The sequence below is a fragment of the Suncus etruscus genome, chromosome 9, assembly GCF_024139225.1.
Source record: "Suncus etruscus isolate mSunEtr1 chromosome 9, mSunEtr1.pri.cur, whole genome shotgun sequence".
Classification (NCBI taxonomy): domain Eukaryota; kingdom Metazoa; phylum Chordata; class Mammalia; order Eulipotyphla; family Soricidae; genus Suncus; species Suncus etruscus.
Window position 1 is genome coordinate 109,151,225 of NC_064856.1, and position 69,527 is coordinate 109,220,751.

Sequence of the window (69,527 nt, forward strand, 5' to 3'; positions counted from 1 at the left end):
AATTAATCCTGGCAGTCTCATGGGACCATATGGGATGCCGGGGATCGAATCCGCGTCCACGACGTGCGAGGCAAACGCCCTCCCTGCCTATCTGGCCCAGCGGCTCCTCACTTCCGGACCAGCCGGAAAGCGTCGGAGTGCGCAGGCGCCAAGAGCCGCTGGTGCCTATCTCCGCCGCGCCTGCGCAGTGGGGCCTCCGGGAGGTACGCGTGTCCCGTCTTAAAGGATGTACAGCTCGTTCTCGGTCTGCGCCGGCGCAGAGAGACACAGGAGCCCGGCTTCCTAGAGCGGCCTCGGCGCTTGCGCAGAGGGACGAAAAAACCCTCCCGGCGCCTGCGCAGAAGGACGAGAAGGCGGCTTCCCCGGAGCGGTCTCGGCGCCTGCGCAGTGGGAAGAGGAGCCCGGAGTCCGGGAGCGGTTCCTGCGCATGCGCGCTGCGGGCTCCGGGCCTCCCGGCCTAAGGCGGAGGAGCAGGCAAGATGGCGGCCGTGGTGGAAAATGTCGTGAAGCTGTGAGTCCCCCCAATTGCTCCTCTCCGGGGCCGGGGGGTGTGGGGAAGGAGCCCGGGTGCGGGGACTGTGCGGGCCGGGCCCAGGGACGACCCGGAGCGCCGAGGGTGCCCGGGAGGAGACGTGGCGCGTCTTTGCAAACTTGGGGCGCCCCGAGGGGGCCCCCGGGAGCAAAGGAGGCAAAGGACGGGGCGGGCCTGCTCGGACCCTCGGACCCCGGTGCTGGTCGGGAAGTGTCCGGGCAACCTTCTGGGGACCCCCCGGGCTCCCCCGAAGTCAGCACCCCACTAGGCCGGGTCTCCCGGGCTGCAGGGCCTGCCCGGCTTGGAGCCCACCCGCACCCCGAGAATTGGGCTGGGACCCGGGTTGGTGGCGATCGGGAGCGGGGGCGGCTCGGTTTGGGGCCGGGCTCGGGATTCTCGGGGTTCAGGGCCCGACCTGCCTCCTGCCTTTGTGTGGGGTACGCCCCAGTGCCCGTTTGCAGAGTCCAGGCTGCACCCCAAGAGTCCCTCGAGCCTGTCCTCTTGCTTACATGAAGCTCAGAAGATCCTCCTCTTCCTCCTCCTCCTCCTCCTCCTCCTCTGACATTGCCCATCTCACTACCTCTTGATATGTTGCTGCTGCTCCTGCTCCCCTCCTGGGCTTGCTACCCCCCAACCACCCCCCAAAATCACGGCATCTACCTGGGAAATCACAGCATCTACCTGGGGGCTCAATGATCGACCGGCTTAGGTTTGGGGGTGTCAGTTCATGGGACTCTTTCTTTTGGGGGGTCTTGCCACTCACCACCCTCTTTGTACTGTGCCAGGGTTTTTGCTGTGTCCAGTGGAGCAGGACTAGCTAGAGAAATGGGGAGAGATTTGTGCCCCCCCCCCTCCAATACCTAGACCCCTGTCCAGCCCTCTGGTAATGAGAAATCAGCTGCACCTCTTTTCTGGCTGCTGGGGCCGTGATCCTCAGTTGGCATATCCTTGTGGAACTTCCCTTTCAGAGTGGGGGGCCCCCAGTGCTCCCCCTGGGGGGAGATGCTTTTCTGTCTGCTCTTGTGCTTGAAGAGCGAGGGCTGGGCCACTAGGTCATCCCTGCTTGTTGTTTTTGTTGTCTTCTTGGGGGAGAGGATCTGGGATCACTCTGGCTCTGGGGACCTATTGGATCCAGGGGTTTGGACCCCGGTTGGCCCTTCCCCTAATACTGTCACTGGGGCCTTGCTCATCCCTTCTGGCTGTTGTGTGTTCATGTCTCTGAAGCCTCTGTCCTTCCCAAGCGTGTCACTTGGGCTTGAGAGTCTTGCAGGGCTCTTTTTAGGGAAAATTATAGAATACAATAACTTGGACTGCTGGCTGGTTTGGAAACCTTCTGAGTTAGGTAACAAGATTGGGAGCTTGCCTCCTCAAATACTCTTGAGATCCTTTCCCTACAATTGTTTGTTGGATTTGGGGGGGGGGGGTCAGGGAGACATACCATGCTGTACCTAGGGCATCCTTCTAGCTCCACATATAAGAATGATTCCTGGGGCTGGAGAGATATAGCACAACAGTAGAGTGTTTGCCTTGTATGCAGCTGATCCAGGCATCCCATATAGCCCCCAACCCTACCAGGAGCGATTTCTGAGCACAGAGCCAGGAGTAACCCCAAAGCGCTGCCGGGTGTGATTTCCCCCCCCCCCCCCAACAAAAAAGAATCATTTCTGTCTGTGTGGGAGACTGTAGAATGCTAGGGCTTGAACCCATGTCGCCCTACCCATTGTATTCTCTCTCCAGCCCCCAGCAACTGTTTTATTCCTAGTTCTTTGGGGGGGAGGGCATACCCAGCAGTTCTCGGGTTACTTTTGGCTCTGCGCCTGGAATTACTCCTGATGGTGCGTGGGGCACCATGTGGGATGTTGGGAATTGAATCTGGGTTGGCTGCATGCTAGGCAAGCGTCCTACACGCTGTGTTATGTATGGCTCCAGCAAACAGTTCTTACTGTTCGCCTCACCTTCTGAGGCCAACTGCATTTAGTTAAGAGCTTCCAGGGACCATTTCTCTCCATTCTCCCAAGACATTCTGGCCTCCTGGTTGTGACTTTACAGCCTCCGCCTGTCAGGCCCTCCCTCCTTCTCCTTTCCTTCCTATTTCCCAGTGTCACTTTCAATTCCCATCCACAGAGATGAGGGACAAAGGCTCCGCTGTGCTCAGCCTCGTTGATCCAATTCTCCTCTGTGAGGACGTGTCTGCCTCTTAAAGGCAGGCCCAGGGGAGCCTCTTCTCTCTCTTCGCTTCAGCACACTCAGCAACACTGGAAACGGGAGGTCTGAGCTGCAGCCACCCAACTTTGCAATGTGGCCGTCGTGGGGGTGTGTGTGATGAAGTTTGGGTGCATGGGTGATGGGATTAGGGTTGAAATACATACTATCTCCTTAAAGATCACTATCAGTCACTTGTAAACCACATTTCCCAAATGCAAAATTAAAATAGATGCACAAACAAAGGTTGATCAGTCTCTGCAGCTCACAGAGCCAGCGGCCTGCCCTGCCTGTGGTGTCTCACTTCTCTGTGTGATGGATCTTTTTCAGCTGCCGGCAGCTGGGTCACCATGTGGAAGTGACTTACTGTGGTCGCTCCGTGCAAGTGTGCGTCCAGGGCAGGGCTTGTGCTGGGGTAGCGCCCACCAGGCCCTAAGTGACCCCGGTCTCTCCTGCTGCTGGGCCCTCCCTCATGAGGGAAGGGTCAACACGTTTGTAGTCCTGCCTCTCCGACCTTCTGCAGATGAGTCTGGGACCCATGCGGGCCGAGAACGCTTTACATTGGCTCAGTGGTGCAGCTGAATCCGGCAAGTCAAGATGCCCCAGACACAGTGTGTCCTGGGGGCACCAGGGCACAAATCTTTTTTTTTTTTTTTTTTCTCCACCAATTTACCCCATATTCATCCACCCACACCCCCTGCCTGTATTTGACACAGGCATTCTACTTCTCTCAGTCATTAAAATGGTCATGGTAGTTGTTAGTGTTCTAACTACAGTCACCCCTCCTTGAGGTGAGTTTCATATTGTGAGCCTGTCCTTCTGGTCCTCATCTCTGGGCTTTTTTTTTTTTTTCTTCTTTTTACAAATTTCTGTCTTGAGTTTATTATGGTTGGTCAGATAGGGGCCTGGGAAGTAGCCCTAATGACTGGGGTGCATTCTTTGCATGCGAGAGACCCACTTTCAGTTTTTTTGTGTTTTGGGGCCACACCCAGCAGTGCTCAGGGGTTACTCCTAGTTCTGTATTCAGGAATCTCTCTTTGCAGTACTCTGGGGACCATAGGCGATCACAGAGTTTGAATCCAAATCATCTGCATGCAAGGCAAGCATCTGTCCCACTTACGACCTCTTCGGCCCCCAGGTTCAACTCTTCAGCACTGCTCAAGAGCAGCCCCCAAGAGCAAACTTTCAGAACCACCCAGTGTGGCCTGAGAAAGGGGAAGAAAGACTGACCATACACAGAATGTTCCATGGTGTGCTTAGCTTGAGCTCCAGTGCTAGAGTGTTCAGACCTTAAGGAGAAGACTCGTTCTTTAGACTTGCTCCTTAGAACTAGGTCACTCCTGCCCGTCAGGGTCCACCGCCTCAAATAAAGACTCCAAATTCGGGGCCGGAAAGATAGCATGGAGGTAAGGCGTTTACCTTTCATGCGGAAGATCATTTGTTCGAATCCCAGTGTCCCATGTGGTCCCCCGAGCCTGCCAGGACTGATTTCTGAGTGTGGAACCAGGAGTGACCCCTGAGCACTGTCGGGTGTGACCCAAAATACTTCTCTTTTGGGGGGCCACTTGGCAGTGCTCCAGTTACTCCTGGCAGTGCTTTGGGAACAATCTGGGATGCTGGAGATGTAACCCAACTCAGTTGTGTGCAGTGCCCTATCCACTGTGCTATCTCTGTGACCCCTCATTCAAGTACTTTAGTGTGTTTTCCATTGACTAAAATTAGGATAAATTTTATTGGTTGATTACGTGCCCCGTTGAAGATTCAGCGGACTGAAGGGTCAGGGAAAAGGTCAAAGTGTTGGAGTGTGCCATGCTGTGCTTGCCTGCTGCCTGAATTGGCACAGCGTGGTCTCCTGAGACAGCCAGGAGCAACCCTGAGTACTGCCAGATATTATTCCCTAAAAACCAAAAAGAGTAAACTTTAGAACATACAGGGACTGGAGGGAGGGAGAGAGGGAGGGAGGGAGGGAGAGAGAGAGAGAAAGAGAGAGAGAGAGAGAGGAGAGAGAGTGAGAGAGAGAGAGAGAGGGTGGGGGGAGAAGAGAGAGGAGAGAAGAAAGAGAGAGGAGAGAGAAAACAGTGAGTAAAGCTCTTGACTTGCAGGAGTATCCATTTGTGGCCCCAAACAAAAAGAACATAAAATTGTACTTAGGTCAGGGGCTGGAGAGAGAGCACAGCGGTACGGCATTTGCCTTGCATGTAGCTGGACCGTGGTTCAAATCCTGGCATCCCATATGGTCCCCTGAGCCTGCCAGGAGCAATTTCTGAGCACAGAGCCAGGAGTAACCCCTAAGCGCCACTGGGTGTAGCCCAAAAACCAAAAAGAAAGAAAAAAGAAAAGAAAAAATCATACATAGGGAGGCCGGAGGGATAGCATTAGGGAAAGGCATTTGCCTTGTATGCAGAAGGATGGTGGTTCAAATCCCGGTATCCCATATGGTCCCCAAGCCTCCCAGGAGCGATTTCTGAGAGCCAGGAGTAACCCCTGAGCGCTGCTGGGTGTGATCCAAAAACCAATATATATATAGTGCATAGGACAAACTTCTTCAGTAGTCTGATTTTCTTTTCCTCTGAAAACTTGCAGTTTCTTTTCAACTTCCTACCACGTAAGTGCTGCCATCCCCTAACAGTTCTCAACATGGTGCCATGTGTGCTTTTTGTCACAATCTTGTAGCTTATGTAGTATCAGTGTATGGAGCACTTTCTCTCCTTTCTGGGGTGAGTGGGAGTGTGGGACACACCCAGAGCTCTCAGGGATTACTCCTACCAGTGCTTTGGGGATCGACCATATGTAGTTTGGGGGGATTAAGCCAGAGTCAGCTACATGCAAGGCCTTACCCCCAGTACTCTCTCTCCTCTCTGACCCCACTTTTTTTTTTTCTTTAGAGGGATTGGAGTGATAGCCAGTTGGTAGTGCATTTGCCTTGCATATGGCTGACCCGGGACAGTTTCAATCTCTGGCATCCCATATGTCCCCTGAACCTTCTGGGGCAATCTGAGCGCAGAGCCAGGAATAACCCTTGAGTGCCGCCGGATGTGGCCCAAAAGCCAAATAAAATAAAGTGAGAGTATATTTTCTGTTTGGGGTCACATCCATGGTGTTCAGGGCTTACTCCTGGCTCTGTGCTTAGGGATCACTCCTGGCAGGCTCGGAGGACCACATTCGGGGCTGGAGATCAAACCCAGGTTGGTCACATGTAATGCAGACACCTTCCCCTCTGTACTATTGCTCCAGCCCTGATAAATATATTTTCAGACTTGTGGGGCCAAGCTGGTGGTGCTGGGAGGTTGCTTGGTGGACCTCAGCCAGTGTTGAGGGTCAAACTTGGGCTCTTGCATGAATATATATGTGATGATCATGGGTCATTTCTCTGCCCCTGCTGAATATGTTACGCATGTTCCCAGTTTGGATTTTAGTCCAAAGGGATAGGGGCTGTTGTCCTTGGCTTCTCAGAATCAGGAGGGAGAAATAGAGCGTCTAGTATCTTGCCTAGTCCTTTCGCAGGAAGCCCAGATGCAAGAGAGACAGTGTGAACACCAGGCTCTGCCCACTTGTGCTTGAGCACGTCTGAGCAGACACATGATGAAATCGTGTGTTCGTGGCGGTAATTTATCTGTCAAGAGCCTTTCCTCGTAATGGCTTCCTGAAGGGGCTTGGTGTCCCCCGAGGCCCCGTGGAGCAATGACAAAGAAAGAGACACACTGACGGTCCCCGGAGCCTCTTAGGGGAGCAGATGGCAAGAGCGAGGGATAGTCAGTACCCCGTGCTCTGGGTGCCCCAGCCCTGCACTTATAACCCCCCCCCCCCCCCCGTTGTTTCCTGCAGCCTGGGGGAGCAGTACTACAAGGACGCCATGGAGCAGTGCCACAACTACAACGCCCGCCTCTGTGCCGAGCGCAGCGTGCGCCTGCCCTTCCTGGACTCCCAGACGGGGGTGGCTCAGAGCAACTGTTACATCTGGATGGAAAAGCGGCACCGGGGCCCAGGTGAGGCTTCGCTCTGCTCCTCACCTGCTGGGCCCAGCACACGTGTGCCCCCGGCCCTGCAAGTGACTGTTTCCGGGCTCCCAGAGAATTGTCTCGCCAAGTCTCCTAAGCTGAACAACTCTCCTTTATTTAAAAATGTTTACTCATGGGGCTGGAGAGATAGCACAGAGGTAGGGTGCCTGCCTCGCATGCAGCTGACCCAGAATGGACAGTGGTTCGAATCCCAGCATCCTATATGGTCACCCGGGCTTGCCAGGAGTGATTTCTGAGTGCAGAGCCACAAATAATCCCTGAGCGCCACCGGGTATGACCCTAAAACAAAACAAAAGTTTACTCATGAGATTATATATTTTGGGGTCTGTTTTTGTTTTTGGGCCACGGGGTTACTCCTGGTTCTGCACTCAGAATTCACTCCTGGCAGATGTGGGGGACCATATGGATGCTGGAGATCGAACCCTGGTCAGCTGTGTGCAAAGCAAACATCCTCTTCACTGTGCCATTGCTCCAGCCCCCATTGGGATCCTATTTTAATCAGCTTCCCCTCCTCTTCCTCACTCTCCTAATCCTCTCTGCTGTGGAACTCACTTATGGATTGATTTCTCAGAACTAGGGAGATAGCACAGCAGTAGGGTGTTTGCCTTGCACACAGCCAAATCAGGGATGGTGCTTCAAATCCCAGCATCCCATATGGTCCCCCTTGCCTGCCAGGAGCGATTTCTGAGCACAGAGCCAGGAGTAACCCCTGAGCACCCTGGGTATGACTCCCCCCCCCAAAAAAAAAAAAAAAAAAGTCTTCTGAGTAATGAATAAATAAAGCCAGGCAAATCTTTTAAAAACAAAAGTCTTGATTTCTCTCTCTACTGCTCCCTTCCACAGGGTTAGCTTCTGGGCAGCTGTACTCCTACCCTGCCCGGCGATGGCGAAAAAAGCGGCGAGCCCACCCTCCTGAGGACCCCAGGCTTTCCTTCCCATCTATTAAACCAGGTAACGTGTGCACCACTCTGAGCAGGGGCTTGGCCTGTAGCAGGCACCTAACACGTCCCCAGAGATCCTACTGCTACAGGATGCAGTATAGGGGACGGAACAATAGTGCCTTGAACTTGTGGGTTTGATACCCAGCATCACATCTGGTCCCCTGAGTACTGCCAGATGTGCACAAAAAGGGAATAGTGGGGCTGGAGAGTTAGCACAGTAGTAGGACGTTTGCCATGCATGCAGCCGATTAAAAACAAAAAAGGGGGGGGAATAGGGAGACAGGTAAACAGAAATGAGGGTGCTGAATCAGCCTGGCCTCTTGGTCTGGTAGCCGGAGCTTCGAGGCCAGTGGCTGCCTCCGCCTCTGACCTGCTCTCGGCCTGCCTATGCCTGCAGACACGGACCAGACCCTAAAGAAGGAGGGGCTCATCTCTCAGGATGGCAGTAGTTTAGAGGCCCTGCTGCGCACTGACCCCCTGGAGAAACGAGGTGCCCCTGACCCCCGAGTTGACGATGACAGCCTGGGCGAGTTCCCTGTGACCAACAGTCGAGCAAGGAAGGTACGTGGTTGACACCGTGACTAAGAGAGCTTAAATGGAAACGACGCTTCCTCCTCAGAGGTCACCTGGTGAATGGGGATTCAGAAGCGGCCACTCGCCTATATGCAGGAGTGACCTCTGAACATCCCTGGGTGTGGGGGAGGGAGAGAGAGAAAGGAAGGAAGGAAGAATGGAGAGAGTGAAGGAGGAAAGGGAAAGAAAAGGGAAAAAGGGCCGGAGAGATAGCATGGAGGTAAGGCATTTGCCTTTCATGCAGGAGGTCTTTGGTTCAAATCCCGGAGTCCCATATGGTCCCCCGTGTCTGCCAGGAGCAATTTCTGAGCCTGGAGCCAGGAATAACCCCTGAGCACTGCCAGGTGTGACCCAAAAAAAAACCACAAAAAAAAAAAAAAGAAAAGGGAAAAAAAGCTGGGGGCCAGGAATAGCCCCTGCACTGTTTCTGCATCCTTCTCTAACTAGTGTGAGTTATTGGCCGGCCTCGCTGTTGCAGTCCCAGTCTTTCTGCCCCTCCCAGACCTCCTCGCCTTTCTCACAAAAGTCTTTTGGGACCTTGGCTCACAGGGGAAGCTGACCTGACCCCTCAACCAGGAAAGAGGAAATGGTGGGCCACGGGCTAGGGCGATGGCTCAGCTGACTGCAGTGTGTGTTCTGCGTGGAGGAGTCTCGGAGTGGACCCCAGGCACCTCATGCTCCCCTGAGCACCACTTGGAGCGACTTCAGGGTCCTGAGCCAGGAGTGACCTCTGAGAACTACTGGGTGTGACCCCAAGACCAAAAGACAGAAAAGAGCTATGGGCCAGGTTAATGGGGCTGAAGCACTTGCTTTTTTAAGGATGTCTTTGGGACCACACCTCACGGTGGTGCTCAGGGGTTACAAGGCTCTGCACTTGAGAATTACTCCTGCCTGTGCTTAGGGGACCGTTGGATGCCAGGGATTGAACCCGGGTTTTCTGCATACAAAGCTGATGCCCTTTCCACCAGACTGTCACTCTGGCCCTGAAGCACATGCCTGGGACAGATCCCCAGCATTGCCCAGAGCAACACCTAAGCTCTCTGAGCACTCCAGGAGGGCCAAAAGGTAGCAAGACATTTGGGCATTGGGCCAAATGCTCTTTGACCCCTATTTCACACCTAAGCAGAGCGGTTTTAAAATCCTTCCCAGCTGCCGGAGAGATGGTAGAGTGGGCAAGCCCCTGGCTGGGCATGCAACCAACCGGTTCAATCCCCTGCATCATAGAGGGTTCCCCAAGCCATGCCAGGAGTGCTCCCTCATGACAGAGTCACGAGGAAGGCCTGAGCCTCATGGGGTGTGGCCCAAACCCCTGACCTCTAAATAAAAAAGTGTTACCATGAGCTCTTGTTTGTGTTATGTTTGGGGGCCGCACCCGGTGGTATTGGAGATGGCACCTGGGCCTCCCCAGGCACAGCCCGCAAGCAGTCCTTTGAGCCATCTCCGTGGCCCTGGAGGTCCGACTTAGACCTTGGAAGTGAGGCTGTGGGGAAAACGCCAATAACGTGCTCTGCGGTGCCAATCTGGAGCCCTTGGTTACTTTTGGGTATTAAGGAAAGCTTTTGGAAAGCCTGGCGCTTGATTTGGCCGCTTGGAGTTGGCAGGCAGGCCTTTTCAGTGAGGAACAAGAGAGGCATGGTAGGAAGACGCAGGTTGGGAGCACTGAGGGCAGGGGACGGAGCGAACACTTCGGCACAGTGTGGAGTGAGGTCGGGGTCATGGGCTCAGAGTAGTTGCTCTTCCCTGTCCTGCTCAGCGCATCCTGGAGCCCGACGACTTCCTCGACGACCTTGATGATGAGGACTACGAAGAAGACACTCCTAAGCGCCGGGGCAAAGGGAAGTCCAAGGTGAGGGGCCGGGTGCCGCCTCCCTCCGGGCCAGGGTGCCCTTTGCCGTGGCCTCTGTCTTGGGAGGTTTGCAGCTTCCTCCAGCAGGGTGGAGGTCCTCGGGCCTGACAGTGGGCATCAGGGCATCCCGTTGCTCTTGGCAGGGTAAAGGTGTGGGCAGTGCCCGCAAGAAGCTGGATGCTGCCATCCTGGAGGACCGCGACAAGCCCTATGCCTGTGACAGTGAGTGCCGCGCCGCGGCGGGCGTGCTGCCTGGACCGGCTCCCGCTCAGGGTGTGAGAGGAGGGAGGCTTGTTCTCGCTGAGGGGAGAGAGCCTGGGCTCCCGTCCTGCCTGGCAGCTTGTCCCCCTGAGACCCCGCAAGGCTCTGGCCCTGCTGCTGGACGGGTGGGGCCTGCATGCTCCGGGCAAAGTATCTGCTGGCCGGGGGTTGGGGGGCTTCGGAGGGGGCACACACAGCGGACAGGTTGGCTTCCAGGGCCACCGGTCCGACCCCAGCCACGGCCCCAGGAGTCCGCCACCGAGAGTCTCCGTGTCTGTTCTCGCTCTCCCTTTCTCTGACTCCACTTCTGTCCCTCCGCTCTGGGAGCACCGTCGACGCTGGGTTGGTTTCTCTCTGGTTGGCTCCGCTTTCCTGCTGCCGCCGCTCCTGTCTCGAGTGTCCAGGCCTTCTCCTCATGACTTTTCTTTCTGTCTTTCAGATAGTTTCAAACAAAAGCATACCTCGAAAGCGCCCCAGAGAGGTAGCTCTCTCCACGTTCCACACTATTGGGTCTCCTGTCCCCTTTTCCTCCTGTGTCGGCCTCATTCCTGTGATGCTAGTGGGTGGGTGGGGGGAGCAGGGGTGTCTGTCGGACTCTCTTCCACACCGTTTGTCTTCCAAACCCCTTTCCCTACCACTTGTCTCCCAGACTCGGTCCGGGGCTGCGGGGGCCCACTGCATGGGGTGGCCTCAGAAATGGTATGAGGAATCCACCACAGACAGGTCCCCCTGCTCGCCCTTCCCCAGACAGATACTTGATGGCCGGCCAGTGTTCCTGCCGCCTCCTCCCCTGTTCTGGTGCCCCTTGCCCCTTACACACTGGCCCCCTTGCTCTTGGTGTCACTCAGGATCTCAAGATGCCTCTTGGGAATCTGCTCTTCTTGCTGGTCGGTGGGGGCTAGGCAGGCATCGATTGATGTGGGAGTCTTTAGGTTTCTGGGGCGGCATGCTGATTCATCAAACTCAGTTGTGGGTTTATCCCCAGCCTTTATCCACATCAGCAGATGTGGGTTCTGGGGTGGATTAGGGGTACCGTGAGCTGTCCACATTGACTAAGATAGAAAAGTGACTTTTCCCCATTCCTGCAAGACCACAGTGAAGTCTCTTTCTTTCTGAGCTCCCACCTATTCTGGGAGCAGGTGGAATGGGTCCGGGCTCTACCCCTAGACAGCCAGTATGCAAGGAGAGAGGCAGGGTGGGGGTGTCCCTGTGAGAGGCCCCATCTGGACAGGCCACGGAGGGGTGGGAGCGGCACCTTGGATCCTGACACTTTTCCTGTGTCTTCTCCCCACCCAGTTTGCGGAAAGCGTTACAAGAACCGGCCGGGTCTCAGCTACCACTACGCCCACTCGCACTTGGCCGAGGAGGAGGGCGAGGACAAGGAAGACTCGCAGCCGCCCACCCCTGTCTCCCAGCGCTCTGAAGAGCAGAAATGTAAGCGGGCCGCTGTGCAGGGTAGGGCTGCTGGGTGGCCCTGCTGCCTCGGGGGTCTTCAGAGTTCTCTCTCTCGCTCTCTCTCTCTCTCGCTCTCTCTCTCGCTCTCTCTCTCGCTCTCGCTCTCTCTCACTCTCTCTTACTCTCACTCTTTCCCCTTCTCTCCCTCTCTTCCCTCTAGCTAAGAAGGGCCCTGACGGACTGGCCCTGCCCAACAACTACTGCGACTTCTGCCTGGGGGACTCCAAGATCAACAAGAAAACCGGGCAGCCCGAGGAGCTGGTGTCCTGCTCCGACTGTGGCCGCTCAGGTACTTCCACACCACAGCCAGCACTCCTCCCCCAGGCTGCCGTGGTGCCCCCTCGTGCCTGTTTGACTCACTGATCCCCCACAGGGCACCCGTCCTGCCTCCAGTTCACCCCGGTGATGATGGCAGCAGTGAAGACCTACCGCTGGCAGTGCATCGAGTGCAAGTGCTGCAACATCTGCGGCACCTCTGAGAACGACGTGCGTACCCCCCCATACGCACGCACCTCCTGCACCCCTCCCCAGTGTCCCCGCGGATCCCAAGGTGGTTCGGCAGGAGTTAAGAGCGTGCATTTGCTTTGGTGCCACCTAAGCTAGAGGGGAGAGGTCCAGGGAGTCCCGGCCCTCTCAACATTCCCAGTCAGAAATAGTGAGCACAGAGCTCAGTGATATTTCCCTGAAGTGCCATGAGAAAGAGGCGGCGGCAGGGGGCCAGTCACGGGATCCAATGGCCAAGTTAGGTGGTCAGCGCCTTCTTAGAGGTGCTCCAAAGGGCCCTCCCTCTAAGCAGCATGAGCAGCGGTCTGCGGCCCACAGTGGGGCCTGCTGTGTTCCCAGAAGCTGCCTGCTTGGATCAAGGGGCTGCTCTGTGCAAAGAGGAGGCCCTGGTCAGCGGGGGTGGTGGTGCTGGTGTGGTGTCATGTGCCTGCCTGCTACCCTGCCCTGCCCCTCCCAGAAGCAGCCACAACCTCCCTGTGAAGAGCCACTTCTTTCCTCCTCTCTCCAGGACCAGCTGCTCTTCTGTGATGACTGCGACCGCGGCTACCATATGTACTGCCTCACTCCGTCCATGTCGGAGCCCCCTGAAGGTAAGCACTGACTCCCCGGGGGGCCTGGAGCACACATCAAGTCAGTTTTCCTAGTGGATCTGGATTCCAGACTCAGGACTCCCAGGGTCAGAGAGAGTGTGTTTGCCCTGCCTTCCTCTGCTCAGTAACTACATACGATCACCTGCACACTGTGGGTGTGGTCTAACAGTCCTCCCAAAAATAAAACAAGAAAACAAAAGTGTTGGGGCCGGAGAGATAGCACAGTGCTAGTGCATTTGCCTTGCATGCAGCTGACCTAGGTCGGACCATGGTTTGATCCCCTGGCATCCCATATGGTCCCCCATGCCTGCCAGCAGCAATTTCTGAGCGCTGCCGAGTGTGACCCAAAAGCCAAAAAAAGAAAAGAGAAAACAAAAGTGGATGAGTTGGGGAGTTGGCACCTGGTAGTCCCTTGGTTCAGAGGCTTTTATTGCCTTTTAGCTCACGGATGTCACACATACACATTATCACCAGGCACTGGACAGGTCTTGTGTCGACTTGCTGGGAGAGTGGCTGGTTTCGCTCCGTCCCGTGCAGTAATTCAGTCATCACTCATCTGGCAGAACACTCTGGCTCCAGCCCCCAACTGACAGACACTGTGCCTGGGGTTCTTCTCCCTTTCCTTTCAGGGAGGACCCCGAACCATAGCGTGCACCCCACTCCACTCGCTACAGCATGTGTGATGGTGTGTGTGCTTAGGCTAACTTCACTGACACTAGGAGAGTCACAGACAATTGGTTGACTGGGCTCGAGCGATAGCACAGAGGCAAGGCGTTTGCCTTGCATGCAACCAACCCAGGATGGACCAAGGTTTGATCCCTAGCATCCCATAGGGTTCCCAAGCCTTCCAGGAGTGATTTCTGAGCGCAGAGCCAGCAGTAACCCTTGATCGCCATCAGGTGTGGCCCAAAAAAAAAACAAAACAAAAAAGAAAAGAAAAGTTGGTTCACTTGGCCACAAAACTTGTAGCCATAATGCTCTGTCAAAGCCCCTCTATAAAAATTTAGGGTCAGTGTATGATACCAGAGTTAATGCAGTTTAAAATTACCATAGGGGCCGGAAAGATAGCATGGAGATAGGGTGCTTGCCTTGCATGCAGAAGGACGATGGTTCGAATCCTGGCATCCCATATGGTCCCCCGAGCCTGTCAGGAGCGATTTCTGAGCGTAGAGCCAAGAGTAACCCCTGAGTACTGCCAGGTGTAACCCCCCAAAACAAAAATAACCCTGCGTCACTTCCAGGGGTCACACCTAAGCACAGAATCCCTGAGCACTGCTGGGTGTGGACCCCTTACCCTCTCTGCTAAGAGAAAAGTATTTTGGGGGCCGGGCGGTGGCGCTAAAGGTAAGGTGCCTGCCTTGCCTGCGCTAACCTTGGACGGACCGCGGTTCGATCCCCCGGTGTCCCATATGGTCCCCCAAGCCAGGAGCAACTTCTGAGCACATAGCCAGGAGTAACCCCTGAGCGTTACTGGGTGTGGCCCAAAAAACCAAAAAAAAAAAAAAAAAAAAAAAAAAAAAAAAAAAAAGAGAAAAGTATTTTGGAAGTCGAGCCAAAGAGAGTCTTAGAGGTTTAGAGCCCATACGAAGCATAGGGGGAAGCATTGGGTTCTTCTCCAGCATTGCATGAAGTGCAGGTCAAGAGCCCCCATCCCACAAAAAATGAGTGTAGGGTGGAGCAAAAGCAATGGCACAGTGGGGAAGACGTTTGCCTTACACACGGCTAATGCAAGTTTGATTCCCAGTATCCCATATGGTCCCCCAAGCCTGCCAGGAGTGCAAAGCCAAGAGTAAACCCTGAATACTTTTGGGTATGGTCCCAAAAATGTTGGGGTACTACCAGGGAAGAACTTGCATAACCATAGCTGTTGTCACCAAGGAATTGGCGGCACAGGGTGGAGGTTCAGTAGTGAACCCCAATACAGAGGAGTAGAGCGACTAGGGTGTGTCTTGCACACGGCTGCCCTAGGTACAACCCCGGTACCTCGTTTGGTCCCTGAGCCTACCAGGAGTCAGCTCTGAGCACAGCAGGTGTAGCCCAAATTCAAGTAAAGCAAAAACAAAAAATCCCCATCCAAACGCCTAGACAGGGCCCAGGTTGACAGCACAGCAGACGGGGCTCTTGCTTGCCCTGCATGTGGCCAACCAGGTTCGAGCCTCAACATCCTGTATACCCTGAGCCCTGCCAGGAGTAATTCCTGAACACTACCGGGTGTGCCCCCCAAAAAAAACGCCAACAAATTAACAATCAAAAAATTTTCTTTTTTGATTTTACGGGCCACACCCGTTTGGTGCTCAGGGGTTACTCCTGGCTAAGTGCTCAGAAATTGCCCCTGGCTTGGGGGAACTATATGGGACGCTGGGGAATAGAACCGAGGTCCTGATCCTTGGCTAGCGCTTGCAAGGAAGACACCTTACCTCTAGCACCACCTTGCCAGCCCCAACAATCAAAATTTTATATTAACCATAGAAGCCCTTGGTGCTGACTTGAGGGGTGTGTGCAGTGAAGACATTAGAGGGTCCTTGGGAGGGTCAGAGGGTCAGCGCTGCCCCCAGGGCCAACTCCCGCGAGTATATGCCTTTTACTGAGGTTGAGGACGCACCCATTTTCAAGAGAGGGTCTTCCTTTTCCTTTTTGCTTTTGGAGCCATTCCTGGCTGTTTTCAGGGGTCCCTCAGCAGTGCTCAGGGACTGGAGCATAATAAATGCTAATAAGTGTGAGGTGATTTTTCTGGGCTGGGGTTGAGAGTATAGCAGATAAGGTGCTTGCCCTCCACATACCCATCCTGGCTTGGGTCCCTGGCACCCCACAACCCATGTGATTCCCTAAGCACAGCCAAGGTTCCTCTTGTAAGGAGGTGGTTTCCCCTTTTATAACTTTATTTATTAACTGATTGATTAGTTGTTGGGCCACACCCAGCAGTGCTCAGGGGTTGTTACTCCTGGCTCTGCACTCAGAAATCACCCCTGACAGGATGGGGGACCATATGGGTGCCGAGAATCAAACTGGGTCTCTCCCAGATTGGCCGCGTACAAGACAAACGCCCTACGCCCTATTGCTGTGTTCTCTCTTTGGTCCCCAGAAGTTGTTTCCTGACAGCTCCTGGTACTACACTAGTGGGCCTGGTCTGGTTATCGTAGCTTACCCCCCCCCCCCCCCGGCTCATCTCCCTGGGCTCTGCGTGAGCACTTCATGAAGGGTGTAATTCAGCGGGCTTTTCTAGAAAGCTGGCTGTGCCCATAACATGGTTCCCCTTGCCTCGCGATGGCGAACCTGTGGCACTCGAAGGCCTTGCAGCTGGCACTCGGGAAGGTCCTCAATATATGCGGTGTGTGTCACATAGTTTTTAGATATAAAATCTTTAAGGTTTAATTGACGTGCTGGCACTTTTGAGGAAATTCTTTGGTTTTGTGCGGCAGTTTGGGCACTCGGGCTCAAAAAGGTTCGCCATCACTGCCCTAGCCTGAATCACCAGGAGTGGGCGCCACTATTTAAAAAAGTTGGGGCCCGGGGCAAAACCACAACTTGTAGGGAGTTTGCCTTGCATGAGGCCGACCTGGGTTCGATCCTCGGCATTCCATGCGGTCCCCCAAGCACTGCTAGGAGTGACTCCTGAGCACAGAGCCCCAGATAACTTGAGTGCATGTGGTGTGACCTCAAAACTTCTTAGTTTGGTTTTTTTTGGTGGGGTCACACCTGGCAGCACTCAGGGGTTACTCCTGCTCAGAAATCACTCCTGGCAGACTCGGGACCATATGGGATGCTGGGATTCGAACCACCCACCTTCTGCATGCAAGGCAAATGCCTAACCTCATGCTATCTCTCTGCCCCCCCCCCCCTTTTTTTTTCCCTAAAACTTGAAAAGAAAGTTGGGCTGGAGAGAGACTCCAAGACAGCTGCCCTCTCTGTGGCTGGTGCCAGTATGGGATGTGCTTGTGGGGCTGTGGGACCAGGTCTGGGTTGGGGAGCCGCCCTGACCCCGTCCTTGTCTCTGTCTCCGTAGGAAGCTGGAGCTGCCACTTGTGTCTGGACCTGTTGAAGGAGAAAGCGTCCATCTACCAGAACCAGCACTCCTGATGGGTGCCCCGCTCCCCACACCTAGGCTCCCCTCTTCCTCTCTCATCTTTCATCCCCACCTTGCCCTTCTTCCTCCTCTTTCATCAGTCCAGAGAACCTTGGGGTGGTCGTGCCAACCTGCCTTTGGCAGCGGCAAACTGAGGTGGCAGCTGTAAGTGCCCAAGGGGAGAACACACTGGGCACTGCCCCAAGTTATCTGGGCATTGCTTCTGGGCTCCCCAGAAGGGCATTCACTCTGCCTGCCTCAGGCCCGGCCCCCGAGAAAGGGTGGGAGAGCAGCGCACCTCCCTTTCCTCTGCCTCCATCCCGTCGACCTGGGCTGTCAATCCAGGCAGGGCAAGCAGGCCCAGGCCGTGCCCGCAGGTGCCCCTCGCCCACTGTGCTGCTTACTCAGCCTCGGCTCTGCCGCCTCCCCAGCTCACTGCAGCCCTGCGGTCTGCTCCCTAGGATCCTTGGCTGGGCCGGGATGCTCTGGGTCACCCCTGGCTCTGCACCTCCACCCCCGCAGGGAGCAGTAGCTTCATCAGACTCCTCCTGCTCACCTGGGTCGCGCTCACAGGCGACCGCAGCATTTGCCACCTTGGAACTTGCTATCTTCTGCCCTTCTCCTTATTCCTTGGGCTTTGTGGGGATGGGGGAACGTCGGGGCCAGGGCAGCGACTAGGGGGGCCACAGGGAGATGTTGGATAATGTGCCTGTTTTTTAACTCGATGAAAAAGCCTACCTCCGAAATCCCCTTTTCGTTCTTCCTGGACCCGGGCGTTCAGCTCCTGCCCGTAACCCAGTGGGAAGTTCCGCTGGCTCCTGGCTCCCAGAAGCGCCTGGACGGCGCCTTCTTCCCTTGCACACTCGAGCAGCTGGTAAGGCCTCGCACCCCGGTTCCATGTTCCGCCTGGTAACACTGACAAAGTCGTAGGGGTCAGTCCTCCCAGCGCCCCCTGGAGCGGCGTGCCCTCAGCGATGGCCAGGCCCTCATTCACTCGTTGCTTTGGAGTTGAAGTGTCTTTTTCTTTCTTTCTTTCTTTCTTTGGTCCCTGTACTCTACATTAGTACAAATAAACGTTTTTACACAGAGCCCCGCTGGGTGCTTTCACGCCGGCTGGGTCAGCTGCCTCTGCTGGGGACACTGACCTGTTCGCTGTGAATTGGCTTAGTGGAGGGGTCAGTGGTTGTTTTGTTCTTTTTTTAGTGTTTTGAAGTACTGTTTCTCCCCCCTAAATTTTTCCCTGAAGTCCAGTATGTATAGCAGATATAAACTCGGATATTTTGGTTAATTTCTTGCACAAATTGAAGATAATATCAGCATCTTGTGGGAACCTAGTAGGCAGGAGAGACAACAGTACAGAAGAAAATTGCTAACCTTGTGGGGCCAGAGTGATAGCACAATGGGTAGGGTATTTGTCTTGCATGCCACCTGGGTTTGCTCACCAGCGCCCCATGGCTGCTAGGAGTGATCCTGAGCAGAGCCAGGAGTAACCTCTGAGCATTGCAAAACCCAAAACTAAATAAATAACTGCTAACCTCGCATGTAAATGAACCAGCTTCAAATCCCACAGCACCACCAGGGATCATTCTTGAACACCCTTGATGTGGGACCTGGCCCCCAACAAAACCAAAAACTGAAGTATTTAGACTGCTATGAAACCTGGTTAAAACCACCGCTCATCCCAGTATGGCTTGATTTGGAGAAAACTCAGCTGCATTTGGTAACATGTATGGCACTTGACCGCCCTGCAACTTGACATCCTTGAAATGTGCCTGGCTTGATTATCTAAAGGTAGAAGGGAAAGAACACCCTGCTGAATGGGAAGGGGGCCTGAGGGGCAGGGCTGGGTTGCCGGTCTGCCTGCCTGGCACACCTGGGCACTGGTGCTGAGTGAGCTCTGCCCTCGGACTCGGCTTCCCCTCCCCAGGTGTGCTTCAGGAAACGTTTCTCAAAGTGTTTAAAAGCGGACATTAATTGGACGGAGCTCCTTAAGTACCCTTAGCGATTTGGAGCTGTCCGGGTCTCAGTGTTAGCTGGTGAGTGTTGGGAGCCTGATTTGGGCTACTTAAAGTAGGGATGTGGCGGGGGGAGGGGGTCCTTGCATGAGCATCAGACCATTTGGGTGACTGCCACCTCAGGGTCCCCTGAGCACCACTGAGTGTGGCCCAAAGATGGATCAAAAAGTAGACCATTTTGAGTGGAATTAAGACCCAGTCTTGAGGCCGGAGAGAGCATGAAGGTAGGGCGTTTGCCTTGCAAGCAGCCAATCGTGGACCAAAGGTGGTTGGTTCGAATCCCGGTGTCCCATATGGTCCCCCGTGCCTGCCAGGGGCTATTTCTGAGCAGACAGCCAGGAGGAACCCCTGAGCGCTGCCGGGTGTGACCCAAAAAAAAAAAAAACAAAGACCCAGTCGAGGCCGGAGAGAGCATGAAGGTTGGGCGTTTGCCTTGCATGCGGAAGGACGGTGGTTTGAATCCTGGCATCCCATATGGTCCCCCGAGCCTGCCAGGAGCGATTTCTGAGCATAGAATCAGGAGTAACCCCAGAGTGCTGTTGGGTGTGACCCCAAAACCAAAAGACACCAAAACCCAATCTTGGGGAGGCTGGAGAGAGAGCACAGGGCGTTTGCCTTGCACGTGGCCTACCTGGGTTCTATCCCCGGCATTCCTTATGGTCCAGAGCCTGCCAGGAGTAATCCGAGCGCCCCCGGGTGTGGCTGAAAGGACAAACCCAGTTTGATGATTAGAATAAGGAAAGCAATGAGAGGTGGTTTGGAAAAGTGAACGGAAGCCTGGAAAAAGTTTGCAAGAGCGGGGTGAAAGGTTGCTAGAGGTGGGGTTGCTCTGCGTCCCCAGCCTTCCTGCCCTTAGTTGGGGCCAGAGGGGGGCTGGAGCGGTCAACGCTGGAACCCTGGCCTACAGAGGAGAGCCTGCAGGGGCAAACCGGGTGCCTAAGGAAAGGCAAGGCCTGGGCGTGGGATTCTTGGCTCTTTTCTCCGGATACCAGGACAGGGAGAGCCCAGGCGGAGCCCATCAGCCGAAGCCCCGGGACGCTCGAGTCCTGCTGGAGCCTGTGCCCGTGCCCGGCGCTGGCCATGGCCGTGGCTTTTGCTAGTAAAGCGCAAGTCCCCTTTTATTTTGTTTTTGGCCACACCCGGTGACGCTCAGGGGCTACTCCCGGCATGCACTCAGAAATCGGCCTTGGCTTGGGGGACCAGATGGGACGCCAGGGATCGAACCTCGGGCCGTCCTAGGCGAGCGCGTGCAAGGCAGGCGCCTACCGCTTGCACCACCGCTCCGGCCCCGCCGAGTCAGCCTAGGTGGCCGGTCGGGCGAGCCCTGCCGCCCTGGCCCCGCCCCTCGCACTAGCACAAGACCACGCCCCCTCCGAAAGCGACCAATGCGGCTCGGGCGGGGCGGGACGAGGCGCCTGAACAGCCAATCGCGCCGGGCTGGGGCGGGGCCTCGGCGGTGGGAGCCAAGCAGAGCAGCCGCCCAGCTGCTGGTCCAACCAGTCGGCCCAGCGGCCGCGCCCGGAGTCGAGGGTCCTGTCGCCCCTAGGCCCGCTCCCTCCGCTCCGCCCTCGGGCCGTGGCCACGCCCGTCTAGCCCCTGATCTGTCTCGGCCCGGACCGGGGCTCGGGAGCCGGGCCGGGGCCGGGGCCGGGGTGGGAGCTGCGGGACGAGCGCCGGAGGTGGGTGCGCACTTGAGCGGGAGGCCGGGAGTCACCCCGCCGACGGGCCCCTTGTGCCGGGGCGGAGACAGAGGGACCCGCCAGGTTTCCGAGCCCAGCACCCGGCCCTTGAGCCCTTGGGCCAGGCCTTGCTTGGCTCGTCCTCCCGCTTGGGTCCCCCAGCCCGGACCACCTCCTTGCCGCCCTCCCGGGACACCCCGTCTCTGTGTCTGCAGACGCCTCCGCCCCCTTGACTTCTGTGCACCTGCCCTGGGCTCTGCGCAGACTCCACCCCCCCAAAAAAATAAAAGGGACCCTTAGGGGGGCCTGCAAGACCCAGGCCCAGCTCTGGGCCCCCTACCCCCTTTGGTGGGCCTTGCACCCAGGACCCCAACTCGAGATCCTCTTCCCCACCAGGCCTCGCCTCCCTTGGTGCGTCCCTTCCCAGGGTTGCCCCCCCCCCCCTTGCCGTCCTTTGTTGTCCCTGCAGCTGGCCGCTCTGTGCCGCTCCTCCTTCCCTTCCCCACCCCAGGAGGCCTCCCCACTCGGCCCCGTGCGCTGGACCTTCCCACCCTGTGCCCCTTCCAAGGGCCCCACCCCTCGGGCAGCCCCGCCTCGCCCCGCTGCCCACCGCACCCCGCCACCCCCGTCCCCAGGCGCAGCATGGAGCTGAGCCCCAGGAAGAAGCTGCACGCGCTGTCGCTGGCCGAGAAGATCCAGGTGCTGCAGCTGCTGGACCAGTCGAAGCTGTCGCAGTCGGAGGTGGCGCGGCGCTTCCAGGTGTCGCAGCCGCAGATCTCGCGCATCTGCAAGAACAAGGCCAAGCTGCTGGCCGACTGGAGCAGCGGCACCGCCAACCGGCAGCGCAAGCGCAAGCGCGAGTCCAAGTACAGCGGCGTGGACGAGGCCCTGCTCTGCTGGTACCGCCTGGCGCGCGCCCGGGCCTGGGACGTGACGGGCCCGGCGCTCATGCACAAGGCCAAGGAGCTGGCCGACCTCCTGGGCCAGGACTTCGCGCCCAGCGTCGGCTGGCTGGTCCGCTGGAAGCGCCGCAACAACGTGGGCCTCTTCGGGGCGCGCCCAGGGCTGGGGCCCCGCTGCCCTCCTGGGCCGCCGCCTCCGAGCCGCCGGGCCCAGGCCCCTCCACCTCCGTCCCTCGCAGACTTCTCCCCGGAGGATGTGTTCGGCTGCGCCCAGGTGCCCCTGCTCTACCGGGCAGTGCCCGGAGGCAGAGCGGCCACCCGTGACCAGGTGCTGGTGTTGCTGTGTGCCAACACCCGGGGCACGGAGAGGAGGCGGGTGGTGGTCAGCAGGCTCCCGGGGGCTCCCCGAGGCTTCCTCGGGGCCAGCAGCGAGGCACTGCCCGCCTCCTACCCCCAGGAGCTGGGCCTCCCCTGGTCCAAGTGGCTGGCACAGTTTGATCGGGACATGGGGCGGCAGGGCCGGCAGGTGGCCTTGCTGCTGGCAGCCTCTGCCCAGGACAAATTGGCTGTGCAGGGGACCCGGCTCTGCCATGTGCGGATCTTGCCCCTGGCAGCCACCGGCGCCCCGTCCCTGCCCGGCGCCGTGGTGCGAGCCTTCAAGGCCCATTACCGGCTGCGGCTCTTGGGCAAACTGACCGCTTTGCAGAGCCAGAACCCGGGCATGTCCCTGGCCCAGGCTGGGGCCCGCCTCACCATCCTGGATGCCCTGCACATGGCAGCGGCGGCCTGGGCCAAGGTGACTCCCCAGCTCATCGTTGGCAGCTTCATTGAGGAGGGGCTGGTTCCGGGCAAGATGCCCCTGTACCTGGCACGCGCCTCTCCCATGCCCCCTGCTCCTGGAGGGCTAAGCACCGAGGAGTTCGCCCGTTTTGTGGACCTGGAAGAGGAGCAGCCCCCTTCCTGGGTGGGCAAAGAGGAGTCAGGGGCAGAAAGCGAGGAGGGAGACTTGGCAGAGGCGTCGCCCACCCCCGCTGATGCTCTCCGCGCCCTGGGCACGCTGAGGAGGTGGTTTGAATGCAAAGGCGCCTCTCCCGAGCTGTTTGAGAAGTTCTACGCGTGTGAGGAGGAAGTGGAGCGGCTCTGCTGCTTGTGAAGGCTTTGGGGTGGTCCCCCAGAGCCCCTTCTCTTGTGTTTCCCATGGAAACGCCCCTTCCCCAAAAGCAGCTTGGGGGCTGGTCTCTTTCCCATGGAAATGGAGCTTTGGTGCAGGGTGCAAGAAGGGAGACTGGAGAGATGGAGATGGGACCTCTGAGCAGAAGCTTGTCCAGGCTCCTCCCCACCCAGAGGGCCTGAAGATGGGGTTCTGGGGAGCAAGGCCGTGACCTTCAAGGACAGAACCAGAGTCTTGTGGACAAGGCCGAGCCTCAATCTGAGTTAGATACACCTCTGCTTCTGGAAATAAAGGTCTAGCTCGCTTGATTTGGGGGCCACACCAGGCTGTTCTCAGGGCTGACTCCTGGCTCCATACTCAGGAGTCACTCCTGCAGTACTTGGAGAACCATATGGGGTGTCGGGGATAGAACCCATTTGGGCCACATGCAAGTCAAGCACCCTCTGTGCTGTACCATCTCTCTGGCCCCCGACAATAAAAGTTTTTAATTAAACAACGTAAAAGAAGTCCAAAGTGGTTGTTTTTTTGTTTTTTTTTGTTTTGTTTTGTTTTGGTGAAGGGAAGTGGAGACAGTTTCCAGCAGATTCTTTCTTTTCTTTTTTTGTTTTTTTGGGCCATACCCAGTGGTGCTCAGGTTACTCCTGACTCTTTGCTTAGAAATCATGCCTGGCAGACTTCAGGGACCATATGGGATGCTGGGAGTCAAACCCAGGTCGGCTGTCTTATCGCTCCAGCCCCAGCAAATTCTTTCTTATCCAAGATCCAATCTGCAGCTGTTGTCATGTGAAGGGGCAGAATAAATGACAGAAAGTGATTTCACTCATCTGAAAGCCCCAACACACCTTCTATGTCTTTAGGCTTAAGAATCTCAGGCAGAGGTGCCAGAGCAATAATACAGTGGAAGTTATTTGCTTTGCACGCGGCTGACCTGGGTTCGATTGCAGCATCCCATATTGTCCTCTGAACCTGCCAGGAGTGATTTCTTTTTCTTTTCTTTTCTTTTCTTTTTTTTTTTTTTTTTTTGGCTTTAGGGTCACACTCAGCAGTGCTCCGGGGTTACTCCTGGCTGCACATTCAGAAATCACTCCTGGCAGGCACGGGGGACCATATGGGTTGCCGGGATTTGAACCAATGACCTTCTGCATGAAAGGCAAATGCCTTACCTCCATGCTATCTCTCAGGCCCCCCAGGAATGATTTCTGAGCAGAGTCAGGAATAACCCCTGAGTGAAGCCAGGTGTGACCCCCCAAAAAAAAGCAAGCAGAAGATGAGGTGTTATTCTTGACATGGCAGACAAACAAGAGTGTGGTGGAAGCAGGGTCTAGGCCCAAGGGGGTTCCTACTAGCACCCGTACCCCACATTACACAAAACATCAGTCTGTGGCAGAAGATGGAACTGGGTTCTCTTGATATCACGACCCCAAGTAACTCCCCTTTTTTGGTCTTCTCTTCAATCGGAAGGATCAGCTCAGGGAGTCTTTTCTCTTTTCAAACACACATGACCACTTCCCCCTTCCCCTAGTCAAGGTGAATCGAAGAGCCAGCACTGGAGATGCCAAGTGTCCCACAAGGTCTGGGCGCACCTAGACATGGGGGTCACTGCTGGGCATCCAACTTGTAGTCCCATGCTTGCAAACTAATGGCTGCCACAGTGAGCCTCCTACCTCCATATTCTTTTTTGTTTGTTTTTGGTTTCTGTGTCACACCCAATGGTGCTCAGGGGTTCCTCCTGGTTCTGCACTCAGAAATTGCCTGTGGCAGGCTTAGGGATCATATGGGATGCCAGGAGTCAAACCGAGTCCCTCCCAGGTTGGCCACATACAAGGCAAATGCCCTACCACTGTGCTATCTTTCCAGCCCCTGTTATTTTTAATGCTCACTCAGCAGCGCTCGTGGACTGCTCCTGGCACTTTCTGTTGCTTGGACATTGCACCTAGCAGTGCTCGGGGAACACACAGTTCTGGGGATTGAACTCCGGGCTCTCAAAAGCAGCAAAAAAATCTTTACCACTGAACTATATTCCCAGCCCCCCACATAATAGTATTTTTTGGGGGACACATCCAGTGGATCCCAGGGCTTATTCTTTTTGTTGTTGTTGTTGTTGTTTTTGTTTTTTGGGCCACACCCAGCGGTGCTCAGGGGTTACTCCTGGCTGTCTGCTCAGAAATAGCTCCTGGCAGGCACGGGGGACCGATTCGAACCAACCACCTTTGGTCCTGGATCGGCTGCTTGCAAGGCAAACACCGCTGTGCTATCTCTTCGGGCCCAGGGCTTATTCTTGGTTCTGTACTCAGGGATCACTCCTGGCAGGCTTGGGGTACCTGATGGGGTGCTGGGGATTGAACCTGAACTAGATGCATGCAAGGCAAGTGCCCCTATCTGCTGTACTATTGCTGGGGCCCCAACACAATCATTTATATGTTTTTGTTTCTTCTCTTTTATTTATGCATTTTTGGTTTGGGGGCCACACTCAGCGGTGCTCAGGGGTTACTCCTGGCTCTGCCCTCAGAAATTGCTCCTGGAAGGCTTGGGGACCTTGGATCCCTGGAATGCCAGGGATCGAATCCGGGTCAGCCGGTCACCCTCCCTGCAGTGCTACCGCTTCCGCTATTCTCTTTTATACTCAAGTGTTTAATTAAGTGTTTAATGTTTTCTGTTTCCTGCCAGATAAATCAGATAAATCTGGTCTCTGAAACCCTTTGCTTTTGCCTCTCCTCATGATGGCCTTTCCCCTAAGGTCTGATCATTTGGTTGTGGGAATGTCTTGGCTGCCAAACCTGAAGCTCTGATTCACAGCATCGCTTAGAAAAGCCTGTCGCTGCTCCTGCCGGACACGAGGGGGCGCTGTGCCATGATAAATTCATTTCCCACAGGTAGGTGGCCAGGCCTGAGGCACTGGGGGGCTGCAGAGGGACTGGGCCAGGAGCAAGCCGGGGTGGCCCTAGGTTCACAAGGGAGACAGATATTAATAGTTATGTTTGAGGCGCTATGCGGCGGTGCTCAGGGTTTACTCTGGTTCTGTGCTCAGGGATCATTCCCGGCTGGCTTGGCCTGGGGCCATATGGGATACTGGGGATTGAACTCGGAGTATCAAGGCAAGTGCTTAACTGCTGTATTATGGCTCCTTCCACCTATCCCCCATTTTCTCAGCTGGGGGCAGCCTGAAGCCTGGATCTTACACATGTACATGGGGACGGTCCTGGTCAGACTGGGGTACAGGGACTCCACAGTGGGGTGCTGAGGTGACCTGATCAGGGAGTGGCGCAGAGATGAGAACCCGAGAAAGGGGCCAGCTCAAAATGGAGGACACATCTTGCCTGCATGAGGCCCTGAGTTTGATCACTGGACCCGAGCACTTAATTCCTAGGCCCTCATAGCCGGAGGGAACCCCAGCTCTTACAAGCCTCCAAAAGAATCACAAGGCCATATTTAAAGGAAGCCCCCAGGGATTTGGGGGACTCTGGCTGATCTAGAGCAGAGGAGGACACCAAGGGGGAGAGCTTAGTTTTATTGCCAAGTGCTCACTGAGCAGGTGAGCACAGGCGGGCAGCCCCCCCCCCCAGAAACCCACTCCACAGAGACAACCCCCAAAAAGCCCCAGTGGAGAACATCAGTGTAGGGGTGCTGGAGAAAGCAGGAGCAGTTGGGGTACAGAGAGACATGGGTGGAGTGAGCTGTTGGTGGGTGCAGGAACCCGACTTCTGACCCCTAACCCCTGACCTCAATGGCAAGAAGCCCACAGTCTCACTGGGAGCAAATCCGCATGGAAATAAAGCACAGGCCAGCAGCAGGGAGGAGCTGGGGGACTCTGTCACCCCAAAGTCAGGCTTCACAGAGTGGGCATGAGGGGAGCTGAAGAAGGAGCCAGTGCTCAACTAAGAGGTGCTGAGGGTCACAAAGAAGAACGCCGGTGGGTTGGGGGCCCTAGCTTGGCCCCAAGGGACAGGGCAGTGGTTCAGTTTCTGGGGGACAGAAGGAAGGGGAGATCCATGAAGCCTCATGGCTGGAATCTGGGGGGACTGGGGGTAAAGTCACATTTTGAGGGTCCAGAGAGGCTGTCACGGGTGTCCCTGCCGGAATTCAACCTGACCTTGGCTGAACTGGGTTTGTTCTGGTCATGTGGGGGCTGGAGGCCCCGAGCCACCGGCTCAGCCCAAGGCGTGCAGGAGGTACTCATAGCTGAGGAAGGTGACAGCGTTGACCGGGAAGGCACGAGCACTGTTGATGATGAGTCCCCGGAAGAAGACGCTGGGCCCCTCCTGCCGGACACTGCTCAGGGCGCAGTCCAGCACCCCACGGTAGGCCCGCTGCTCCAGCCCTGCCATCTGCATCCGAGACTTGATCACGTCCAGGGGTGTGGCCGTCACCCACGAGGTGATGCCCGCCAGGCCACCGGCCACCAGCACAGTGGCCGAACCTGGGGGATGAGGATATGGGGGTCAGGATGACATCCAGGGCCCCCACACTGGACCCCACCCCCGCCCCAGGCTGCTTCACTTACTGGGATTCTGGCCATCACGCGTGTACTGGCGACAGAACCATTCGTATGTGACAAAGTAGATGCCCAGCGTGGGGGTGTCTCTCAGCGTCAGGGCCCAGGCACCCCGGAACAGCCCCAGGGGCCCCTCCTCTCTGAAGATGGAGGTGGCGCAGTGCATGGGCCCCCGGTACCGGGGCAGGGGGCCCCCTCGCTGCACCCTGGGCTCTGTCTGGTTTTGCAGCCGAACCTTGATGAGGTCAAAGGGGGCCAGGAAGTAGGCCTGTAGGGGAAATTGAGGCCACAGGGGCATCAGCCAAGACATCCGCCAGAGGAAGGAGATGGCAGACAGGGCGCCGCTGCCAGTTATGGAGGTTCCAGTCCTGGGGGTCTTCACAGGCCACCTGGTCTCCTACTGCAGCTGCCCCCAAGTCCAGGACAAGCTGGGAGCACCTGCAGGGATGGAGCTGAGGAAAAGCCTGAGGGAACCCCATCAGATATGGAGCATCCCAGGCTGGAACATAGGCTCTGCACGCAACAGCACCCTGTTTTCCAAGCACTGCCAGGAATGACCCCCAAACTGGAAGCAGCCCCTGAGCCCAACCAAATGTGGCCTCAAAACCAGGAGAAAAGGAGCCAGAGTGAATAGCACAGTGGGGAGGGCGTTTGCCTTGCAAGAGGCCAACCCAGGTTTGATCCCCAGCATCCCACATGGTCCCCAAGTCTGCCAGGAGTAATTTCTAAGCACAGAGCTAGGAGGGATTCCCAAGTGCCACTGGGTGTGGACCAAAAAACAAAAACAAAAAAAAAAAAATAAGATAAAATAGGGGCCCATGATAGCACAGCAGTAGGGTGTTTGCCTTGCACGCGGCTGACCCAGGAGGGACCGTGGTTCAATCCCTGGCATCTTATATGGTCCCCCGAGCCCACCAGGAAAGATTTCTTAGCACAGGGCCAAAGAGATAGCACAGCGGTAGCAAGGGCGTGTCTTGCATGCAGAAGGACAGTGGTTCAAATCCTGGCATCCCATATGTTCCCCTGAGCCTGCCGGGGGTGATTTCTGAGTGTAGAGCCAGGAGTAGTCCCTGAACAATGCCGGGTGTGACCCAAAAACCAAAAAAAAAATAAGAAAAGATTTCTTAGCGCAGAGCCAGGAGGAACCCTGAGTAGTGCCACTGGGTGTGGTCCAAAACCAAAAAAATAATAAAGTAAGAACACCTCAATTCATTGCTCCCCCTTCTTCACCCTTACCTGGTGGCAACAGGGGTTGCTCAGGAGAGTGAATAGAGGGGTCAGCCCCTCCAGCCTTTGGCAAAGGTCCACAGGAAGTCTTGGGGTGTGGGGCAGAGAAAGGGGGTCGGTGATGGGTCAGGGCAGCTCTGGAGCCGGCAGGAAGGGAGGATGCCTGGGACTCCGTGAGTTTGTTTCTTTTGCAGATATGCGGCTCTGTGCCTGGGGTCCAGGTTCTGGAGGGAGCTGGCAGGAGAGTAGGCTGGGCCAGGTTACTTGGGGGACAGTGTTTGGCCAAGCTCTTTTCCTGCAGGAACAGAAGGGCGGGGACCCTTCCTGGGACATGGGGGCTGAGTCCCCTCCAGAACCTGTAGGGAGCAGAGCTGTGGCATTCTCCAGGGGTGCCCTGCTGAGCTCCGTGGCCATGTCAGAGAAAGCCCCCGGCAGGATGCTCTCTGGGGGAGTCTGGGCTGAGTGAGAGTCTCTGGAGTGTGCCAGAGGCCTGTGACCCCCAGTGCACCACCGTTCCTGTCCAGCACCCAGAAGCACCTTTTCTCCAAACCTATGAACTCGAAGGCTCCACTGGACAGAGCATCCAGGCTCTAGGGGGATCCCTGTGCCCCTTCCTCATCATGACTCTCCCAGTCCTGCCATTGGTTCTGCACCCCAAAGAGCTGGAGTGACAGGAGGGGGGGGGGTGCTGCCCAGACATCTGAATTGGATTTTGCTTAGTCTAAGTTTTTTATTTTGTTTTGTTTTGGGGAAATACCTGGCAGTGCTCAGGGGTTACTCCTGGCTCTGTGCTCAGAAATAGCTCCTGGAGATGATCAGGGACCCATAAGGGATGCCAGGGATCGAACCTGGATTAGCTGCGTGCATGGCCAATGCCCTCCCCATTTTGCTATTGCTCCAGTCCCAGGTCACAGTTTTTGAGTGGTGCCGGGTCTCAGGGTTTGGGAAATATGCAGGCGTGGACTCCAGAGGCAGAAGCAAAGCTGGGATCTTTGGGGTGTCCTGACCTGTGATGTTCCATGAGGGCCTCTAGTCCTTACAGTATCTAGGAGCATCATTTACACTGACGTCAAATCAATGCAGATAGACAGGAAGGGGTGTATCCAGGCCCTGGCCAGACCCTGTTCCCGGGGGGGCCGAGTCCCCTCTTCCCTATATCCACCCCACCCCACCTCCATCACTTAAGTTCTGAGAACAGAGATCAAACCCAGCGACCCTGGTTATTTAATGACTAATGCCAGCTCAGCAGAGCTGTGCCCTGTGGCCCAGGGAAGGGGGGAGAGAGACTCAGTTTTTATGTTTTTGTTGTTGTTGTTGTTTTTAGGCCAACACCCGGCAGTGCTCTGGGGTTATTCCTGGCTCTGTGCTCATAAATTGCTCCTGGCAGGCCCGGAGACCATATGGGATACTGGGAATCAAACCCGGGTCTGTCCCAGGTTGGCAGCATGCAAGACAAACACCCTTCCACTGTGCTATAACTGTGGCCCCTGGGGAAAGACAGGGGGTCCTTCAAACAGCCTGATAAGCACCTGCTGCTCCTTCCCCCTTTAGTCAGAGCTTGTTCCTTGGATCTCCAGAACCCTCCCTTCAAGCCTGAGGCCCACAGATCAGGGTGATCCAACAGCTACTGATTGGCCGGGAAAGGCCTGAGATGTGTGTGTGTGTGTGTGTATGAGAGAGAGAGAGAGAGAGAGAGAGAGAGAGAGAGAGAGAGAGAGAGAGAGAGAGAGAGAGAGAGAGAGAGAGAGAGAGAGAGAGAGAGAGAGAGAGAGAAGGAGGAAAGAGGAAAGAGGGAAGGAGGGAGAGGGAGAGACAGATAGACAGACAGACAGAGATAGAGAAAGAGTGTGGTGCATACACGGCCCATTGTCACCCCTACCTGCACGAAGCCTGCCGTGCAGCCAGCTATGAAGACATGGGTGTAGCTGGGGGGCTGTGCTCGCCGCTCGTGATGGGAGGTGGCCGTGAACAGGAGCAGCGTGTTGCTGTAGACCCCGAAGAGCACCGAGTTGACCACGGCAATGCTGGCGATGGGGAAACTCATGCCTTTGAAGAAGCCCAGGACCTGCATGGAGACCTTCAGTGTGTGGGGTGGACGTGGACACCCCTGCAGTGCCCCTGCTCCCACCCCCAGGGAGGTGAAAGAAGACAGTCTGGTCTCAGCTCTGTCTTGCACACTCAGGCACCACTCCGAGGGTTCCGACTTGGGGTGTCTTTCTTCTTGTGAGGCAGGTGCTGAATGGGGGGGGGGAGCCAAGTTGGGCCCAGGCCACCCACCCATTCACCCACCCACCCACCGACTCATGGCGGTATGTCTTGATGATGCAGTCCACGATGCCACGGTAGGCTGTCTGGGTCTGCAGCCGCACCTGCGGGCACAGGGCACAGGGCTGAGCTCAGCGCAGACGGGGGTGGAGAGCACCCCGACATGGGGCTCGGCTACATCTTTCTTTCCAGGGGCGCCTTCCCAGGACTCACCTTCACAGTGTCAAATGGGTGTCCCAGGACCAAGCCCAAAGCCCCTGTATGACAATATGACAAGAAGGTGCCATGAGTGAGGCCCTTGAACTAGGCCACGCTGTGTGAAGAAAGAGGGGTTCGGGCGGGAGGGGAGAGCACGGGCTTCTCAGATCCCCAAGGCCTGTGGGAGTGGGAGCAGGCACAAGGGGTGCCCCGTCCAGCCGGAGGATGCTTGGGAAGAAGCAGGGTGCAGACCGGGGCGTCCTGGCCCAGCACTCCGGCTCTTATCTAACCTTGGGACTCTGGAACAGTCTCAAAGCTGCTGCCGCCCTGGCCTCACTCACAGCCCCGGGGAGTGGGGGCCAGGTCTGGGCAGGTCCTGCCGGGGCTTGTGGGGCTGGGGCCAGGCCGTGCGGGCTCTGGGGTGGTCTGTGGGCACGGGCAAAAAGAGTTAGGCCCAGGCACGTCCCCACTTCCTGGCCTGGTCCTGCAGCTTTGGGTAAAAGTACATTTTTACTGGCAGTTTTCAGGAGTCCCCCTCTTTCTCTTAAGGGAGACGTCACCCTGAGTTGGGTGGTGCCCCAGCACAGCCACATCCGGGCCAGGCCTGCAGCCTAAAGCCAAGCGGGCAGAGTCCCAAACAGGCTAACAGGGTGCAGGTGAGGTCAAAGGCCAGCTTCCTCGCTGGGCCCGGAAAGGGGTGCAGGTGACTTGGGGATACACACCAGCTCCCCACTGTGCCCGGCTCCACAGCTGTGGGTGGGGGTCTGTGCCATCTCCCAGCAGCACAACCACTTTCTTTCCTTCACCCACAGGAGTGGATGGGTGCCAGCTTCCAGCCCAGTAGGACCAGAGCTCCGGCCTCTGGTGTCCCCTTCCCCCAGGGGGTCCCCCAGCCCAAGGGCGAGGTAGAGGCTCACCGGAGATCCAGCCGGCCACGAACTCCTCAGCGGGCATCTTCAGGGGCACCGGAGCCTGGAGCCCCAGAAGCAGATGCGGCTGCAGCCAGGCCGTGAGTTTCCCTCCTCCACCCCCGCACCCTACTGATAACCTCCCACTAATGTTTAACCCTGGGTGCTGGGTGCAGGGGAGTCGTGGCCCGGTGCCCGGACAGCGTCTCAGGCCAGGGGAGCGAGCCAACTCCGGAGGCCCTGAAGACTGGAGGCGGCCTGCACAGGATGAACCAACCCCTGGGGGGCCGGGGCCAGGCACCGCCCCTGCTACCGGTGAAACCTTACATCTCGAGCAGTCGTGCAGGCAGGAGGGAGCAGGTTGGGGTGGGGGATTCGATCCAACGGTCCCTCATTCTGATGACACCACACTTTAGGGAATTGGGGCTGCAGCATTGAGACATGGTTGACAGGGGGCTTGGGGATCTGGGAGCAGCCAGGAAAAGCCCCGCCCATAACAAACCACGCCCCTTGGACAGACCACGCCCACTCTCAAACCACGCCCTCTGTGCAAGGCACCTTATCAGGTCAAGTCGGCCTGTAAATAAACCACGCCCCCAAGAAGCCACGCCCTCCCAGCTAAGCACTTCCTTTGAATAAACCCCGCCCAGAAATAAGCCACACCCTCTGGACGAGCCACGCCCTATTATAAGTCACGCCCTCTGATCAAGCCACACCCTCTGAATAAATCCAGCCCAACACAAACCCCAGACCCACAGTCATTCATCCCCAGCATTTTGAGCAATTTTTTCAGTTTTGTTTTGGGCCCACACTCAGGGTTACTCCTGATTCTGTGCTCAGAAATTACTCCTGGCAGACTCTGGGGACCATATGGGATGTCAGGAATTGAACCCATCTTGGCTGCATGCAAGGCAAACACACTAACTGCTGTGCTATCGCTCTGGCCCAAGTGAGCAAGTTTTGACTGTTAAGGCCCACCAGGACCTGGAGCTCTGATTCCAGACTTTTAATCACCCAGACCTACCGACCTGCCACTGCCCTGCACTCAGAAACAGCTACTTGGCTCTGTTTCCGGGAGAGAAGAAGGGATTTAAAACAAATAAAGGGGTGCTTGGGGCCACCTAAGCACAACTGCCTATTTCCCACTGAGAAACCTGACTCCCTCACCCTGGAGGGGTCCTGGGTGAGACACATAGGAAGAGGGAGGTCTCAGAGTCAAGTGTTTAGCATCTTAGAATTCTGGGGACACCCTGAGCCTGTCAGGAGCAACTTCTGGACACAGAGCAAGGAGTAACCCCTGAGCTCTGCCCAGTGTGACTCAAAAAAAAAAAAAAGAAAGAAAAGAATTCTGGAGACTTGGATGGCACAACCCTGTCAAAGGCAGGCCTGAATTCTTTTTTTTTTTTTTTTTTTTGGATTTGGGTCACACCTGGCAGTGCTCAGGGGTCACTCCTGGCTCCATGCTCAGAAATCGCTCCTGGCAGGCTCAGGGGACCCTACGGGATGCTGGGATTCAAACCACCATGCTTCTGCATGAAAGGCAAACGCCTTACCTCCAAGCTATCTCTCAGGCCCCAGGCCTGAATTCTTTACTGGGTCTCACTTCCCACTAAACCCTGAGAAAACCCTGCTCAGGATCCTTCCAAGTCCTCCAGTGCCCCATTGCTTCTCCCCACTCCCAAAGCATCACCTCCGCCAGGATCTGGCCTTCATGGGTCTCCCTGCCTCCACCTGTCCCCCATTCACTTGAATCCTGCCTCAGATTGTGTTTGTCCTCAGTTTTGCACCTTCCACAGCCCACTGCTCTGGAGTCCAACCTGGAGTCTTTCTGGCTACCGGGTGCCCTCTGACGTCTGCCCCTCAGGCTGCCCTGCCTCCTCCGCTGCTCCTCAGGCCTCTTTCCGGTGGCTCTACACTTCAGTTGGCTCCTTACTGTCCATCTGGGTTCTCTAAGTTCTAGAGCAGGGGTGGCGAACAAGTTCAACACAAAGAGCCAAAATTTTAAACTGTGAGAGTCAGAGAGCCACACCACGAAGTGACCTGCCAAAACAAACACTCACACAAAAGCATATAATTTTAACAATAATCTATTAAACACATATTGCATTTTGTCATTTTGAGTGAGGGTAAAAACCCTGCAGTGATGGTGAGGGTGTGCTGCATCCTCCACAATAAGAACTAACGGCCAGATGTGACCCAACATGTGACACATGGGTCCCTCGCTCGCTGGCTTGTGCAGTTGTTTCCGAGGGATGGGAGATGAGACTACACGCTTGGAGATCTCTCCTCAGAGGTCCCTCCTCAGAAGCAGCATAGCAAAATCCAAACTTGGCAAAGAGTCACAGTATACAAAATTATGATAAGAGGGCCCGGAGAGATAGCACAGCGGTGTTTTCCTTGCAAGCAGCTGATGCAGGACCTAAGGTGGTTAGTTCGAATCCCGGTGTCCCATATGGTCCCCCGTGCCTGCCAGGAGCTATTTCTGAGCAGACAGCCAGGAGTAACCCCTGAGCAACGCCAGGTGAGGCCCAAAAAAACAAAAAAAAAGAAAAAGAACAAAATTATGATAAGCTCAAGGCACACAGCCTCCCTGCTGTGCTATCACTCAGACCTCCAAGGCTTAGTGAAGCCTCATCCCTCCTTTCTTCCTAGGTAACTTGACCTTACCTGCAAGACCCCGCCCATTCCTGGGAGGGGTCTTGGAAAAGGTAGATAAGGCCTTTGACCCAGGGGATTAGGCCCTTTTGGCTCTTTTGGTCTTTGACCAGCATGAAGGTCAAAGGGAAGATGGCTGACAGGAGTTAAGATGCAGGGCTAGCTAAGAATGACTGAATCCTTAAAAGGTTATGATATAGGCCACACCTGTGGTGGACAGGGCATGAATAAAGTTGATGCTTCCTCATGCCTGTCTCTGGATGAGTCTGATTCCACTGTTCACCTAAACCTGGGACCCGCCAACTGAATGGGGATTGCGGAGCCACATGGCCTGGGATGGCAGAGAAAAAATCCTCCATCCATCCTTCACTATCCAGCACCATCGTTAATTATTTAATGCAACGTCTGGCGCCATGATTGTGTTGGCTCAGCCACCATGGCAGGACCAGAAAGTACCTGCCTTGCAGACAGGAGGTCATGAGCTCCAATCCCTGGTGTCTCAAATATGCCCAGCATGATCCTAGCAGCTCTGCCATCCCCAGCACTGTTAGCAATGTCAGCCCTGCACAAAGGGGCGAGCACTGCCACTAAAGAAGTGTCATCACTGTGATATGTGCATACCCCTCCCGGCAAGCACCAACCAATTTATCCTCCAGGGGTGGAATCTTTTTTTTGTTTTGTTTTTGTTTTTTGGGCCACACCCAGCGGTGCTCAGGAGTTACTCCTGGCTGTCTGCTCAGAAATAGCTCCTGGCAGGCACAGGGGACCATGTGGGACACCGGGATTCGAACCAACCACCTTTGGTCCTGGATCGGCTGCTTGCAAGGCAAACACGCTGTGCTATCTCTCCGGGCCCCAGGGGTGGAATCTTATTTCTGGATGTCACTACCCTGAGGGTGGAGTCTGCAAGGCAGGTGCTGTCCAGGTCTCATCCCTAAATACAACCCCCATGGGGTCTACCCTCTTGCCCCCTCCACAAGGTTTTCCTGGAGCTTTTACCCAACAGGTTTGTGTCTGGTTGGCTGAGTTGGTCCAGCATGTGGGGATGCCCAGTGGTCCCTGGGGAGCCCGTTCCTTCCATGCCATGCCCAGACATCTGTGAAGCCCTAGTTGGATGCGATCTCCCCAATCCGAGCTCTGCGGAGCCCAGCACAGCCCTAGACACCAGATGTACTTGTTGACAGTCAGCCCAAGTCTTCACCTGTTTTCTGCCCAGCCCTGCCCGCGCCCTGGAAACGCCATAGTGACAACACACCTTTTTCCACAGGAAGATGAGAGTTTACAAGTCCTGATGGGCCCCAGAAGAGAAAGGCTTTGCCTCTCCTGGAGGACCAGGTGACCACAGTTGTGGTGCTGACCGGGACTGCGGTGCACTACATCCTGATTGTCATCGAGAGCACCTCCGTGCAGGGGAACCCTTGCTGCTGGAGGGGCAGATCTGACCTTCCCACCCCAGACTGTGGAGGGGCCCCTGCAGGCTGGCAGAGGAGTTGGGGATCAGTGTGTGAGTTCCAGACCACCCTGTCTGTAATCTATATAGCAGGCATTTTTCTTTTTGATGCACCTACGCAAATTATTGTTATTCATTTAGTTTAATTTTTCCCTTGTCTTTTGGGGGCCTGTTTCTTATTTGCTATTTTGTTTCCATTTTTAGAGAATTAAAAAAGGGGGAAATATGAAGGAAATTGAAGCCTTTGAAATAATCCTCCCCCCCTTTTTTTTTCAAATATTTCTCATTTGTATTTTAATTATTTTCTGTTGGTCTGGTTTTCCCATTGCCTTTCATCTGCTTTTCCCCTCCCCTTGGGGAGGGGCTTGGATTGGATTTCAATAAAGGGAAGGCAGGAGAGCTTAGCTGGGAGCTGTCCTCCAGGCTTGTGGTTCCATGGAGCAACTGGCTTAAGGGTGAAGACTGCAGTGTGAGTTGCCTTGCCTGCTATATTCTCCATATCTGTATGGATTATTTATTGCAGAGAATTGTTAACGAACTGGCTTCCCCTGTCCTCCGATCTAGGATATCCCTCTCCCTTCTGGGACTATGGGATAACCAAACCTCAACTCAAGACTCAAAGAACGTTTTATTTCACCCTGTAAACTGTAAACATCTGTAAACTCTGAGCTTAGGGCAGGGGCTGGTCACGGGGAAATTGTGACCTCGGGAACCCAGACTGCCGCCCTGCTCAGTGCACCTCCCCTGCGGAATAAAGAAAATTTAGTGCGGATTTAGTTCTGGGTCAACACCCTGGACCGAGGAAGGCCGGGCAAATGTGGGGAATGTCCCTGCAGTGGGCAGGCCGAAGGCTGGTGCACTAGCTCCCTCCCTCTGGCTCTCTAGTCTCCGCCCTCCTCACCTGGGGAGGCTTCCAGGAGGAGGAGAAAAGAGGAGGGAGGACAAGAAAGGGTTCTGGGCAGCGGGAACTGGTAGGGCCCCGGCCCTGGGCGTTCAGCTGGACGCTGGGGGGCAGGACAGTGGTGTCACCGCTGGGCACCTGGCCCAGGTGAGCCACCCGACCTGCTTGGGGTCCCGGCTACAGGTGAGCAGCCGTCCCACGGAACCGGGAAGAATATGGCCATCTAGACTGCAGAAGGGCCTGGCCTGGCTTGGCCTGTCGGTGGTCCCGCAGGAAGGAGGCCTGTGGCACTGGAAGCCGGGCTGGGCTGAACTGGACCTCACTCTGCGGCACCTCTGGGTAGCTGGTCCTGGTCCCTGCATTGCAGACTCACCGACCAACCGACAGAGGCGTCTTCAGGCCACCGGCAAAGACTTGTCAGAGGCTTGGGTTTCTCGTCTGCAGTCATCTGCAAGTGCTGCCTGAGTCCACAGGGGACCTGGATGGGCTAGTGGGTGGCCGGGCGCAGGGGTCTCGGCCAGAACCATATCCTAGTACCGTGATGCCCTCTCAGGGTGCCCAAGCCAGCCACCTGGGGCCACGTTGACCTCTCTGCGCCCCAATCCACCCATCCTGGGGCAGTGCGCCCAGATGTCCTCAACATGCCCCTCAACCACTCACCTGGGGCAGAGTGCCCTGATGCACTTTTTGTGGCCCACCCATCTCCAACACCCCCTGTCTGGCCAGCTGCCCCAACACTGCACCACACCCTGGGCTCCTGGCCGAGGCTCCTGAGACCCACAGTAGGACAAAGCCCCAGTCTAAAGCCCTGGCCGCTCTGGAGACCCACTTGGCCCTGCTCTGTGGCGCCACAAGGACCTGGTTTTCTCCAGGGCAGAGCCCCCAGGGACCTCTCGGGTTGAGTCATGAGGATTGAAAACTCAAAACGAGACACTGACTGAAGTATTAATTAAATTCATAACAGTCCTGGGGGCCGGGAGATAGCACAGAGGTAGGGCATTTGCCTTGCAAGTGACTGATCCAGGACTGACTTAGTTAGAATCCCGGCATCCCATATGGTCTCCCGTGCCTGCCTGGAGAGATTTCTGAGCGCAGTGCCAGGACTAACCCCTGAGTGCTGCCGGGTGTGACCCAAAAACAAACAAACAAACAAAAATAATAATAATAACAGTCCTGGATGGCGGTGGGTGATGGATGGTGAGGCCTTTCTCGGCCAGGCCAGGTGCTTACATCTCCTTCCAGCTGGCAAATCTGAGGGTTTAGGGTAGTGGCAAGGAAATGATCCACAAGCAGTCACATTTCAGGAGACATGAAGTTTTATTAAAGCCTTCGCCACCATGTGTGGCCTCTAAATAAACCTTTTAAGCAGCCTCTCTGCAGCTGCCCTGCATCTAAACCTGTCTCTCATCCCTCCATGCTGCTTCCTCCTGAGGCTTCTTGCTGTATCTCCCGCTGAGTCCCTCTCTTACCCCTTCAATAACCCCTTTATTACCTTCCAGACCCCTTCCAGATGTGGGCTGGTCTGACCATCCCTAAGATAGCCAGGAAGTTGGGGGGAGGGGTAGCAACTGACCTTCCATCCCCTTCTGCCATCACTGCCCGGTGTCCCCAAGCCCCACTCAACTCAGCAGACTAGCCTTCCTCCCCTGTCCCCTTGGGCCATGGCGGCTTCCTTACCTCTCCTTGTCAGAAAAAGGTAACGTGCCTCAAACAGCAGTAGCATCTTGTACCAGGGATCCTCAAACTTTTTAAACAGGGGGCCAGTTCACTGCCCCTCAGACCATTGGAGGGTCTGACTCTAGTAAAAACAAAACTTATGAACGAATTCTTATGCACACTGCATATCTCTTATTTTGCAATGAAGAAACAAAACAGATACAAATACAATATGTGGCCCGAGGGCCATAGTTTGAGGACCACTGTATGTAAACCATCCAATAAACCAGTTACGAAGACTACTTCCTGCGCTTCCTGGAAGGAGACAATCGAAGAACATGGCATCGGGTGGACACACAGAGCTTAGGAGCAAGTGACACTGGAGCTGGGACGAGGACTGTCCTTCCTCAAGACACCAGCCAGCAGGACACAACCCCTCGCTGAATGCACCTGGGGCGGGAGTGGGTGAGAAGGTGGGGATGGGCCTGCCTGGGGGAACAGACTGGAATAGGGCTACCCAACATGTGTTTGGACAGTGATGCCTGCGGCTCAGTGGAGCCCCAGAGAGGCCCACCCCCCGTGGTGCTACAGTTTGGAACTAACAACAGGTGAGTACCACAACATCTCAGGCCCAAAGGCTCTGGGCAGCATTTTTGCACCCTTGATCTTCATGATAGAAGGAATTTTGTGCACAGCGATGGAAAGCAGAGAAGTCAGACAGCCAGGACACGAGTAAGGCAATTTGGAGACAAAGAAGCAGAGGCTGTAGAGATGCTTCTAGAAGCAGAGAATGAGCAGTCTGGTAGGTTCCCAAACCTGGGAGACGAGAAGGCTCCTCCCCAAGGTCCACTGGGCTGTCTTCTGGTCAGTGACTGTGAGATTCAGTTTTAGAATCGCGCGTGTACTACTGTGTGTCGTGGGATGTGCAGGTGTGTGTGCAGACAGATACTGGCCTGTGTGTCTGTGAGTGTGAGCACCATACTTGTTCATTTCCACACACCAAGTCCAGGTCTGGGAGGGCTGAGACCCAGGGGCTCCCTCTGCAGGACGTCGAGTCATCTTTCCTGGGTCCCTTTCCCAGGAAAGCTTTGCTGCAGTACCTGTGGCAGGGGTGGCAGCTCTCTGGTTGCAGTTTTTATTTTATTTATTTATTTATTGTTTTTGGTTTTTGGGTCACACCCGGCAGCGCTCAGGGGTTACTCCTGACTCTACACTCAGAAATCTCTCCTGACAGACTCGGGGGACAATATGGGATGCCGGGATCCGAACCACCGACCTTCTGCATGCAAGGCAAACAGTTTACTTCCTCCATGGCATCTCTCCAGCCCCTCTGGTTGCAATTTATCATTGACAGAGCAGTTCACGCAGTTACACTCCCTGTCATAGCATGTATTCATGAACATATCAACTGTGAGAGGAGGGCTGTTAGCAGAGGGGATGCCAGGCAGAAGGGAAACAGGACCTCTTCTCCCCAGATCATTCCCATACTCCTACCAAGAATCCACGACTGTGGGGCCACATAGGGCAACACCCAGCTCCTGCATCCTGGGGTACTTCCCAGCCCACCAGACAGTACTCCCATTGCAGTCATCTCTGTCCCTAGATGTGCAGCACAAGGCCTGGGGGCTCCTTTGCACTGAGGCAGTCTCACCCACCAAGCTCTGGAGACACTAGTTCATGCCACAGTTAAGCTCTTTTTCGGCACTCAGCCAAGGCAGGACTGGGCCCTTGGCAATTTATTTTTATTTCTGTATTTCTGCTTTTGGGGCTGTACTCTGCAGTGCTCAGGGATCACTCCTGGCAGGAATTGGGAAGTCGTGTGGACAGGGGCTTGCAAGGCCAGAGTCCTCCCCTGCTGTGCTATTTCTCTATATATCTTGTTTTAGTTTTGGGTGGTGTTCCAAGGACCATGCAGTCCTGGGGAACAAATCAGGCCTTCAGTAGGTCCTTCCAGGCCTCATTTTCATTTTGCTCTCAAGGCTAAACTCCTTCCTGAGGCTGCCCGCAACTCCCAGTATCCAGCTGTCCCCCAGTCCTCACAGCTGTCCTCAAAAGTGAGCTTTGAGCAGAGTCAGGGGTGAGTCCAAGGGAGGGGTCCGGCCTTAACATGGGTCCAGACAGAAGAGAGACCAGCTGCAGTGGAAGTTGCCATTTTCAGAGACCCACTGTCAGGTATTTAGAGCAGGCATCGTATGTGGGATCCGGCCTTGAACTCCAAGGCATTGGAGTCACCGACCAGATCAATTCCACTTCAGAACTGGGGATGCAAAAAGTGGGGGATGGTGGAGTCTGGGCTTGTTTCTCCCCTGTACTTGCTATTTCTTTACATTGTCAAGAATGCACACTGGGAGGCCGGAGTGATGTTGGAGAGGATGTTGCCTTGCACATGGGTGACCTGGGTTTGATCCCCAGCATCCCATAGAGTTCTCCTAGAACTGCCAGGGTGATCCTTGAGCATCGCTGGGTGTGGCCCTAAAACCCTCCTTTGCCCCCCCAAAAAGAATGCACAGTTGGGGTTGAAGAGGGCAGGGGAGTCAGAGTACTAGTCTAGTACCCCACCAGTTCTGTGTGGGACTCCACGTGCTAGAATTCCAGGATCAGGCCTGAGCAGAGCCAGGAGAGCTCCCAAACACTGCAGGGTGGGGCTCATCCAATGCACACAGACAGAAAAAGACCAAGGAACCATAAGTCACCCTGCTATCGCCTGCCCAGCCTGAAGCCTGTGTTTTTTTTTTTTTTTTTTTTTTTTTTTTTTTTTTTTGGTTTTTGGGCCACACCCGTTTGACGCTCAGGGGTTACTCCTGGCTATGTGCTCAGAAATCGCCCCTGGCTTGGATGGACCATATGGGACGCCGGGGGATCGAACCGAGGTCCTTCCTTGGCTAGCGCTTGCAAGGCAGACACCTTACCTCCAGCGCCACCTACCCGGCCCCAAAGCCTGTGTTTTTTATTCCTCATTCAGAGGAAGGGAGAGAAAGCGGAGTGCAGGCACCTTCTCCCTAGCAGGGTCCTTTCCCCGCCCAGGTACCCTTTAACTGCTTCACGGACAGGAACTGTCTTTATTTTTGACTTCTGGTGACCACCCAGCGATGCTCTGGGCTCCCTCCAGATTCTGCACTCATGGATCCCTACCGAGGGGACTGGGGACCTCATGGAGTGCTGGGGATGTAGATCCCAGGTGGGTCCTGTGCGTGGATACTGACCTCCCTGCGGTGCTGGAATGGAAACTGGGGGATCCAGGCAGGCACCTGTGGGGGGCCCGGCCAGGTTCGGTCTCCTCCATGCAGACACAAGCAGAAAGACAGACAGACACAGACAGACCCACACGCACACACTCAGACACTCACAGACCTACAGACACACGCACTGCTGCAATGCGGAGCTCGGAGAGTCCTGGAGATGCGAGGGAGGGAGGGATGCTGCGGGGAAACTTCTCCCGAGAAGGGACCTGTGACAGGTAACAAACAAACCCCGGAGAAGTTTCCAGAAAAAGGAAGAGCCGCGCTGCACTGCCGCCACTCACCGCGCGGGGGAGCTCGCGGCCTTGCCCAGAACTGGGTAGCGCGTGCGCATGCGCATGACACGAGGATCTCCGCCCGGGGCGGGCTCATCTCAGAGAGCAGCAGCGGCTCCAGGAGCGTGGGAGGAAATGACCGGAACCGCCTCGGATTCGCGCGGGCTGATCCAGACCGGAAGTCACGCCCCCAAAGGGCGGCCCGGAAACGCTCGGCCAATCAGAGACCAGCGCTGACTCTAGCCCCGCCCCTCACGCTTTGGCCTGTCAAAGCGCATGACTGCCCGTGCCCCAGAGGAGCCATGCAACTGCTTGAGGTCTTTTGGTCCCACAAGAGCCTTCAACTAGGCGTTGCTATTATTTATTTATTTATTTATTTATTTATTTATTTATTTATTTATTTATTTATTTATTTATTTATTTATTTATTTATTTTTGCTTTTGGGTCACACCCGGCCATGCTCAGGGGTTACTTCTGGCTATGCGCTCAGAAATCGCTCCTGGCTTGGGGGACCATATGGGATGCCGGGGATCCAACCGCTGTCTGTCCAAGTTAGCATATGGAAGGCACACGCCTTACCGCTTGTGCCCCCACTCCAGCCCCATATTATTGTTATTCTTATTCATTATTATATGAATTTGTTGTAGGGCCACAGCCAGCAGCACTCAGGTTTCCTCATGGCTCTGCACTCAGGGATTAACCCAGCTGGGCAAAGGGCCTTGTGGGGTGCCCGGGTCAGACTCAGGTTGGCCACCGCAGAGCAAGCTGCCTCCCGCCGGGCCAATGTTCTGTCACCTTCGGCCAGGGTTTTCTCTTATTGGGGGAACCTGGGGCAGGGGGTATATATGTAATGTTGGGATTCAGACATGCCAGTCCTCCCTCTGCACTGAGTCCCAGGTCCTACCTTACTCTCCTGTGACCCTCACCTTACCCTAACCCTCATCCACCTAACCCAGACCCTAACCCACTCACCCCACATTCTCACTCACTCCAGGACCCACACCTACTCACCTTGGGCCCCTCGCCCATCCACCCAGGACCCTCACTCACTCACTCGGGACACTTCCCAGTTAACCCAGACACCCACCCAGATTCCACTCGCTCACCTGGGACCTTCACTGACACACAGCAAAATCGTAACCCACAACTCTGGACTCTCACCCACTCACACCAAAATTGTCACCCACAACCCTGGGCCCTCACCCACCCACTCACACCCTACTGCTGTTGAGCTCCTCTTTTCTCTACTGCTGTTTTCCCCCACTCCAGGACACAGCTCTTGGGGCACATCCAGCTACAGCAGAGAGAGGCACCTGGTGCTGAAAGAAGGGAAAGTGATGGGGTTGAGGGAAGGGAAGGTGCTGGAACATTTCGTGGCCAAAATTCAATCCTGAAGGACTTTGCGACTGTATCTCATGGGATTCCATTGGAAAAAGCCATTCACTGGCCTGGAGCAATAGCACAGTGGTAGGGCATTTGCCTGGTATGCAGTGGACCCAGGACCGACCTGGGTTCGATCCCTGGCATCCCATAGGGTGCCAGGAACCTACCAGGAGCAATTTCTGAGTGCAGAGCCAAGAGTTACCCCTGAGCACTGCTGGATGTGGCCCCAAAAATAAACAAACAAACAAGAAAAGGAAGGGGAAAAAAAGGAAAAAACAATCACTGAAAAAATATACAAAACCTAAAATCAACAGTGGCCAAAACTCTCCCCCTCCCAGGCAAATAACTTTGTTATTTTCTTTTCCCTCAACTGCTCCTGGGACTTCCTCTTACCAACTGTGATTGTGTCCTTTTAGTGTGTGTGAGTGTATATGTGTGTGTCTGTGTGAGTGTGAGAGAGGAGGATTGCCTTGCAAGAGATCAATATACATTTGATCATGGACACTCCATAGGATCCCCAAACCCTACCAGGAATAATTTGTTAACAGAGTCAGGAAATCAACCCTGAGCGCTGTCAGGTGGGGCCCAATTCAATCACCACAACAAGAGTCCAGTGGTGGCTTGCCACATCTGCAGGGCAGCAGAGATAAGGGGGTGCCTCCAAACCACAGATTCTGATTCGGGCATTCTGAGTAAAACAGAAGCTCCGACACTAAGGTTTCTCACACTACTGCTGGCTGGTCCCTCCCAGTGCTCCAGGGGAGCAAAGGCAGAAGCTGGCAATGGGATGGATTCTCCAAACTTCATCTGCAAATTGTGGTGATTTTTCAGGTCTCCAGACTCTAAGGGGAACTTCCCCAGAAGCTGAACTCTAGGTAGCACAGAGGCCAAGAGGCAGCATTTGAGACAGACCTTCCTGGCTGGGGCCACACTTGGAGGGCGACAACTCCCCTCCCTCCATATACAGACATACCTGGGTCCCTGAGGATAGCAGGATCAGAGGAGGCACATTGGGGCTGGGGTGCCTGGGCAGGGCAGGCCTCCTTCTCTGCCCAGGAGAGGTGGGCAGGCTGCAGCTGTGCAGTGAGTTTGTGGGTACATGTGTTTGAACCCAGCGCCACCCCAGCCAGCTTGGGACTGTGATGTGTAGTAAAAGGTGACCAGCAGGACAGCCTCAGGCACCAGTCAAGGAGGAGGAGGAGGAGAAAGAGGAAGAGACGGGGCTACAGGACTAGGGAAGAAACCAAAAGGGCAGCTGGGTGACCAGCTTCTTGAGAGTGTGAGAACCAAAGCTTCCTGGCCTAGGACCAAAGTGGTCCTAAGCCCCAGTAAAGCCATTGTAAAATATTTTCACTTGGGGGCGGGGAAAAAAAAATATTTTCACTCTATATCTTCCCCATAGTGCCAGCCCAAAGGTGTACCAAATGTACCAAAATATACCCTGTAAAGGGCAGGACCCTCTCTGTTCAGCTGAAAAAGAGGAACTAGGGGCTGGAGAGATAGCATGGAGGTAGGCGTTTGCCTTTCATGCAGAAGGTCAGTGGTTTGAATCCCTGAGCCTGCCAGGGGCGATTTCTGAGCATAGAGCCAGACCCAAAAACCAAAAACCAAAAAAAAAAAAAAAAAGAGGAACTGGGTGGGTATAAATGTTTCACCAGATAAGAACCCTGACACACTAAGTTGAGACAGCAATAAGTTGAGACATCCATCCTAAGCAGGATGTGATTTTTGCCCCCACCCTCCCTCCCTCAGGAAGTGATTTTTGCTGTGATTTCTGTTCAAGTGGATGAAATGCTGGCATCACTCTATAAGCCAATGAAATGCTTGAGTTGTTGAAGCCTGTAAATCTATATAAAGTGCTTGAAGGTTGAACTTGGGGTTCTTGTCAAGACTCCCATGGTTGGATGAGACTTGGACCCCAACTAGTTGACTAAACTCCCTTTGGCATCTTGCTTTATCAGAGGTGGTCTCTGATGCTCAGCACCGACTCGGGTGGTCAGCTTGGACCTAACATTTGGGGGCTCATATGGGAATGACTCTCCCTTGGCCTAGGTCCCATCGCCCTGAAAAAGGTAGGATAGGTTTAAAAGGCCTGCAGGCAGCTAGGAGGGTTCTCTGGACCCAGAGGCTTAACTAAAAGGGATGCAGCCGACTTTGCATTGTCAGGGTTGGTCTTTTAGACCCAGAGGCCTGACTGTCAGGGATGGGTCTCCAACAGAGAGGCCTGACTAAGGAGGCGCCAAAACTGGAGCTGGTTGTGAGCTCAGCCAACACTCTAGTGAGCTCCCAGCAGAGTGCTCAGGGGGACGCCCCTACATTTTTTGATTTCAAGACTCCCTAGGAACGATTGACTCCATTTAGTAAGATCAGGAAGGCAGGAAAGAAAAAGAAAGGCCTTGGGTTATCACGTGTGCCATGTTATTGTGTCTGGTCTCTGTTATATGTCAAAGAGTGTTTGTCTGCCCCTTGTGGCATCCTGTTTGCTTTTGTGTGACATGTCTCTGACTGCAGCCAAAGGAAGCAGCAGAGCTCCTGAGCAGGAGCAGAGTGCCGCCAACTACTTCCCCCTTTCCATGGGGGCGGGGGTGGAGAGGTGGGGTGTGAGTTTTGCTGCTGAAGTTGGCAGCCGGGAAAGCCGATCCAGCCATCCAGAGTTGGAGCTGAGTTCATTCTTGGGCAAAAGTGCGCCCAAGGGGCCAGAGAGATAGCATGGAGGTAAGGCATTTGCCTTGCATGCAGAAGGACGGTGGTTCAAATCCTGGCATTCCGTATGGTCCCCCGAGCTTGCTAGAAGCAATATCTGAGCGTGGACCCAGGAGTGACCTCTGAGCGCTGCTGGGTGTGACCCAAAAACCCAAAACCAAAAAAAAAAAAAAAAAAAGTGCGCCTGAACCACTGCAGCAGCTCTAGCCAGCCCCTCTGGAAAGCATGAGACATGCCCCTTCTCCTCTCCCCAAGTGAGCTGTGGGACTTTACGTGTTTCCAAGGGAATGCAGGTGGCAGAAGGGCTGGCACAGAGAGTTAGCCTAGCCCCTCCTGACTGGACTGATTAAACCGGAAAAAGGGGTGTTCTGGGTGGTATAATGATAAAGAGATTGGAAGTTGGGAGGTTTTCTAAGTTGAGGCCTGTAATAATTAAAATCCTCCAAAAATAAGCTGAAACTTTAAGATAAAAAAAAAAACCAAACTGAAACTTCCTTTTTTTTTCTAATGCCAGCCACTCAAGAAATACAGACTGTCAGAAAAATTTTGCTCATTTTAAATTCAAGCCAAGTTGCTATAAAAAATAGTTTTTAAAAATTTGGGTCCTGGGGCTGGACATTTAGCACAGCGGAAGGGCATCTGCCTTGCACGTGACCGATCCAGGATGAACCTGGGTTCAATTCCCTGCATCCCATATGGTTCCCACCCACCCACCCTGAGTCTGTTAGGAGCAATTTCTGAGCGCAGAGCCTGTAGGAGTCCCTGAGCACTGCCGGGAGTGACCCAAAAACAAACAAAAAAATGGGGTCTTTTTTTTTTTTTTTTTTTTTTTTTGGGTCACACCTAGCAGCGCTCAGGGTTACTCCTAGCTCTACGCTCAGAAATCGCCCCTGGCAACCTCAGGGACCATATGGGATGCCGGGATTTGAACCACTGTCCTTCTGCATGCAAGGCAAATGCCTTACTTCCATGCTATGTCTCCGGCCTCAAAATTGGGGTCTATTATATTTTTACTGGAGAAGAATTTCCTAACTTTAAAGGTATTTAAAAAATAGAAAATTGTGTGGGACATGTTGCAATTAGCCTTTTTAGGTAATATTATTAATTTTGTAAGTGCTTGAGATTGTAAAGATAATTAAATTCCATAACAGTGTTGTCACTGGGCAATATATTTAATGTTGGTCATAAAATCTAAAATGTGGAAATAATTTAAGTGTCTTTAATAAGTAGAATAAAGGACAATTTGATTCTGTAAAATATAAACAATGTCGGGCCCAGAGAGCTAGCACAGCGGCATTTGCCTTGCAAGCAGCCGATCCAGGACCAAAGGTGGTAGGTTCGAATCCTGGTGTCCCATAGGGTCCCACGTGCCTGCCAGGAGCTATTTCTGAGCAGACAGCCAGGAGTAACCCCTGAGCACCGCCGGGTGTGGCCCAAAAACCAAAAAAAAAAAAAAAGTTTGTACTTGGGTTTCAGACAATTGACCAGCTCAAATCCAACTGGGAGGGGGAGGGATGAGTCAGAGACAAAAGTTCCTATGCAGGGGGCTGGCTGAAGAGAAAAGGGATGTTGGGGAACATCTTTGTTTTAGATAAAAACAGAGTGTAATGTAACAATTCCCCATTTCCTGTTAAAAATGGAGGAAGACCTGTCCTATTGCTCTTGCAAGAAGCAGGGAGCCCCCAGAAAAGAACTTGAGAAGGGGCTGTTAATTTGCACAGGCATAGTAACAGTTGGTAAAAAAAAAAAAAAAAAAAAAAGGGCCCGGAGAGATAGCACAGCGGTGTTTGCCTTGCAAGCAGCCGATCCAGGACCAAAGGTGGTTGGTTCGAATCCCAGTGTCCCATATGGTCCCCTGTGCCTGCCAGGAGCTATTTCTGAGCAGACAGCCAGGAGTAACCCCTGAGCACTGCCGGGTGTGACCCAAAAACAAAAAAACAAAAAAACAAAAAAAAAAATCACAGTGGCAAGTAAGGTGGGAGGAAATTTTCTTCTTTCTGGAATCACTGCTGGTGAGGGAATAGTTAGCTGTAAAGGTGTCATTGGTTAGATTGTACATACATCTTTCTCCAAACAAGCAGCTTTTCCATATTTTTTTCTTTTTTTTTTTTTTTTTTTTGGTTTTTGGGCCACACCCAGTAACGCTCAGGGGTTACTCCTGGCTATGTGCTCAGAAGTTGCTCCTGGCTTGGGGGACCATATGGGACACCGGGGGATCGAACCGCAGTCCGTCCAAGGCTAGCGCAGGCAAGGCAGGCACCTTACCTTTAGCGCCACCGCCCGGCCCCCATATTTTTTTCTTATACATAACACAAATGTTTTATAAATGTTAACATAATAGGGGCCGGAGAGATAGCATGGAGGTAAGGCGTTTGCCTTTCATGCAGGAGGTCATCAGTTCGAATCCCGGCGTCCCATATGGTCCCCCATGCCTGCCAGGAGCAATTTCTGAGCCTGGAGCCAGGAATAATCCCTGAGCACTGCCGGGTGTGACCCAAAAACCACAAAAAAAAAAAAATGTTAACATAATAAATGTTAGATCCTTCCCACAGACACAGTTAATTTGAACACAAGTTCCTAAACCTTACACCAAGCACTGTAATGAGTCTAGAGCGTCCAAGTTCCTTTTCCATAATCTTCTGTAAACAAAATCATAGCTCAGTGCAGATATGTCTAGATTGAAAATGTAGGAAGACTATAGTACCCAAGATCCTTTTCTATGGGCTTCTGTGGACAAAGACAGTAGAACGTTTTCTTGGTTGTGACGCCTAGAAATCGGGCCCATCCCTTGAAGAGAGGAGACATCTCCAGTCTCTCCAATAGACACTCCTGGGATCTAACTGAGAAGTGGTTGCTGGGGTGGGTGGAGGATTAGAACTCCCGCCTGGTGTTGGTGGGGAGGTTGGTGGCAATTGGTTGGAAGCTGGCTGGGTGTTCCTGAACAGATTATCTGGAAGGATCGTGGCCTCCCTCTCCTGCCTGTTTTCTATCAGGCATCGCTTTTCTAGGGTTTCTTCGGGGTAGGATTGCTCGCATATCGTCTCTGGGTGAGAGGTCCATTCCTTTCCTTCTAGTCACTTCTCTGAACATCTTCTGTGAGCTTTGTTTGTTCAGTTTGTCAGCAGCTGAATTCCAGCTGAGGCTCATATCATATTAATCACCATCACCAATGGCGGAGCCATAGCACATCTATAAGGAGTTTACCCTGCACAAAGCAAACCCAGGACAAACCCAGGTTTGATCCCAGGCATCCCTCATGGTCCCTGTGTGCAGCCAGCTAGGTGTACCCAATCACCAAGGAGAAAAAAAAGGCCGCACATGGCTTGCCACACCCACAATGGGTGCAGAGATATGGGGGTGCCTCCAAACTGCAGGCTCTAAATGACTCAGGGCAGTAGCTGGACAGAGGCCAGAAATCAGAGTTGAAGACAGAAAGACAGCCAGAAGCTCAGACACTAGGGTCACTCAAATTACTGCTGGCTGGTCCTCCCAGTTCTACAGGGGAGCAAAGGCAGAAGCTGGGGGAGGGGAGGGGCAGGTTCTCCAAAATCCAGCTGCCAATTGTGGGGAGTCTCAGACCTCCAGGCCCTAAGTGGAACTTCCTCAGAAGCTAAACTCAAGGGGTGGTACACACATTCCTGTGGAGCCAGACTTAGAGGACAACACCCATCACACACACACACACACACACACACACACACACACACACACACACACACACACACACACACACACACACACACACACAGATGGGTCTCCGGGGATAGTGGGATCAGAGAAGGCACAGATGAGGGCGGGGGGACTGGGCAGGGCAGACCTTCTTCCCTGCCCAGGAGAGGTGGCTGGCTGCAGCTGTGCAGTGAGTTGGTGGGTGCATGTGTTCGAACCCAGCACCACCCCAGTTAGCTCAGGACTATGATGTGTAGGAACAGGTGACAGGAGAACAGCTTCAGGCACCAGCACCAGATCGACCAGTTTCCTGCGAGGGGACCTTGAAAGCAGGTCCAACAGCAGTGACATGGGGGAATCTGGACCCTAACTTTCCTTCTCTCTTCATAGGGCCCCAAATCCCTATGACCGGCCACCTCCTGCTGCACTGAGATATTGGTTTACAACTTAAAACTTGGTTCTGCCAAAACAAACATCACCCCTGGTTCGGTTTTGTTGTTTGCTTGGATTTGGGGGCGGGGGTTGGGGCCACACCCAGCAGTGTTCAGGTGTTACCCCTGGCTCTGCAGGACAGGGACTACATAGATGCTAAGATCAAACCCTGGTCCATCCTGGGTCAGCTATGCACCACATGCAAGTCAAAACACCTAAGACTCAGTGTCTGTCCCTGGTTTCTTTCTGTTTGTTTACAACTTGGCCTTACCCAAAAGAGACTTTCCTATTTAGCATGTCTCAAGCCAACCTGGGCAGGACTGGCCCTCTATCCTTACTCACCTGACCGGTGGTTGTCTCTCTACTCAATAATAACTGGAGCCTCTCTCTTCCCCTTTCCTACCTCCTTCCCTATATCTCTGTGTTTCCTTCTCTTCCCTCTCCCTTGGTTTGACAAGAGAGATGGTTACTCAGTAACGTGAGTTTCACTCTCAACTTTGTTTGGATTATTTCCTGCAGAGACCCTTGCCCCAGACCTGCACAGGAACATATTCACAAGAACCACAGTTTCTTGTTTTTGAAAGTTATTAAAAAGGAAAAAGGGGAGGGACAAGAAGGGAAGAAAATTTACTTTGAGCACAACTTCCGGGGAAGAGAGGGATGGGATGGTGGGATGATGAGGTAGATATCCTTCACCCCGCAATCCCTCGGGGAAAAGGAAGCGGGTCTCCAAACAGAGAAGGCCCAGGAAATGATCCAAACCAAGCTGGAAAGATGAAACGGGCCCTGCGATCCTTCTACCACGTGGAGAGAGAAATCCTCTGGAACCCCAGACTATATTGGGGTAGGACAACTCCCATGACAACATGATGGGGTAGGGAGCCTATGCAGAGGATCTGCCTGACAGGTTGCAAAACTGTCAATTTGATTAGGGAAGACAGATTAGGGTAGATTAGGGACAGATTCGGGATTGCGTCTCTTAGACTTGACAATACATTGGGTTTGGTTTTAGCTTTGGGGGTCTCACCCAGCGATACTCAAGATATTTGGGGTGCTAGAGATGGAAACCAAGGCAGCTTGTATGCAAGTGTCCTGCCTGCTCTCTCTAGCACCAAAGATGAACAATTCATTTGTTTTTCTTTTCTCTTTTTCTTACTTTTTCTTTTCATTGGTTTTTTTATTTTTCATTGTTTGTTAGGACTAAGGGTAGGATTAGTGGTAAGGAAAACATTTTTTAAATTACAGTGGAGGTGTCTTCCCTGCCCAGAGACTATGGAATTAGGTGCTCTGCTGTGCCTCTGAAGCACGGCATCCATCTTGGGCCTTCTCTCTGCTTGCTTTGGCCTGGGAACGTTGGTCCACTGTGCATCCTTCCCTGAGAGTGTGTCTTCTCCTGAGGTGAGTGGTCCCTGCCCAGCGACTATAGAATTAGGTGCTCTGCTGTGTCTCTGAAGCACAGCATCCATCTTGACCTTCTCTTTGCTTTCTTTGGCCTGGAAATATTGAACCTCTGCGGCATCCTTTCCTGAGGGTGTGCCTTCTCCTGAGGTGAGTTGTCCCACCCACAAAGGGTGGAGGAGCCAGAGGGGAGCAGTCTCTTTGCTTCGCTTTTTGGACATGCACATCATCTAGCCAATGAATACCACCACAACACGTAGAAAAACCCACAATATAAGTGTGACAATGGGGAAACAACACCAGGCAGACCAACACCATGCATAGAGAATAAAGATGACAACTCTGATGACCCAAAAATGGCCAACCACCTAGTTAGTCTCTCAAATATCAAGTTTAGAGAAGATATATGGAGGATGTTCACAGAACTTAAAGAAAGCATAGATTGAGGGCCCGGAGAGATAGCACAGCGGTGTTTGCCTTGCAAGCAGCAGATCCAGGACCAAAGGTGGTTGGTTCGAATCCCGGTGTCCCATATGGTCCCCCGTGCCTGCCAGGAGCTATTTCTGAGCAGACAGCCAGGAGTGACCCCTGAGCAAAGCCGGGTGTGGCCCAAAAACCAAAAAAAAAAAAAAAAAAGAAAGCATAAATTGAGTTGAACAGAACACTAATAAGAATCAAGAGAATATGAAGATAGAAATAAGAAAGCTCCAAACTGAAATATCAGGTTAAATAAGAGGTCTGAAAAACTCAGTAGACGAATTGAAAAACTCAATTCAAAGCCTCTCCAACAGGGTAACTGATCTGGAAGATGAGACGCATAACAGCAGAAGAGATTGGAAAAAAGCCTTAAAGCAAATGATCAGACAATGGAAAAATTACTCAAAGAATGTGAACAGATGAAAATAGAAGTCTTGATAAGCTCACCAAAAAACAACTTAAGAATCATTGGAGGGCCCGGATAGATAGCACAGCGGCGTTTGCCTTGCAAGCAGCTGATCCAGGACCAAAGGTGGTTGGTTCGAATCCCGGTGTCCCATATGGTCCCCTGTGCCTGCCAGGAGCTATTTCTGAGCAGACAGCCAGGAGTAACCCCTGAGCACCTCCGGGTGTGGCGCAACAACCAAATATATATATATATAAACAATGTTTAGCAACTTGTTTTCAAAATTAGAAGAAAGGAAATAAAAATTTGAGCATCTGGATAAAATATAGACTTTTCAAAATTGGATTTGATCGGTCTTATTCTATCGTTCTGAGACTTTACAACCTACTACTATTATGCTTAAATTTCAAAAGCATGTGCTGTCCTTAACGTGTCAATTAGGGAGCGATTGCGCAATACCCATTTCTCATTTGCTGACATTGAGCGATTAATCCTGTTAAGTCTAGGCAACTTAGTCTCTGGTATTTAAATATTACATAGATTATTATGAAACCTGGAATAAAATTCAACACTTGTATTTTTTTTTCTTTTTTCTTTTCTTTTTTTGTTTTTGTTTTTGGGCCATACCCGGTGGTGCTCAGTGGTTACTCCTGGCTATGCGCTCAGAAATAGCTCCTGGCAGGCACGAGGGACCATATGAGACACTGGGATTCGAACCAACCACCTTTGGTCCTGGATCGGCTGCTTGCAAGGCAAACGCCGCTGTGCTATCTCTCTGGGCCCAACACTTGTATTTTTATTCGAAAAGGGACATCGACAGGGTTGTTTGGTTGTGAAGTATTTCAGACCTTTTCTTAGCAAACACTAAATTTCAAATTATATTACTTGTTTGAAAGTAATTGAAAGGCAGATGAAAGCCTATTTATCTGCTCAGCGCAAGAAGCAATCTCCTTGCTTCACATCAGTATAACATGGTAAAATATCTGCACTCACTAAATTTAGCTATCAGTTAAAATACCAAAGCAGCAAGAGAATATAAAATATGTGGATGTTCTAAGTTTTTTGTTTTTGGGCCACACCCGGTGACGCTGAGGGATTACTCCTGGCTATGCGCTCAGAAATCTCTCCTGGCTTGGGGGACCATATGGGATGCCGGGGAATCAAACCACGGTCTGTCCTAGGCTAGCACGCATAGGCCCACCCTTCCGGCCCCCTAAGTTATTTTTTAAAACAGCATGATAACAAAAAAAAGAAAAAAAGAAAACAGCGGGGCCGGGCGGTGGCGCTAAAGGTAAGGTGCCTGCCTTGCCTGTGCTAGCCTTAAACGGACCACGGTTCGATCCCCCGGTGTCCCATATGGTCCCCCAAGCCAGGAGCAACTTCTGAGCACATAGCCAGGAGTAACCCCTGAGCGTTACCGGGTGTGGCCCAAAAACCAAAAACAAAAAAAAACAAAAAAAAAACCCAAAACAAAAAGAAAACAGCATGATAACTAGTAATGTGCGTGATATGAACATTAAGTATTTATATATTGTAATAGTCTAAGGTTTTTTTTTTGGTTGTTGGGCCACACTCGGCGGTGCTCAGGGGTTACTCCTGGCTGTCTGCTCAGAAATAGCTCCTGGCAGGCACCGGGGACCATATGGGACACCGGGATTCGAACCAACCGCCTTTGTCCTGGATAGGCTGCTTGCAAGGCAAACGCCGTGCTATCTATCCGGGCCCTAAGAATTATTTTTTAATCTGACATGTAAAATGTTTGTAGTTGGGTTTCAGACAACAGAGCAGCTCAAATCCAACTGGGAGGGGGAGGGATGAGTCAGAGATTAAAGTTCCTTGCTGAAGAGAAAAGGGATGTTGGGGAACATCTTTGTTTTAGATAAAAACAGAGTGTAATATAACAATTCCCCATATCCTGTTGAAAATGGAGGAAGACCTGTTCTAGTGCTCTTGCAAGAGGCAGGGAGCCCCCAGAAAGGAACTTGAGAAGGGGCTGTTATTTTGCACAGGCATAGTAACAGTTGGTAAAAAAAAAAAAAAAAAAAAAAAAAAAATCACAGTGGCAAGTAAGGTGGGAGGAAATTTTCTTCTTTCTGGAATCACTGCTGGTGAGGGAATAGTTAGTTGTAAAGGTGTCATTGGTTAGATTGTACATACATCTTTCTCCAAACAAGCAGCTTTTCCATGTCTTTTTCTTATACATAACACAAATGTTTTATAAATGTTAACATAATAAATGTTAGATCCTTCCCACAGACATAGTTAATTTGAACACAAGTTCCTAAACCTTACACCAAGCACTGTAACGAGTCTAGAGCGTCCAAGTTCCTTTTCCATAATCTTCTGTAAACAAAATCAGAGCTTAGTGCAGATATATCTAGATTGAAAATGTAGGAAGACTATAGTACCCAAGATCCTTTTCTATGGGCTTCTATGGACAAAGACAGTAGAACGTTTTCTTGGTTGTGACGCCTAGAAATCGGGCCCATCCCTTGAAGAGAGGAGACATCTCCAGTCTCTCCAATAGACACTCCTGGGATCTAACTGAGAAGTGGTTGCTGGGGTGGGTAGAGGATTAGAACTCCCGCCTGGTGTTGGTGGGGAGGTTGGTGGCGATTGGTTGGAAGCTGGCTGGGTGTTCCTGAACAGATTTTCTGGAAGGATCATGGCCTCCCTCTCCTGCCTGTTTTCTATCAGGCATCGCTTTTCTAGGGTTTCTTCGGGGTAGGATTGTTCGCACATCGTCTCTGGGTGAGAGGTCCATTACTTTCCTTCTAGTCACTTCTCTGAACATCTTCTGTGAGCTTTATTTGTTCAATTTGTCAGCAACTGAATTCCAACTGAGGCTCATATATTAATCACCATCATCGAGGGCAGAGCCATAGCACATCTATAGGGAGTTTACCCTGCCTCAGCCAACCCAGGACTGATCCGAGTTTGATCCCGGGTGTCCCTTATGGTTCCTGAGTGCTGCAAGCCAAGTGTACCCCAATCATCACAATAGGCTTCACAAGCCTATTTCCACAGATCTCGCCTCAATCTACCTGGCCATACCAGATAGCCTATCAGGGAAGAACAAGGCAGCAGTAGGAAGGTACCCTTGACAAGAGCCAATCATTTTAAGAATCATCAGAAAGCTGGAACTCCCTATATCCGTTCCCTATATAATTTTCCTCATGACCTTGGGCGGGTCTCATTTCCTTCGGGGGATAGCCCTGGCTGGTCAGGCTTGTGGGTCTTGTTGGTAGACGGATTAAAGTATTCAACTTTATTCCAGTTGTGTGGTCTCTTTGTTCTACTCTGGAACCCTACTTTTGGGGGCTCTGCCGGGATAGAACTGACATGATAGTCACCAATAAGTCTTCCCAGGTCCCACATATAAACCAAGACTGCCTCGAGGTATGTAAAAGGCCTAAGAAATGGAGCTCCATGGGGACAGGGAGACAGCATGGAGGTAAGGTGTGTTTGCCTTTCATGCAGAAGTATGGTGGTTCAAATCCTGGCATCCCATATGGTTCCCTGAGCCTGCCAGGGGTGATTTCTAAGCATAGAGCCAGGAGTAATCCCTGAGCACTGCTGGGTATGACTGAAAAAAAAATGTAAACAATGGGCCCTGAGAGATAGCACAGCGGCGTTTGCCTTGCAAGCAGCCGATCCAGGACCAAAGGTGGTTGGTTTGAATCCCGGTGTCCCATATGGTCCCCCATGCCTGCCAGGAGCTATTTCTGAGCAGACAGCCAGGAGTAACCCCTGAGCAACACCGGCTGTGGCCCAATAACTAAAAAAAAAAAGAATCATCAGAAAGCTGGAACTCCCTATATCCCTTCCCTATATAATCTTCCTCATGACCTTGGGCGGATCTTATTTCCTTCGGGGGATAGCCCTGGCTGGTCAGGCTTGTGGGTCTTGTTGGTAGACGGATTAAAGTATTCAACTTTATTCCAGTTGTGTGGTCTCTTTGTTCTACTCTGGAACCCTACTTTTGGGGGCTCTGCCGGGATAGAACTGACATGACAGTCACCAATAAGTCTTCCCAGGTCCCACATATACACCAAGACTGCCTCGAGGTATATAAAAGGCCTAAGAAATGGAGCTCCATGGGGCCAGGGAGACAGCATGGAGGTAAGGTGTTTGCCTTTCATGCAGAAGGATGGTGGTTCAAATCCCGGCATCCCATATGGTTCCCTGAGCCTGCCAGGGGTGATTTCTGAGCATAGAGCCAGGAGTAATCCCTGAGCGCTGCCGGGTGTGACCGAAAAAAAAAAAAATAGAAATGGAGAAATGGAGTTCCAGGGAAAGCCCAGAAGGAGAAACCGGACCCAGTACCGATCTCTAGGACAGGAGGCTAGAGGGCCACCCTAGTCCTCCCAGGGTCACAACCAGGGTGGCACCCATTTGCGCTCGAGTCTCACTAAGTGTCCTCGGGGATGCTTTCGCGTCACTGTTGGGGGTGATACGGAATCTCGTGGGTTCGAGTCCCATCAGGGGTTCAGTGTCTGGCGCCCACTTTTGTGTGGGAGAACCCACGTGGGTTCGAGTCCCACTGAGTTTCCCACGCAGGGATGTATTCGTGTCACCGCCAGGGTGTTCCAGTGTGTCTGGTACCATTGTGATATGTGAGTTTTGGTGCATCATGGGCCCTCGTGGGTTTAATTCCCACTGAGAGTTCCAGTCACTCTGTTTTTATCTGTGGTTCTGTGTTCTCTGTTTTCTTTGTCTGGTCTGAACATGGAGGTTTTGAAACTCTAGAATGTCACCCCGCCTTAGTCAGAAATTGTGTGTTGAGCTGGCCCTGCTCTTCTAGGAACACGGCAAAAGGCAGCAGAGACTGTAAATCCCAGATTTCTCAATGGCTATCAGGGTTATAAATTTCCCCGGAGAATATCTGGACTTTGCGACCACTCAGCTGTTTTCCTGCCATGCTTTAGTTGAAGCCTGAGGAAGATGATTTTATTTACATGTGGATAGAGCAAGGAAGAGGGCAGAATCAAAACATCATGAAAGCTATTGCCTGGCTGCTTTTTGGCTGGAGAGAAGAGGAAAAAGTGGTCCTTATAAAATTTTCTACTGGCGTTTATCTGAAAAGAGGAATTAGTACAGATATGTATAGACTGAAAATGTAATAAGACTCTAGTATTCAAGATCCTTTTCTATAGGCTTCCTTTTCCATAGGCTTCTGTGTACAACGACAGAACATTTTCTTGGTTGTGCCTGCTAGAATTCGGGCCCGTCCCTTGAAGACAGGAGACACCTCCAATCTCTCCAATAGAGACTCCTGGGATCTAACTGAGAAGTGGTTGCTGGGGTGGGTGGAGGATTAGAACTCCTGCCTGGTGTTGGTGGGGAGTTGGTGGTGATTGGTTGGAAGCTGGCTGGGTGTTCCCGAACAGATTTTCTGGAAGGATCGTGGCCTCCCTCTCCTGCCTGTTTTCTTTCAGGCATCCCTTTTCTAGGGTTTCTTCGGGGTAGGATTGCTCGCATATCGTCTCTGGGTGAGAGGTCCATTCCTTTCCTTCTAGTTACTTCTCTGAACATCTTCTGTGAGCTTTATTTGTTCAGTTTGTCAGCAGCTGAATTCCAGCTGAGGCTCATATTATATTAATCACCATCACCAATGGCGGAGCCGTAGCACATCTATAAGGAGTTTACCTTGCACAAAGCAAACCCAGGACAAACCCGGGTTTGATCCCGGGCATCCCTCATGGTCCCTGTGTGCAGCCAGCTAGGTGTACCCAATCACCAAGGAGAAAAAAAAGTCCGCACATGGCTTGCCACACCCACAATGGGTGCAGAGATATGGGGGTGCCTCCAAACTGCAGGCTCTAAATGACTCAGGGCAGTAGCTGGACAGAGGCCAGAAATCAGAGTTGAAGACAGAAAGACAGCCAGAAGCTCAGACACTAGGGTCACTCAAATTACTGCTGGCTGGTCCTCCCAGTTCTACAGGGGAGCAAAGGCAGAAGCTGGGGGAGGGGAGGGGCAGGTTCTCCAAAATCCAGCTGCCAATTGTGGGGAGTCTCAGACCTCCAGGCCCTAAGTGGAACTTCCTCAGAAGCTAAACTCAAGGGGTGGCACACACATTCCTGTGGAGCCAGACTTAGAGGACAACACCCAACACACACACACACACACACACACACACACACACACACACACACACACACAGATGGGTCTCCGGGGATAGTGGGATCAGAGAAGGCACAGATGAGGGCGGGGGGACTGGGCAGGGCAGATCTTCTTCCCTGCCCAGGAGAGGTGGCTGGCTGCAGCTGTGCAATGAGTTGGTGGGTGCATGTGTTCGAACCCAGCACCACCCCAGTTAGCTCAGGACTATGATGTGTAGAAACAGGTGACCAGGAGCACAGCTTCAGGCACCAGCACCAGCCAGGGAGGAAGAGTAGCAGATCGACCAGTTTCCTGCGCGGGGACCTTGAAAGCAGGTCCGACAGCAGTGACATGGGGGAATCTGGACCCTAACTTTCCTTCTCTCTTCATAGGCCCCAAATCCCTATGACCGGCCACCTCCTGCTGCACTGAGATATTGGTTTACAACTTAGAACTTGGTTCTGCCAGAACAAACATCATCCCTGGTTTGGTTTTGTTGTTTACTTGGCCTTGGGGGCGGGGCTTGGGCCACACCCAGCAGTGTTCAGGTGTTACCCCTGGCTCTGCAGGACAGGGATTACATAGATGCTAAGATCAAACCCTGGTCCATCCTGGGTCAGCTATGCACCACATGAAGTCAAAACACCTAAGACTCAGTGTCTGTCCCTGGTTTCTTTCTGTTTGTTTACAACTTGGCCTTACCCAAAAGAGACTTTCCTATTTAGTATGTCTCAAGCCAACCTGGGCAGGCCTGGCCCTCTATCCTTACTCACCTGACCGGTGGTTGTCTCTCTACTCAATAATAACTGGAGCCTCTCTCTTCCCCTTTCCTACCTCCTTCCCTATATCTCTCTCTGTGTTTCCTTCTCTTCCCTCTCCCTTGGTTTGACAAGAGAGATGGTTACTCAGTAACGTGAGTTTCACTCTCAACTTTGTTTGGATTATTTCCTGCAGAGACCCTTGCCCCAGACCTGCACAGGAACATATTCACAAGAACCACAGTTTCTTGTTTTTGAAAGTTATTAAAAAGGAAAAAGGGGAGGGACAAGAAGGGAAGAAAATTTACTTTGAGCACAGCTCCAGAGGAAGAGAGGGATGGGATGGTGGGATGGTGAGGTAGATATCCTTCACCCGCCAATCCCTCGGGGAAAAGGAAGCGGGTCTCCAAACAGAGAAGGCCCAGGAAATGATTCCAACCAAGCTGGAAAGATGAAACGGGCCCTGCGATCCTTCTACCACGTGGAGAGAGAAATCCTCTGGAACCCCAGACTATATTGGGGTAGGACAACTCCCATGACAACATGATGGGGTAGGGAGCCTATGCAGAGGATCTGCCTGACAGGTTGCAAAACTGTCAATTTGATTAGGGATGACAGATTAGGGTAGATTAGGGACAGATTCGGGATTGCGTCTCTTAGACTTGACAATACATTGGGTTTGGTTTTAGCTTTGGGGGTCTCACCAGAGATACTCAGGATATTTGGGGTGCTAGAGATGTAAACCAGGCAGCTTGTATGCAAATGTCCTGCCTGCTCTCTCTAGCCCCAAAGATGAACAATTCATTTGTTTTTCTTTTCTCTTTTTCTTACTTTTTCTTTTCGTTGGTTTTTTTTATTTTTTATTGTTAGGACTAAGGGTAGGATTAGTGGTAAGGAAAACATTTTTTAAATTACAGTGGAGGTGTCTTCCCTGCCCAGAGACTATGGAATTAGCTGCTCTGCTGTGTCTCTGAAGCACGGCATCCATCTTGGGCCTTCTCTCTGCTTGCTTTGGCCTGGGAATGTTGGTCCACTGTGCATCCTTCCCTGAGAGTGTGTCTTCTCCTGATGTGAGTGGTTTCTGCCCAGAGACTATAGAATTAGGTGCTCTGCTGTGTCTCTGAAGCACAGCATCCATCTTGACCTTCTCTTTGCTTTCTTTGGCCTGGAAACATTGAACCTCTGCAGCATCCTTTCCTGAGGGTGTGCCTTCTCCTGAGGTGAGTTGTCCCACCCACAAAGGGTGGAGGAGCCAGAGGAGAGCAGTCTCTTTGCTTCGCTTTTTGGACATGCACATCATCTAGCCAATGAATACCACCACAACACGTAGAAAAACCCACAATATAAGTGTGACAATGGGGAAACAACACCAGGCAGACCAACACCATGCATAGAGAATAAAGATGACAACTCTGATGACCAAAAAATGGCCAACCACCTAGTTAGTCTCTGAAATATCAAGTTTAGAGAAGATATATGGAGGATGTTCACAGAACTTAAAGAAAGCATAGATTGAGGGCCCGGAGAGATAGCACAGCGGTGTTTGCCTTGCAAGCAGCCGATCCAGGACCAAAGGTGGTTGGTTCGAATCCCGGTGTCCCATATGGTCCCCTTTGCCTGCCAGGAGCTATTTCTGAGCAGACAGCCAAGAGTGACCCCTGAGCAAAGCCGGGTGTGGCCCAAAAACCAAAAAAAAAAAAAAAAGAAAGAAAGCATAAATTGAGTTGAACAGAACACTAATAAGAATCAAGAGAATATGAAGATAGAAATAAGAAAGTTCCAAACTGAAATATCAGGTTAAATAACAGGTCTGAAAAACTCAGTAGACGAGTTGAAAAACTCAATGGAAAGCCTCTCCAACAGGGTAACTGAGCTGGAAGATGAGATGCATAACAGCAGAAGAGATTGGAAAAAAGCCTTAAAGCAAATGATTAGACAATGGAAAAATTACTCAAAGAATGTGAACAGATGAAAATAGAAGTCTTGATAATCTCAATAAAAAACAACTTAAGAATCATTGGAGGGCCCGGATAGATAGCACAAAGGCGTTTGCCTTGCAAGCAGTCCCCCGTGCCTGCCAGGAGCTATTTCTGAGCAGACAGCCAGGAGTAACCCCTGAGCACCTCCGGGTGTGGCGCAACAACCAAATATATATATATATATATATATATATATATATACATAAACAATATTTAGCAACTTGTTTTCAAAATTAGAAGAAAGGAAATAAAAATTTGAGCATCTGGATAAAATATAGACTTTTCAAAATTGGAGTTGATCGGTCTTATTCTATCCTTCTGAGACTTTACAACCTACTACTATTATGCTTAAATTTCAAAAGCATTTGCTGTCTTTAACGTGTCAATTTGGGAGCGATTGCGCAATACCCATTTCTCATTTGCTGACATTGAGCGATTAATCCTGTTAAGTCTAGGCAACTTAGTCTCTGGTATTTAAATATTACATAGATTATTATGAAACCTGGATTAAGATTCAACACTTGTATTTTTTTTACTTTTTTCTTTTCTTTTTTTTTTTTTTTTTTTTTTTTTGGGCTGCACCGGGTGGTGCTCAGGGGTTACTCCTGGCTATGCGCTCAGAAATAGCTCCTGGCAGGCATGGGGGACCATATGAGACACTGGGATTCGAACCAACCACCTTTGGTCCTGGATCGGCTGCTTGCAAGGCAAACGCCGCTGTGCTATCTCTCCGGGCCCAACACTTGTATTTTTTTTTTTTTTTTTTTTTTTTTTTTGTTTTTTTTTTTTTTTTTGGTTTTTGGGCCACACCCGTTTGACGCTCAGGGGTTACTCCTGGCTATGTGCTCAGAAATCGCCCCTGGCTTGGGGGGACCATATGGGACGCCGGGGGATCGAACCGCGGTCCTTCCTTGGCTAGCGCTTGCAAGGCAGACACCTTACCTCCAGCGCCACCTACCCGGCCCCAACACTTGTATTTTTATTAACAAAAGGGACATCGACAGGGTTGTTTGGTTGTGAACTATTTCAGACCTTTTCTTAGCAAACCCTAAATTTCAAATTATATTACTTGTTTGAAAGTAATTGAAAGGCAGATGAAAGCCTATTTATCTGCTTAGGGCAAGAAGCAATCTCCTTGCTTCACATCAGTATAACATGGTAAAATATCTGCACTCACTAAATTTAGCTATCAGTTAAAATACCAAAGCAGCAAGAGAATATAAAATATGTGGATGTTCTAAGCTTTTTGTTTTGTTTTTTTGTTTTTGGGCCACACCCGGTGACGCTGAGAGATTACTCCTGGCTATGTGCTCAGAAATCTCTCCTGGATTGGGGGACCATATGGGATGCCGGGGAATCAAACCACGGTCTGTCCTAGGCTAGCTCGCATAGGCAGACTCCTTACGCCTTGTGCAACCCTTCTGGCCCCCTAAGTTATTTTTTAAAACAGCATGATAACAAAAAAAAGAAAAAAAGAAAACAGCATGATAACTAGTAATGTGCGTGATATGAACATTAAGTGTTTATATATTGTAATAGTCTAAGATTTTTTTTTGGTAGGGGGGTTTTGGGCCACACCCGGCAGTGCTCAGGGGTTACTCCTGGCTGTCTGCTCAGAAATAGCTCCTGGCAGGCACGGGGGACCATATGGGACACCGGGATTCGAACCAACCACCTTTGGTCCTGGATCGGCTGCTTGCAAGGCAAAGGCCGCTGTGCTATCTCTCCGGGCCCTAAGAATTATTTTTTAATCTGATATGTAAAATGTTTGTAGTTGGGTTTCAGTCAACTGACCAGCTCAAATCCAACTGGGAGGGGGAGGGATGAGTCAGAGACAAAAGTTCCTATGCAGGGGGCTTGCTGAAGAGAAAAGGGATGTTGGGGAACATCTTTGTTTTAGATAAAAACAGAGTGTAATGTAACAATTCCCCATTTCCTATAGAAAATGGAGGAAGACCTGTTCTATTGTTCTTGCAAGAGGTAGGAGCCACCCAGAAAGGAACTTGAGAAGGGGCTGTTAATTTGCAGAGGCATAGTAACAGTTGGTAAAAAAAAAAAAAAAAAATCACAGTGGCAAGTAAGGTGGGAGGAAATTTTCTTCTTTCTGGAATCACTGCTGGTGAGGGAATAGTTAGTTGTAAAGGTGTCATTGGTTAGATTGTACATACATCTTTCTCCAAACAAGCAGCTTTTCCATGTCTTTTTCTTATACATAACACAAATGTTTTATAAATGTTAACATAATAAATGTTAGATCCTTCCCACAGACATAGTTAATTTGAACACAAGTTCCTAAACCTTACACCAAGCACTGTAACGAGTCTAGAGCGTCCAAGTTCCTTTTCCATAATCTTCTGTAAACAAAATCAGAGCTTAGTGCAGATATATCTAGATTGAAAATGTAGGAAGACTATAGTACCCAAGATCCTTTTCTATGGGCTTCTATGGACAAAGACAGTAGAACGTTTTCTTGGTTGTGACGCCTAGAAATCGGGCCCATCCCTTGAAGAGAGGAGACATCTCCAGTCTCTCCAATAGACACTCCTGGGATCTAACTGAGAAGTGGTTGCTGGGGTGGGTAGAGGATTAGAACTCCCGCCTGGTGTTGGTGGGGAGGTTGGTGGCGATTGGTTGGAAGCTGGCTGGGTGTTCCTGAACAGATTTTCTGGAAGGATCATGGCCTCCCTCTCCTGCCTGTTTTCTATCAGGCATCGCTTTTCTAGGGTTTCTTCGGGGTAGGATTGTTCGCACATCGTCTCTGGGTGAGAGGTCCATTACTTTCCTTCTAGTCACTTCTCTGAACATCTTCTGTGAGCTTTATTTGTTCAATTTGTCAGCAACTGAATTCCAACTGAGGCTCATATATTAATCACCATCACCGAGGGCAGAGCCATAGCACATCTATAGGGAGTTTACCCTGCACTCAGCCAACCCAGGACTGATCCGGGTTTGATCCCGGGTGTCCCTTATGGTTCCTGAGTGCTGCAAGCCACAGTGTACCCCGATCATCAAAAAAAAGTCCTCACGTGGCTTTCCACACCCACATGAGTACAAGATATGGGGGTGCCTCCAAACTGCAGGCTCTAACTAGATTCAGGGCAGTAGCTGGACAGAGGCCAGAACTCAGAGCTGAAGACAAAAAGACAGACAGAAGCTCAGGCTCTAGGTCGCTCAAATTACTGCTGGCTGGTCTTCCCAGTTCTACAGGGGAGCAAAGATGGGAACTGGGGGATGGGATGGGTGGGATGGGCAGGTTCTCCAAAATCCAGCTGCCAACTGTGGGAGGTGTCTCAGGCTTCCAGGACCTAAGGGGAACTTCCTCAGAAGCTGACTCAAGGGGTAGCACAGACATTCCAGACTTAGAGGGCAACACCCCTTCCCCCCCCACAAACACACACACATGGGTCTCTGGGGATAGGGGGATCAGAGGAGGCACAGATGGGAGCTGGGCGGCTGGGCAGGACAAGCCTTCTTCCCTGCCCAGGAGAGGTGGCTGGCTGCAGCTGTGCAGTGAGTTGGTGGGTGCTGTGTTCGATCCCAGCACCACCCCAGCCAGCTCAGGACTGTGATGTGTAGGAACAGGTGACCAGGAGGACAGCCTCAGGCACCAGCCAGGGAGGAAGAGTAGCAGAGTGACGAGTTTCCTGTGAGGGACCTTAAAAGCAGGTCCCACAGCACAGTGTCATGAGGGAATCTGGACCCTAATTTTCCTTGTCTCTTCACGGGGGCCCCAAATCCCTACGATCGTCAACCCCCTGCTGCTCTGAGATGTTGGTTTATAACTTAGAACTTGGTTTTGCCCAAAACAAACATCATCCCTGGTTAGGTTTTGTGGTGTTTGTTTTTTTTTTATTTGGTTTTGGGGCCACATCCAGCAGTGCTCAGGGGCTACTCCAGGTTCTGCAGGACAGGGCCCACATAGATTCTGGGGATTCTACCCTGGTCCATCCTGGGTCAGCTATGCACCACCACATGCAAGGCAAAAGCCCTAAGACTTAGGCTCTGTCCCTGGTTTCTTTCTATCTGTTCGTTTATAATTTAGTCTTACCCAAAAGAGACTTTCCAACTTAGTATGTCTCAAGCCAACTTGGGCTGGCCTGGCTCAGGATTGACCTTCTATCCTTTCTCCCCTGACCGGTGGTGGTTTATATACTCAATCATAAATGGAGCCTTTCTCTTTCTTCCTCTTCCCTCCATCCTTCCCAGGATCTCTCTCTTTCTGTGTTTCCTTCTCTCCCCTCTCCCTTGGTTTGACAAAAGAGATTGTTACTCAGCCACGTGAGTCTCACTCTCAGTAATACAGGGCTGACCAAGGACCGATCCCCGAGTAACACCAAAAGAGATGCCTGAGGACAGAGCAGGAGTCAGCCCTGAACCCTCTAGGAGTGGCCTCAAAGCCCACAAAATAAATGATGGTCCAGGCCCTCCCCCGACTTCTTTGCGTGTGGCTGCCTAGACTTGGAGGACAGAGCCCAGGCCATGCAGCTCAGGATGGGGATACTCTGGCCAAGGTACAACCCCAGTTTGGCCAGTCTACACCCACAGGGTTTGTAGCAGAAGGGTTGTTTATACTCACAACTGTTTCATTTCAGGTTTACACTTGCAAGTTTTGCTGTCAGGCATTACTTACTTTCAAGGCCTGGCAGATCAAGGAGATGAGGGGTTTCCTCACTGTGGGTGCTACAGACCATTGGAACCCCCTTATCTCGGAGTCTGAGAGTCAAAACTCCAACAGTACAAGATTTGATGGTTTCCAGCGTGTAGCTTAGTTTGGGGGTTACTGATAAGGTGGCTGGAAGGCTCTGGGGGTGTCTTTTTTTTTTTTTTTTTTTTGGTTTTTGGGCCACACCCGTTTGACGCTCAGGGGTTACTCCTGGCTATGTGCTCAGAAATCGCCTCTGGCTTGGGGGGACCATATGGGACGCCGGGGGATCGAACCGCGGTCCTTCCTTGGCTAGCGCTTGCAAGGCAGACACCTTACCTCCAGCGCCACCTACCCGGCCCCTGGGGGTCTCTTTTCATTCCAACATGGTGCTGAGAACCTCAAACCGCTGCGGACAAAAAGCCACAGAAACCCACCATCTGAAGACACAGGAAATTGTGACCCAAAGCCTAGAGACCTCCAGGGAGCAGCTGTAGTGAGGCAGTCACAGCGGGTGGTGTCAGGAAGGAAAGGCACCATTCCCAGGGGCGTCAGGAAGGATAGGCCCTCCCCCAGGAGTCAGGGAGAAAAGTCCCAGCCCCTTAGGAGTCAGAATGGACCCAGTCAGAAGGACAAGTCAAGTCTCTGTTTCTAGGAGGACTCAGCAAGGAGGGAAGCACCCGTAGGAGTGATCATGAATGTCAGACCCTCCTCTAGGTAAGCCAGGGAGGGCAGACTTATGTCCTGGGAGGAGTCAGGAAGGACATGATCCCCCACCCCTGGCAGAGTCAGAAGGACAAGCCCTGCCCCTGAGAGGTATCAGGAAGGACAGGTGTTCATCAGGCTACCATGATTTCAGAGCATGTTGGGAGCCCTGGTTCCAGGCTGTGTCCCTGCTGTGACCCTGCTGCCCGTAGCCAGGCCCTGGCAGGGAACTTGCAGTGGATGGAGGATGCAGTCTCCACCACTGGCCGCCAGAGACTCTCCACTTTGACTCTGCACATCTCAGCACATTCATAGAAATCAAGTCAGAAGAGAAAACAGGTATAGGAAAATACTCACAAGAACCACACTGTTTTTTGTTTTTGAAATTTATTGAAAAGGGAAAAGGGGAGGGAAAAGAGGGGAAGAAAAATAAGTTGAGCACAGCTCCAGAGAAAAAGAGGGAAGACAGTTTTGGGATGGTGATCTAAATAATCCCTCACTCCTCCATCCCTAGGGGAAAGAGAAGCAGATCTGCCAACAGAGAAGGCCCAGGAAATGATCCAAAACAAGCTGGAAAGATGAAATGGGTCCTGGGATCCTTCTACCATGTGGAGAGAGAGATCCTCTGCAGTCCCAGACTAGATTGGGGGTAAGACTACTCCCAAGGCTGAGAGCATGATGGAGTCGACAGCCCATCCAGAGGATCCTCCTGCCAGGTGGCAAAACTGTCTATTAGATTAGGGAAAACATTATGGAAAAATAGACAGATTTGGATAGGCAAGCCGTGGTTCGTGGGCCACATGCGGCTCTTTACACTTTTTTTGGGAGGGGGGCCACACCCATTTGATGCTCAGGGGTTACTCCTGGCTAAGCGCTCAGAAATTGCCCCTGGCTTGGGGGGACCATATGGGACACCGGGGGATGGAACCAAGGTTCTTTCTTAGTTAGCACCACCTTCCCGGGCCCTCAAAAATTATTATTGTAAATAAAATTTAAAATAAAATCAAATCACAATTTGGGATACGGTACTTAAGACTTGACAATACACTGGGTTTAGTTTTAGATTTGGGGCCACACCCAGCGATGCTCAGGACTTTTGGGATACTAGATGCTGTCTCTAGCTCCAAAGGTCAAAAACTTTTTTCTTTTCTATTTTTTTATTCATAATTATTGAAAGACACTCCTTGAGATATGTCCCACTGCAGATGCAAACCGCAGGCAGCCCTGTGAGTACGAACTCCACCGAGGGTGAGCAAGGAGATTGTCTAGAGACTGTCTAGACAGTCAGAGAGGAACAGAAGGGGGTCTGAGGGAGCAGAAATAGAGCGGGCAGGGAGGGTGCTTATCTGAGCCCCAGAGGAATTTCACTCGGAGCAGATCTGGGAGTAGACCCTGAGCCCTTAGGGGTGGGGGTGACAAGCCCCAAACCCCATCAAAGAAAGGCCAGTGTCCCGCCTTCAGTCTGGCCTCTGGCAGATGCTGTGGTTACTTCACTGCAGCAGCTGCGGGAATGACTTCAACGTGCGCCCAGAGGTGAAGGTCCGTGGCACTGGGGGAATAAAGAGCCTGGAATCAGTCTCTGTCCCCTGAGTGTGGGAGGAGCGCAAAGAAGCAGGAGCCCCAGGGGACCCCTGGTTACAGCTCCTTCCCTGTAAAAACAACTGATCTTTACAACCTGGAAGGGATCACTCCTGCCCCTTGGAAACGTGATCTAAAACTTTGATTCTGCAAAAAGGCCCAGTCCCAGGGGACCCTGGGTTTCCGGTGGGAATTGGAATGGAGAGACGCAGGTCTCAGGGCACAGGCTCTGCATATGAGATGCACGTGGTGATACCTGGTACATCGGGTTTGGTCCCTCGAGCACCGTGGGGAGCACCAGTAGCTGTGTTTGTGCACAAAAGGTTTTGGCAGTGCTGGTGATGGTTCGGTGATATACACAAAGCCCATCCCAGTTCAGGAACAGAGCGACAGGACAGCGGCTAAGGTGCTGGCCTTGCTCAAGACTCACCCGGGGGAGGGAAGAGATGGGGACATTGGTGATGGGAAGGTTGCAAGGGTGAAGGGGCGTTTTCTTGTTATGACTGAAACCCAACTACAATTATGTTTGTAATCACAGTGTTTAAATAAAAAATTATTTAATTAAAAAAATAGACTAAAATAAAATAGACTCACCCAGGTTACAGACAATATCAGGTCCAAGTTACTGAGCTTGAAGCTTGAAGCCTAGAAAACCAAAACAATCAGAATCAATAAGTTTGACCCAAGTTAACAGTAGGAGTACTACTTTGCCTAACTAAAAATAAGTTATTTTCAAATAAAAGACAATAATATTACATAAAATAACACAGCATCCTGTGTCAGAACACCTCAGAGTCTTAGCACTGGTCTGGTTTGCAGACCCTGAGCACATACCTGCTCCTGGACAGCCACCAGTGCTTGAGGAGATGGCGCCTTCCCCTGCTGTCACCTCAGCATGAACATCCACGGGCACTGCTCCGCCATGCGCTTCCTTCCTGTTCCTCTTCTTCCGGCAGTCAGTCTCCCTCATGTTAGGCTTTCAGGTCTGGCTTTTCGGTGTTTGAGTGCAGAGCCAGAACACTGAGCCTGAACACACTGGGTTTGACCCCAAAGCAACAAAATGTATTGTCAAGTCTGTAGGGCTGAAGAAATAAAGAGAGTAAGAGTCCGTGAGCTCCAGGAAGGACAGCAGTGGCTCCTCTGATATCTCTGCTCTTTGACTGCTCTGCATCCACTGCTAACGCCCCACACCGGTGCAGGTCAGCTTCACCATCCGCAATGGACTGGGGCTCACACAGTGGCCCACGCCCCAGGGCCAGCTGGATCTCCAGC

At 52.6% G+C, this 69,527-nt stretch overlaps 3 protein-coding genes across 3 annotated transcripts; 2 read left to right on the forward strand and 1 right to left on the reverse strand.

The window, feature by feature from the left end:
• Window positions 1-401: 401 nt before the first annotated feature.
• Window positions 402-18,074, forward strand: DPF2 (double PHD fingers 2). The gene is made up of 12 exons (XM_049780130.1): window positions 402-511; window positions 6,560-6,720; window positions 7,597-7,704; window positions 8,092-8,255; window positions 10,021-10,113; window positions 10,257-10,335; window positions 10,814-10,855; window positions 11,671-11,808; window positions 11,990-12,118; window positions 12,203-12,315; window positions 12,842-12,923; window positions 16,927-18,074. The coding sequence occupies exons 1-12, from the start codon at window positions 480-482 to the stop codon at window positions 16,998-17,000; spliced, it is 1,215 nt and encodes a 404-aa protein (XP_049636087.1). The 5' UTR covers window positions 402-479; the 3' UTR covers window positions 17,001-18,074.
• A 3,209-nt stretch (window positions 18,075-21,283) lies between these two features.
• On the forward strand, window positions 21,284-23,188 carry TIGD3 (tigger transposable element derived 3). The gene has a single exon (XM_049780126.1). It carries the CDS (start codon window positions 21,323-21,325, stop codon window positions 22,733-22,735), a length of 1,413 nt encoding a protein of 470 aa, XP_049636083.1. The 5' UTR covers window positions 21,284-21,322; the 3' UTR covers window positions 22,736-23,188.
• A 3,627-nt stretch (window positions 23,189-26,815) lies between these two features.
• On the reverse strand, window positions 26,816-31,949 carry SLC25A45 (solute carrier family 25 member 45). The gene is made up of 6 exons (XM_049780137.1): window positions 31,853-31,949; window positions 30,951-30,994; window positions 30,770-30,841; window positions 30,352-30,537; window positions 27,255-27,513; window positions 26,816-27,170 (listed from the first exon to the last, which is right to left on the reverse strand). Exons 1-6 carry the CDS (start codon window positions 31,887-31,889, stop codon window positions 26,902-26,904), a joined length of 867 nt encoding a protein of 288 aa, XP_049636094.1. The 5' UTR covers window positions 31,890-31,949; the 3' UTR covers window positions 26,816-26,901.
• Between the last annotated feature and the right edge of the window lie 37,578 nt (window positions 31,950-69,527).

Bases quoted from the DNA above. Each gene is read 5' to 3' on its own strand.
- DPF2 (XM_049780130.1), top strand. From the start codon at position 480: ATGGCGGCCGTGGTGGAAAATGTCGTGAAGCT. The intron at 8,256-10,020 runs GTACGTGGTTGA...TGTCCTGCTCAG, and splicing joins CCAACAGTCGAGCAAGGAAG to CGCATCCTGGAGCCCGACGA. The intron at 10,114-10,256 runs GTGAGGGGCCGG...TGCTCTTGGCAG, and splicing joins GGGGCAAAGGGAAGTCCAAG to GGTAAAGGTGTGGGCAGTGC.
- TIGD3 (XM_049780126.1), top strand. From the start codon at position 21,323: ATGGAGCTGAGCCCCAGGAAGAAGCTGCACGCGCTGTCGCTGGCCGAG.
- SLC25A45 (XM_049780137.1), bottom strand. From the start codon at position 31,889: ATGCCCGCTGAGGAGTTCGTGGCCGGCTGGATCTCCG. The intron at 30,995-31,852 runs GTGAGCCTCTAC...ATTGTCATACAG, and splicing joins CGTGGCCGGCTGGATCTCCG to GGGCTTTGGGCTTGGTCCTG. The intron at 30,842-30,950 runs GTGAGTCCTGGG...CTGTGCCCGCAG, and splicing joins ACCCATTTGACACTGTGAAG to GTGCGGCTGCAGACCCAGAC.